This window comes from Amblyomma maculatum, chromosome 6 (genome assembly GCF_055883805.1).
Source record: "Amblyomma maculatum isolate TAMU_Amacu chromosome 6, ASM5588380v1, whole genome shotgun sequence".
In the NCBI taxonomy this organism is placed as follows: domain Eukaryota; kingdom Metazoa; phylum Arthropoda; class Arachnida; order Ixodida; family Ixodidae; genus Amblyomma; species Amblyomma maculatum.
This window is the reverse complement of record NC_139349.1, coordinates 38,523,153-38,584,538: the sequence shown is the minus strand read 5'-3', so window position 1 is coordinate 38,584,538 and position 61,386 is coordinate 38,523,153. Positions and strand designations below refer to the sequence as shown.

At 43.2% G+C, this 61,386-nt stretch overlaps 1 protein-coding gene across 1 annotated transcript; it reads right to left on the bottom strand.

Annotated features, from left to right (window-relative positions):
* Positions 1-18,683: 18,683 nt before the first annotated feature.
* LOC146185572 (uncharacterized) lies at positions 18,684-53,537 on the bottom strand. Its single transcript, XM_084607860.1, has 9 exons — positions 53,435-53,537; positions 51,878-51,916; positions 44,460-44,483; positions 36,524-36,708; positions 35,224-35,433; positions 33,613-33,722; positions 26,037-26,148; positions 20,237-20,539; positions 18,684-19,011 (listed from the first exon to the last, which is right to left on the bottom strand). The coding sequence occupies exons 1-9, from the start codon at positions 53,535-53,537 to the stop codon at positions 18,871-18,873; spliced, it is 1,227 nt and encodes a 408-aa protein (XP_084463986.1). The 3' UTR covers positions 18,684-18,870.
* Between the last annotated feature and the right edge of the window lie 7,849 nt (positions 53,538-61,386).

Below are 61,386 nucleotides of genomic sequence, written 5' to 3'. Positions count from 1 at the left end.
GGGGCTCTGCAGCCTTCCATTGTCAATGTTTGATTAAGACATTTTAGCTCTCTGATAATTGAGGTTGATTCTGAGGATGGCGCGAAAGAGTCTAGGACAAGGAAGGAACATGTAAACAAAAGTTACAGGCACCGTGTTTCCCCCGAATTGACCCCCCTATGAACCAACTAAGTTAAACCAAAGTACTTCATTTGATAACAGCCCAAAAGAACTCACCGCTTGATATGCCTTCTTTAAAATCTAGAGAAGAGAGCATAAAAGTGCTCATGAGACTTCATTAGTGACAATATATATTGATTCTGTGCAGGTTTTATGTTGGTAGCTCTGATAAATAATGACGTGCATTTAGGTTAAAAATTACGGGTCCACGGGAAGGTGCGAAGGCTTGTGAAGGAATATTATGCAAATGCCTTTTACATTGTTAAAATTATTTCTGGCGAAACATTACTCTCTTCGCAGTGCAATCCACGTTGCTGGGCGGGGAGAACTTCTTTTAACGAAGTAATTCAGAGTTAAGCTTAGGGGCCTGTCTTGCACGCCACAAAGGCTGTGAATTAGAATGCAACCCTTTTATAAGAGTGCGCAAAGAAAGAGGTGGCCACCTTTGAGAACACCGCTAGAGATGTTTTTTTTGTGTGTGTTTCTAAACAGTCCATTAATTAGTTTCTTTTATTGAGCCATTTCTATTAGCGATAACTGTAGAAGTGTCTCGAGACTCATGTATAATGGCGGCCTTTTTTTTTTCGACAGCAAGGACCGAAAAAGGGATGAGGTATAATAAGAAGTTGATGGGAATTTAACGATAAGCAGCAATGCGAAGCTATTGTAATGCAATTCTGAAGTCAAAATCACTATCAGACAATTCTACCGTTTAAAGTTTTTTTTCGTTTAGTGTCTTGTTCTCCAGAAGTTCCGGCGTTGGCATCGGCGTTGCGAGCGTGCCTCTGGCAGGTGGTACCTTGCAGGGGACATGGCCGTGCAATCACTGGCTGTCGGTTTGTGCGACGTCCCGAAATCACAAGTCATGGCCGATTTGAAAAACGCGGCTAACTGTGACTTCCCCGTTGAGATGCGAAGATGAGATTGAAATCCAGCACACTACGGCCCTTGAATCCCGTGTTAGCAAGATAACCTAGGCCACGCAGGCCCACTCGTGCGGCTTGTATAGAGAGCTGCTCACATATATATATATATATATATATATATATATATATATATATATATATATATATATATATATATATATATATATTGGCCTCGAGATCGAGCACAGTCACCACCTTGCGGCTCAACGGCTCAGCGCCGAAACCTACACAGTGTGGATGCGATTTCGCGGCGCGTCCCAGCCCTCAGTGATTTACGTGCGCGCATGCGGCGTGTAGAGGAGTGTTTTTGTTTGTTTCGCGGTTCCTGTGCGCTTTTGCTTACCTATATGCCTCTTGCAAAACAAATATGGGCAGTCTATAACCCCACGCTTCATTTTAAAAAAATATACTGTCGAGCATGTCATGCTTGGATAAGGACATCATCCATCGCGGTCTTCGGCGCTTGAGATCCTTTGACATGCAATGTCTCAAACGAAGTGGTACTGTCGTTACCGCTGTGTCAAAGCAAAACAGGTCGTTGCCGTCAATAAAAGTTAATTCAAACGCTCAGAAATCACATATTCCCGTTTCTGTTTGGAATACCGCAGCTACTAAAACATATGCCACCGCAGACTGCTTCAAATAGCAGAACGCAGTTAGAACAGACCACTCATGCCTGCTATGCCGTCTGTATGCACGATAGAGTTGTGTGAGTACTTTGTTTGTTTTTTTTTTCTTTTTTCTTTTTTTTTTAAACCTCTGTCGCAGTGTCTCAATGGTAAGGGCGCTCGATTGCTGATTTCGAGAACGGGGGATTCAATCACATCCGTTTCGAAAGGCGTTCCTCTGCTGTGGAATTTGACTGCACACTAAACAATCCCACGTGGTAAATGTGGTGTTAATAATGAAAAAAAAAAAACGACACCAAAACCAGCCTCTGCAATGATCCGTCATAGCCGATGCCGCTTTCATGCGTTAAACCCGGGCCAATATGCATTTCTTTTCTTTTACTTTGTTGTTGAAGGCTTCTGTGCATCCGTAAAAGTTTTATTGAGCACATTTTGCTGTAGAGAAATGCTCGAATGTTTCGAAAATAGATTTCCTGCTCCTAATTGTTACCCTAAATATTACATAATACACCTATATCAATGTACTTTACTGGCAGCCTATTATAATCATTATAATCCCTTTTCGTCCAAGTGCTGTCTTCCGACAAAACTCGTCATTTCTGACAAGGGGAGTAAAACAGCTTCATGCGGGCTTAAATATCAGTGTTTAGTTCGGGAATAAATACATTTTTATAGTCGCATGATAAGATGACCTCCATTTCTTTCGGAATAGTTTTATATCCGGCATTTGTTTTGGAAGCAACCCTAATATTTTACTTCGCATAAGATTGTCACTGCTAAATAATTAGTGATAAAGAAATTTCAGCCTGTAAAATTGCTTCCCAGAACATGACAGTGCCCATGCGCAGTTTATAATGATGAATTCGCAGCGAGTAATTGGTAGCGTGCACTTTAACGTTACTGAAAATTAATCGCTGATTATTGCAAATTCTGTCAAGTGTGTAAAAGTTCTCTCTTAGGGTGAAATTTATTTGCATTGCAAAACAAAATAATTACACTACTAATTTACCGTTATATATTAACATCACACACATATCAGAAATCCCTTATACTTTCCTCGGTTTCAGGAAATCATTAACAGTTAGTGGCGCATGCATTAATACACTATCACATTCTATGACAGTGGCCGCAAAAAGCATCTCGGCAAATTCAATCCACTAAGCGCTGTACACGTGAACAATCAGCTTTCCTGTGCGGCGAGGTTTCCTGAATAGTGTTGGCGTGATCTCATTTTTGGGGAATACTTGTGCGTGTTTGTCTGGGCCAGAGTTGATGTGCACTCAGTCTAAAGCAACTCGCCATGCAGTGCGCTGCCAATGCTACATTTAACCTGCTTAATTCTCGAGTCAAGTACGATATAGTGAACCAGGCTGCCTCGATTCAATCTAAATTACTGCAGGTCAGAGCACGAACCTTGTATCTGCGTGGGCTTGACACTAAATTCGCCGGTCTCACTCGCAAGAGACACGTGCAAACTCTTTAAAAGTCGATAAGAAAAACAAAGCTGTCGTTAGGCAGGCCCAAGCATTAGGCGCGTGAGCGCGGTACAGCGCAAGAAACGTGCAAAGTAAATCTAGAAGACTGGTGGTTGCGCGCTTTGTTTTCCTAAAATCCGCTCTTCTTCTGCTGCATTGGCGAAATCCTTGTATTTCTTTCTGCAATATTGCAGAAATACTGCAGAAGACACGTTTTCATCACAACAAACCCGCCGCAAACTCGGAAGCAGACCTACGCAGCGTGCGTTTCTGCGAGGGCCGCCGGCTGCCGATCCACACTACCGGAGTGGCGGTGGCGCCACCTCTAGGTCGATCTCACGGCGAATATATATATATATATATATATATATATATATATATATATATATATATATATATATATATATATATATATATATATTTGTGTGTGTGTGTGTGTTCGAACGAATTGCACATAGTCTGTCATCTCACAGCTGCATACGAGTGTGGATATGCGGGTTGAGAGAGGGACAAACTAGAAGGTGATTGATTAATTATTAATCGACTAGCATAGTGCATGTACGCAAAGGAGGGTCTACAACGGAAGCATGCAATACTACATCGTCATATCTATAAATGCTGTGCCTAGATCGCCTTCCCCCCCCCCCCCCCCCCCCCCCCCGCTTCCAAATTTATCCATTATATCCAGTTCAAGCAACTGAAGAAATCCAATTGATCCTGCAAAAGCATTTTTGCAGAAACTTCTGTTTTAAAACAATGAATAGAGTTTAGAATTTGAAGGCTACTACTTGACCGAGCCGTCTCATTTTACAATTTTATGTAGCCCAGTAATAACTGTCAATGTACGAATGTATTTCGCTGCTACGTTTTCACCTCCTATTGTCCGTAACGGTTCCGTCCAGCAAGGGAAAGCAACGTGCAGAAGTGCACTATCTACTATCACGGAGGTTTTCGAAATGCTCGAGTGTTATTGCAGTAAATGGCTTCAAACTAACGGCAGATAAAGGGATACTCCTAGTGAACAATTGATTTTATTTAGTACATCCGATAACGACGTTGCGAAGGCAGAAAATTGTTAGTTTGGGATAGATTCTAGCGCGTACACTGTAACGCAATGGTCGGAATCTCATTGGGCAAGTTGTGCCATCTGGCGCACACACTGCACACTGCATTTTTGTTTGAATTGCGATGATGGTGCCAGATGGTACCACGTGTCCAAAAAAATGGCTATATTCTCCGCTTATGTGCTTAAACCACCATTTTTCTCCTTTTGTATATCCCACTCATCAACTGATACCCGCTAACACCTCTCACAACGGCGTCCTCTTCGGCAGAACCTTTCATGAGTGCTGCTGCCGACCTCCGAGGAATCGTTCGCGTCCGTAAGTGGCAAGGACAAGCTTTCAGGGCAAAATAGGAGCAAGGAAAACAACGCATTCAAAAGGACAAGCGAGAGCTTTGAACCTAAAAGAGCAACGCGAATAATAACGCATTCGGAAGCAACAAGCGAGAGCGTCTACTTCGGATATCGACGGTTAGCGAGAACAAGGACGCCTGCGCAAGGTGCGGCCGAGAGTCTCTGATAGGCAGCTGAGCGAGTGTGCAGACAAGCACTGCGCAGGCACTTGACCCTCTCCTCATAATTTGTGACGTCTTTAACCAACGTCGACGCTAAATATTCACAGTGGTTGCCAATGTTCATGTGCGAACTAATTGGGGTCACAATTCTTAATGACCAACTTTAGGCAATGCAAGATCAGAAGCTGATCTTGCATTGCTTACATTCTTGCACGCTACGTCGATGAAACAAGCACAAATTATGTATGTTACTGAGTTCCCACATGTCGTTATACACTGTCCTGCCCACAACAGCACAGAGCACACGTGCGTCATTAAAACTACGCTTCCTCAAAATTTGTACTTTGTTTGAGGCAACAAAACGTTGGCCAACACGCATGCATTCCAGTAGTAGAATAATTTAAGCATAGCACGGAACAGAGCGGAATTTTTTTTTTTCAGTGTGATAACGAATTTGTACTTTATCTTTTAGTCTTTTTTTTTTTTTGCACAGCTGTGTAGTATCATGCTGTACTGCTGTTAAATATAGCATTTGAGCTGGTCGATCGCCTTATCATCTGTATGCTTTCATTCGTGCATGCCGGTATCTGATATATTTCGGTCACTTATTTGTAGATAGTCTGTTATTCTACTACCAAGTGATATACTAAATCCGAAGCTTTTAGTGAACATTGTATCGCGTTGACTTTCTTTGACTCTAATATTTTGTTTCAACCTTACCCTGTCTATCACAATGCTCCGGCTATTGAGCTTACTGTATATATAGTTAGATAAATGCATATAGACGTTACACAATAATTGAGATTGGTTCAAATAAACGGTACGCGTAGTTCGGTTTGCTTGGCTATGCGCGTTTCGTTCTATACTAAAAATTGCTCTAATGTATGATCCATTCTAATAACGCTTTTAGTCTGAACTACACTTGATCAGCGTCAGCAGACAATTAAACGCATCATATAGTTAGTGCCTCCTTATTCTTGCAAGCTGCGGTGGGTGCGCTGGACTATATGAAATTGAAAAGTAGTTATTGTTCAGCAGAACATTGCCAACATCGATAACATCCTTTGTGACACACCGCGATAGGGATAAGTCTAGCACATAAAAATGAGAAATAAAAACTAACTTCGGAAACCTACTTGATATGAGCAAATAGGCGGAACTTTGTCGAGCGGGTTTAATGCGGACAGTGTTCAATTATATTTGTACCGCTAGCATACCGCACGCACACAGAAGAGAAACAACAACAACAAATATATCATAGCTCTAGGCATCTCAAGGCTTGGCCGGAAGCAGTACAAATACAGGACGCCTACTTACTGGCAACAAGAGCAATGCAGAGCACCCAAATCAAAAGCAGCAGCATTGTAACGAACACCGCCTTGACGAGGACCAGTAAAAATTCTCTGCAAGAGAAGTTGTTCGTATAGCGTTAGAGTCCTGCCCTGTGCAAGAAAGCAATGCAGCACTTAGCGTGGAAACGCCGATTCGGCGCACAGGAGCCCTACTACGCTGCCACTGCATTTACCAGGCACGGAGCATGAAAGTGACTGCACGCCCTCGGAGTCGACATTGCAAGGAAAACTTGACCATATTGGTAACGATAACAGCATACTACGAAGCTCTTTGTTTTGAATAAAACAGAGATGGCATGCAGTAGCCTTAAGAAGGACTGCTTAATGGTCCTTCGAGAAATTCAGAGCGATAAAGGGTAAGAAAATTATAAGTGTAAAGAACGTCTGTTTTTAAAATAATCTTCTCATCGATGTGATTTCTTCATTTGCAAGAAAAGAATGAGCAAATACTTGCTTTTTCTGTTTTTCTGTAATGCAACACTGATTAGCAATATTGCTAAACTTATTTCCCACCGCCGCGAATGCGATTAAGGCGCACCATGTTCAAACAAAGTGCAGTAAATGCCCCGCTAAGGGTATTATTCAACATTTAGGAGATGCAATTTCATATAGTCTTACGCAGGAAAAGGTTTTTGAATAAGACCGCCGATGCGCAACGTGATCCGCATGGTAGGCATCGTTCCTCATTTGTCAACCAGTAATTGTTCGATTGCCTGGGCAAGATCCCTAATGGTAAGCTTATTTTTTCTAGACTTCGCAGGAAGGCGAAGTCGAATCTGTGTTCACGAGAAAATGTTCCGGTCATATATATTGAAATGAACACTGGTGCGGAGAAGGCTTTCCAGGTTGTCAGCGGCGAATCGAGATTATCAACACCACCGTAGACTGCTCGAGTAAAATACTTAGTAGCAGTGCGGAGTGAACTGTTATGCATCCCTTGAAAAATGAAGCGTGTTTTATTCTCGAACGCTATGGTCACAATGAAAAAAACTCATAGATGAAATACAATTCGTAGCTATGCGTGACAGTTATTCTAGTGCGCCGTGGCATGTGCAAATTCGCGGCCAATCTCCGTCTGCTTGTTGCCATTGGCTGCATGAGTTGAATACGTTCGTCTTGGTTGTAAGTTGTAACTAGGTATCCGCTTACTGGGTCTTTCAATTGTATCTTCGGGGCTCGAACTTTCGAAAATAACCGCACAACTCGTTTTAAATATAACATGTTTGTAGTAATCGATATCCTGAAAGCCAAAATTCACCACCAGTGTCTCAGTAAGCTGCTCTTTTCCATGATGTTGGTTACGATTAAATGGGGCAGGAACAATCCCATTATGCATTCAGAAGTGATACTAATTGCCGCTAACTATGTTTTAGTTTAGCCGTATTTAGACATGAGCATCATTCGGCTTCCATTAATAGAGGCCTATATTATTTAAGAAATTAGTTAATACGCATTGAAAACAAATGCTACTTGATAGCAAAGAGGCAAACATTTCTTAAAGGAGGTTTTATTTATAAACACAAAGGACAAGCATACCTTTCCACACTGTATTCGTGTACGTAAAGGCTGAAAAAACAAAAAGAGGTAGTTAGGTCAGTAACACGCGAAGTTACGTAGGAAGTGTATGCATATATCGATAGTGAATGCAAACAGAACGACTATTTGGGATGCCTGAGGCATGTAAAATATTACGATTGATTTATACTTCCAAAAAGGGTATTCAGCAAATCTTCTTGTTGGGAGAGTTGGTAGTTCTTTCAGCTGGGGAACGTTATATAAGTTAATAGTTCCTGCGATGAACAAGCGGATGCGGTACCTGTTTGCACAAAAAAACTGTGCGTCCAAGGCATTCCTTATTATGAATTGCATGCCTATTTTCGTAGTGACGTGCGGAAAAATACGCAAATATCTTCAACGTCAATTTATTCATGGTTTAAAACCTATATGGCTTAACCTATCAAAATGGCTCGTCCTTTTTATGCCTGCGACTGAAATGCTAGCATAAATAGTTTATTCATATGCTGTAGGAAGGTTTCCAAGATTGATTTCAGCACAAAGGTAATCCTAAATAGGTGACATCTGTGCGGATTATGTGCATTTGCTTAGAATCGGTCCAGAATATAGCGAAAAGAGTTCAGGTGTGTATCAGCATGAGTAGATAAAGGCTTTGTTTAGCCTTGCTTTGGAAGTTGGTAACCGGCATAGAGGCGCTTGTCTGGCCCCCAATGCACAGTAACACAATAAATGTAAACACAGTCGGCTAAAAGAATGGGTACTGTCCAAACTCTCATGTTTATAAGGTATTCAAGATGAATTTATAAGCGGATGGGATAGTTCGGTGGTAATCTGTGCAAACATCATTTAAGATAATCGACTCACGTATCCGCTACACATTTTTTCGTCATCATAAACAGTGTGCTCCGTTAGCCCACACTATTTCTCCCAGCGTAACTGTTATCTTAGAGATGTTTTTCACACCTGATCTGCTCCAGGGAACAATCTATACTGATAATCCCTGTAGTGAGCCGTTGAATGAGCATGCCGACAACACGATCGAGCACCACTGCTAAGAGTTTGTAACGTAGAACTGCACAATACAGCTGCTGGGCAATGCAATGTAAATCACACAAATTTGCGTAATGTAAATATGGAGGCCTGTTTCGGGGAAACATGAAATGATGAACATGCGTAGGTTTTATTTACCTTGCGTTGTGCGGGATTCCATCGTTGTGGCTGCGCCAACAGAAACAGAGATATACGTTTAAATTGAAGCAAAGACGCTGTTACAAATTAGCGGACGTTAGCCTTCTTTGGTCTTATTTTTACGTAAGGAATTTTCAGTTCATCTATTCGGTGGTGTCCCGAGTGAGACATGCTGTACAGCAAGATCTACGGCAGTAATAAACGCCCTTGTTATTCTGTAAAATAATCGCCAATTTTCGTCGTCACCTAGTCAATGTCGCCAGCATCGTCGCGCTCACGTTCTTAGAAGCGGCGATATGTTGTCTCTGTGACCAATATGTGCACATGGAATAACAGGACATGGACCCTAAGCGAGAGGTAGGCCTGTGCCACATACTATTAGGGAATCAAAGTCGTGCACCTTAGAGGTCACACGGAACTGACCACTGTCATCGAATTCGCAAGGCATCGACATTCATAAAACATTTAAGGCACCGTCTCGGTTTAATTGATTCGATAGTGGTCACGACAAACAGGAGTCTTGGAAAGCCGAATGATTGTAGCCTTGATTTGCTAGCGGCGTCGCATTTTTTTGAGGAGTGTGTGTGTGTGCGCGTGCGTGTGTGTTGAAAGGCGTTGACAGGAAGTGGTGTGGCAGGTTCAAGATTTCACTCCGCTCTCGCTTACCGTCGAAAATAGGACCTAAGACGTAGGCGATAGAGTCATTCCATTCGAGCTCTGGTATAGGCGAGCGGCCCATAAACAGTTCCAAGTGAAATGATTTGTGTGCTCACTGCGTTCCGAATACGAATGTGTGGGCAGTGGAGGTCCTGCAGGTGGCTTCGCAGTTGGCATGGACGAAGCTGTTGGGAGAGGTTGTGGTCTAGGTGGAAATAATGGGATCACCCGCTCGTCAGCATGCGCTGGCTGCATATTGCGAGATTGCAATGGTGGCTCGGTGAAACAAACAGAGATTGATAGGCCTCTGCGAGTAGATGAACATAATCATGAATAGGCTGCATGGCAGGCAACTGAATCAGCAGCTTGTAGTACGCCACGCTCAGACACAATATGATAGCTACATGTTGCTGACCTCAAGTAGAAAACGGTACACACCTACCTCAGATGATCGGCTACGTAGGAAGCACTTTTGTTCAAAGATCTTCTTCGTCTTTTCTGTGCACACATGGCACGTGCCCATAGTGGGGAATTTGACATGCTTTATTGTGGACACAAGAATTGAATGCATAATCCTGACCCAAGCTGTATAATATGTTTCTTATGAATTAGGAATCACTTTTGGTGACACATTCCTTAGAAAGGATTTTGAAGTTGTAGGAAAGTAAATAAGGATCAAAATAAAATAAAGGAATGGAAATAAAGCTTTGAACTAAATTCAAGACGGTCATATGTGGCTTGTACGCAGGGACCATATCATCGTTTACTCCTTGACTTCATTGCATCAGCCAGCCTTTATTAATTTATTTGACTACGCTCTTCATCCTTCATAGCAATTTTATGCTCTGAGGCAATAAACATAAAAAAAAGAAGCGCTAACAAATAAATCTTCCAGTCGATATAGTATACCTTTGGAGTAACTTACATAACGCTTTTAAGGCATGCCTTTTGACGGTTGCACCAAAGGACAGAAGGATTCGAATTAGGGAAAGGGGGGGGGGGGACGGCATGCTTAAGGAAGGAAGAGGAATTTCCAAATATTTCCCTGCCTTAGGGGCATACCTCCGACAGCAGAGTTTACAATGCTGTGCACTTTCCACGTCGTAGCATGAGAGAGAGAGACAGAGAACTTTTATTCGTCCAACAGAGTAACTATCCCGCTCTTCGGGGGTTAGGCCCGGAAGGTGGGATAGTCGCCTTAGTTGCACGCTGGTAGTTCTTGAACTCCGGCGGCATCTTCGGCCAGTCGAACAATTTCTCTTTAAGCTCTTGGGTCTGAGCTTCGCAGAAGGGTCTCCCAGGCGTCTTTAGTTATATTTTTAGCCCTGCCTAGCATAGCATGACGCCCCGACAATTCGACGTTCAAAGATGTCTGGCAATTATGAACGTGTGGAGGAGGACCTAATTTCCTTCTTTTTGCGCGCTTAAACCGCCACGTGCCCAGCGTGTATAGATTCAGTGTGATTTTTGAAGAAAAACAAATACTGATTCCTTTCGCGAGGGATCACATAAATAATTGGAGAAGCGGCAGCTTATTTCATGACGCATATATTTTAGTACAACGCTTAAACGTTTCGCTTAATTAAGCGAAGGAGAAATATTTCAGAAATAAACACCTCTCTTTGCAAGTGCACTACTTCTTTTAAATGCCTAACTGAGCACTGGTTTGTGTCTGTTGAGTGTCTACTTGATTTCAGGAAAACCCGCCGCGCGGCGCAGTGGTTACAGCGCTCGGTATTTGGAAAGGAATTATGGTGCCCGTACTTACTTTCGGAAATGCGGTTTTGTGCCTAAAATCAGAGGTACAGTCGACATTATAAATAAATCAAAGATCCGTTGCACTATTAGCACTAGGTGCTCACGGCAAAACTACAAATGAGGCGGTACAGGGAGATATGGGCTGGGCATCTTTCGAAGTACGGGAAGCTCAGAGTAAAATATTATATGAGGAACGCCTGAGGAAATTGGACAGTAACAAATGGCCAGCTAAAGTATTTAAATACCTGTACTTAAAAAGCGTTGACTCACAATGGAGGAAAAGAACTAAGAAACTAACTAGTAAGTATGCTAGTAACAAGGACGGAGAAATAAAGAGCATTAAGCAACAGGTGAAAAACACAGAAGGTAAAAATTGGATAAATTCGATGGAAAAGAAACAGAGTGTGGAATTATACTGAAAGTGGAAAATGCAGATCAAGAAGGAAGATTTCATTGATAACTCAAGAGGAAGTGCCCTACTTTTTGAAGCTAGATCAGGGTGCCTTGAAACACGCAGCTACAAAAACAAATTTAACAATGGAGATGACGCATGTGCTGTATGTGGAAACTCCAGTGAAACAGTTGACCATATTATACTCGAATGTAATGGTATCCATCCGGAAGTTGGTGCAGGCACAATCACTGTTCCTGAAGCTCTGGGGTTTAGAGATAACAGTGGCCGGGTGAATAAACCGGCGGTGGAAACTAGCAAAAAACGACTGGAGTATTGGTGGCTTAAAAGCAGAGAAGTGACATAATGTTAGTATTGTAGGAACAAAAATTTAATAAATAGATTGATGGTTTAGTTAACCATTCTAAATCGATAATTAAGATATAGGGAGAAAAATGAGCATGATAGCTACTGCTACCACCCTGTTTCAAAGGGGACGCTCCTATATTCCATCCGTCCATCCATCCATCGGTTTTAAGTTCTCACCCGCCCTGTCCACTTCTTTCTTATGTATCGTATGTCCTTTCCGTGGGTTCCGTTTTAAATTCATGCAACACTAACCAACCTCTCATCGCACACACCAAAGCTTGATTTAATTGCAAAAGCAATACTACTCTAGGTTTCGAGCCTTGAGCGTAGTGCGGCCGGTAGCCACGTCTTACCCACGTGACGCTATGACGTCACACCCTACGTGACACTAGGGTGACAGCTGGTTTATCAACTCCAGCAGTCGGCAGGAGCTGCCAACTTTGGTCTCACGCTTGACATGGGACGGTTATGTCAGAATAAGCCCGCTAGGACACTCGTATTCACGTTACCCCTATAGGCCACTAAGGCCCGTTCATGCGGCTTGGTTAAAGCGAGACTTTGTATGTGGGCTGAGTAAGAAGAAAAAGAGAAGAAGAGCGCTCGGTTACCCGCAGCTAATGCTTTCACTCAATATTTGGTTCCGTAGCGTTGAACCCTTCTATTTTTTAGAATATTTTTACCTAAACCCTAGCTGCCTCTTTGCATTTGAGGCTTATATGTTGTTGTGTATTGAGTGGGGGTTTAAGGAGCTCTGAACCCAGATGTTAGTGCAATTCGCCTTTTGATATTAGACCCATACTTATTGATGAATTGTTTTACTCCACATGTTCTGGTATAATTGCTATGATACATTAATTACATTAATAAGTACACCAAAAATTACATAAATCACGTTTAATTATTAATGTTAGTGCCTTTGTTTTTGTGTAAAAATACCAATTTGCCATGTTTTGTATATTATAACCTTTCGCTAACTTTGCTGTTATTTATGTTGTTGTAGTGATCTATCGAGGGTCCCGGTGCAGTCTTATGACTATGGGACCCTCGTCTGTATATTTATGCATTTTGTAAATATGTTCAATCTAATAAACTTTTACTTTCACTTAAAAAAAAAATGCGGACCTAAAACAGTTTGTCGAAGAATAAGTGTCGCCCAGTCTCAAAAAAGTATTTAATGCATTGCATTCCTTGTGAGCAACCTTTCCGCTCTGTGCTGAATGACGAAATAAATTATTCAGTCTCTCAGTCAAGTTTATTTCAGGCGCCCATAACAGGTTCTTGGGTATTTGACCTGTCATACCTTTACAAAACAATGTGCAAGCATTTTCGGACACACAAAAGTAATGAGGATCAACTTCACAGGATCGGACTGTTGAGACCAGAAAAAAAGAAAACACACTTTTTTAACAAAACCTATATGCATGAAGAGGGATTTAAGAGAATCGAAGCGAGCAGTGTAGCAAAGCCGTTCACTTTACCGGAGCCTAACTCAAGGCGCGAGTAAACAGAAACAAACAAGCAAACGAACGAAACAAACAAACAAGCAAAGAGACAAACAAAATAGCGCTCATGCGCACATGAGAAAGGCAGCCAAACAAGTGCATTTCTGAATTTGTTGAAAAGAACGATAACAAACCTTCAGATATGCATAGGTGGTCATAGTACGCATTATACGAAGATGATAATACGTCACTGGGAATGGGTCGGCTGTGGAAGGTGAAACTTGGGAAAGGGCGATTTGATGGGAAAGTCCTGCAAGCGAATACCAAAACACTGTGGCAGGTCATCACTGGGATTGTCAGCATTTAATGTTAGTAAAAGACACAAGGAGATCTGCCCACTTTCATTAAAATCACAGGGAGGAAAAAATTTCAACAATCTACCCATATTCGAAAAGATATAGACATATACCACTTTAGTAAAGAATGCAGGACTCGAACTGTCTTCAAATGTTCAAGCAGCACCAAGTTTTCGGCAGTGTGTTGAGTAGCTTGCAAGACGTGAAAGCATTGTCGAAAAATAAAATTCACGCAAAAGTCTCCGTGTCGAACGTTTTCAACAAGGTCTTATTTCGTGCCTGGTACGAATATAGATGTTTAGGAGTTTTGCTACTGTATAGCAGTGCGTAGGCCTTCGCTGCATTCAGAATTATATTGTTATATTTAGCACCACACATAGAATTTTGCAAGCATGACTGGAGAGCGTTGGAGCCCTTAAAAATTATCAGAAAACTAAAAGCATTCGTCACTTTGAAAATTTGCGTGCTGCAACTTCTGAGTGCAAACGGAATATAAAGGATGCAAAGGGACGCTATTTTGAAAAACTTGGCAGAGAAATGAAACTGAATGCCAAGGCTTTCTGGAAGTACATGAAAGGATACGGAGCAGATCCAACGGGAATCAGCGAAATAGTTTTTAATAATGAGGCGTTATTAGATGATACTGAAAAGGCTACTTGCTTGAATAACTACTTCCGGTCGGTATACTTACCAAAGCACAGCTGCAGTCCTTTACATCAAATAAGTGCTGTTCAGGCTATGAAACCAGTAGAGCTATCTGTGAATGGAATCAGAGCACTAATAAATAAAATTAGCGATAATAAGGCAAGCGGACCAGATGGCATTTCTCCTCGAATTCTAAAACATTGCGCTGAACCTATTTCTCTATATCTCTATGTAATCTACAACAAGTCGCTATCTTGCGGTGCCCTTCCAGATGATTGGAAAATTGCACACATTGTTCCCATTCATAAGGGGGGGGGGTCAAAAAAAGAAGTCGCCAACTATAGGCCTATCTCACTTACATCTATACCGTGCAAAGTAATAGAACACATTTTATATAAAGAGATAATAACACACTTATCGGCAAACAACTTACTGGCTTCAGAACAACATGGGTTCCGTAAGGGCTTATCTTGCACGACACAACTTATTGAATTTTATCATGACCTTGTATTCAATCTTGACAAGGGTGGCCAAATCGATTGCGTTTTCCTGGATTTTCATAAGGCATTTGATACTGTTTCGCACCCATTGCTTTTAAGAAAACTTGCTGCATTAAATATTAATCCTACAATACTTGCCTGGATCTAAAGTTATTTATCTTCCCGCCGACAGTGCGTGGTATTAAATGGAATGAAATCTAGTTTTGTAGATATAACATCAGGTGTCCCACAGGGCTCAGTTTTAGGACCACTTTTGTTCTTAATATATATAAATGACATTTGTTCCGGAATAAATTCCAATATACGGTTGTTTGCCGATGACTGTGTTTTATATAGACAAATTAGAAATCAAGACGACGTTGTCCAGTTACAAAGTGACTTATCATGTGTTCTTGAATGGTGTTCTAAATGGAAAATGAAGTTAAATACTAAAAAATGTGTTCATGTTACGTTTTCACGTAAAAAACATAAGTTAGCTTCACAGTATAGCATCAGCGGTATTGTAGTGACACAAAAAGTGGCGCATAAATACTTAGGTGTGACACTTACCGCCGACTGTTCATGGAATACACATGTGGATACCGTAGTTGCAAAAGCCGCCAGGACCTTAAACTTTATACAGCGAAATCTGAAACACGTGCCGCCTTGTTTGAAATCAATAGCCTACTTAACCTACGTTCGACCACTGCTCGAATACGCTTGTGCCGTATGGGACCCTTGGCAAATAACACTCAGCAATAAAATTGAAAACATTCAAAATAGAGCAGCAAGGTTTGTCCTGTGTCGGTACTCGAGAACTGATAGCTGCACTGTCATGAAAAATGAATTAGGATGGGAAACCCTCTCCTCTCGAAGAAGGAAATTAAGACTTAAACTGTTGTACCAAATTTACCACAACAAAACAGGCATTCGAAAGGAAATATACTTACATAGGCCACATTATGTTTCTGCTTGCACAGATCATTGTTTTAAAATTTTGGAATACAGTGCCAGAACTAACATGTATGCCAGTTCCTTTTTTGTTCGATCCATCAGTGAATGGAATCGGCTTTCAAGTCATCAAGTGTGCTCCATAAATGAAGATGTGTTTTTTTCCACTCTGTAACCCCCCTGCTGTAGCGCCCTCGGGCTAAGCGGGGTAATCATTGAATAAAGAAAATAAAACATTCCTGTGTCATCATAAAACTTAAAAGTCGAAGTGTTCTGCGAAGAAGTACAAAAATTGTTTATAAAAACGGGAAAAAAAAGATGGGCTTAACCAGACAGCCTTTACGCATACCGCGGATGCTTTGTTCTGGAAGGTTACCTGTCCCGGCAATCATAGGAATAGCTGCGTTCGTGTTGTCGTGTTGTCCTGTTGTCGTCGACATTGTTGATGACAATAGGACAACACGAATGCAGATATGCCCGGGACGACAACATCGACATCGGCATCGTGATGATAATGTCGATGACAACTTAAGAGAAAAGATCGAAGCTGAACAACCAGCAACGGCTTGTTTACTGCGGTTATGACTTTACGCTCCCCCAGTAGGCATCATCTATGAGGCTGATACTTTGGAGTGACCTGACAGTGTGTGCCATGAAACATAGGAGTTTAGGCGCAGTACGGCGACCACAAAACAAGAGTAAAGACTTGTCTCTTTACTCTCTTTAAAAAGACAAGGCAAAAATAGTGATTAGACAGCTCAGGAAGCAAAGCAGTGCTCCAACAGTTGATAAGAATATTTTCCCGGCAAGGCCTAATTAACTCTTTTGAGGAGTCAGCATCTCGCAGAATTTAGTACCGCAAGGCAGGCACCAATTCAGGACAATTTCTTACATACAGTATATATTCGTTTTGAAGACAATTCTTCGACACCATCTTATTCGTATTCTCCCTTTGAGAAGTATAGGAAGCTGTTTGAAAGTTGCTCGAGCCACGATCAGAGGCAATATTTCTAGTTGATAATTAAAATTCCTCCTCGATAATGATGCTGTACAAATTTATGTCCGCAGTAAGAAGCTTCACGTGTCCTGGAGGGGCTCAAATTGGAGGGTTGCTGTAGCTGCTACCGCAAGCCGGGCCGGGTTCGCTACGTGCTTGCCATGGTCATCCAAGTCTGAGCTGTTCAGCACGGTTTCTCTTGGCCGGACATGGAGTGAGGGATCGCACAGCTGGCGTCTGATAAGGAGGGGTATTTGTTACTGTGCGGGCTTAAGTTAGGGCAGAGTGCGAGGCGTATGTTACGCAGCAATGTCAACTGTGTGTTGACCAAGCTACAACTGTGGCTAGGCGACGGCCTGCTCTCGTGTGAGTCGTTTCTGTGGTGGTGGATATATCTGCCTGCCTGGGCTTGCACGCTGTAATGCCACATTTGTCAGAACGACCCCTCCACCCCCCTTTTTTTTTTCTGCTGAACAGCAGTGGAACTCCTTTGACGAATACTATTAGAGACTGGTTCCGGGGGCAAAAAGGGCTCGCTTAGCATGTGTCTCGTTGCAAGCTTGCAGCGCAGCATATGAATTACCTTTTTGCTTCTCGTTGCCATTCCGAACTTGCTATGCTAACCTAAATGCACAGAAATGAACTAGCTTAAAATGCCAGATGGGGGCGTTGCGACACCGCCGTGTTAACTGTACAGAAAACAATGGTGAAACTTTTGTGGCGTCTGCCTGCTTCTTGTAGAATCTAGTCTATTCATACACGTAATAGCTAAAAACATCGTCATTTCTGAGTGTTGGAATACCTTCCCTCACGTACGAAGACCGGTTGTATGCTCTATTCAGTGCCTTGAAGCACGCTAATACCGGTTATCTATTGCTCAAGGTCGTTACGACGTACCAGGAAGAATTGATTATGCGTAAAGCTAAATAAACCCACCAGCTTATGGAACGTTTCGCACTGAACTTTTTTCGGTAGGGTTATCACTTCTATCCGTCCTATGCCAGGATCCAATTTGTTGAAGTGATGAAAGTAACGCTAACATTGATTTCTCTCCTTTTATGCAAACAAATTTAAAATAACGCGTCGCCCATTTTGTTCTAGTGGAACATTCCACACCAGAGAAGTTATTTTTCGATGATTTCAGGCCAATTATATTATAGCTTGAAGATTATGTAAGCGCATTTGGGAAGCGCAACTTCTATAGTGGCTTGAGATTCGATATTAATCTCTTCAGAATGCCTCTGTTCCTTTCTATGCTATTCAAAGCTGGAAAACGCAGAATCCAATCAATCTGTTGCTGTGCGCTTGCTGAGGTAATAGCCTGTGATATCTACTTAATTAGCAATTTATTACCCGCATTTCAAATGTTGAATTATGAGAGGGAAGATGCACCAGCTTCTATTATTTTTTAGCGGCCTTCATACGGCGCTCTCAACTCGAGCCTTTCATCGGTCTTCTAGACTTTATTAAAGCAGGCCACCATGGAGTTACACACAAAGCTCCATCTTCCAAATAAAGAATCATCTTTAAGCACAATTTTCAAGCAAAAATAATATTGAACAAATCCATTGTAAAAGAAATCCGGTTTAGTTTAAGCATTAAATAAGTTCCAAATAGTTCTCAGAACTATTATAATCATCAAATTTATTCGATAAAATGTCCCGGCCAGCTTGATGCTCCAAAGGCGCTTCGCCTTTAAATAAATTATTACATTATGGTACCCATGAAGCTCTGACCACCATTTAAAATAAATTGACGCCACTACAAATGTCTAAGTGGCGTTAAAAGCAGAAAGGTGCGCATTGTATAGCATTTAAATAGGTACCCCATCATGTATTTTCTCTGGGAAAACGTTTGCATTCATCTGCGGGTGATACAAGAACAGGACAAGTCAAAGACGTCCATTCCGACTTTTTCACGATCTAAAACACAAGGCACCCTGAACTTCATTTGCTCGTGTGTTTCGAACGCGATGAGTAGCACTGCAGCGACAGGGGATTTAATCAGGACTGCCCCTGACGCCGCATTTCAGAGATGCCGAATTTAAGCCGCTCGTAAGCGCGGCCCCTGCGGCACGGCCAGTAGGTATCCCGGTGTGCATCGAAGAAGGCCCAGCCATCCGTCAGGTTACTGAATTCCTTTGCCTGCAAACGTAAGAACAGTTGCTTTAAAAGAGGAAGATACCGAGAGACGAGTTAGGACCAAAATTGTGAATACATTAGGATTTTTATAGCATGCAAGTTTGCATACAAAAAAAAAAAATTAAACGACAAGATAACTTGCAACGCTTTGGCTATTAATAAAAGATAATTTTGAAGGAGAGGAACAAAATGAAAAATTATAGTTCAGGATTGCCGCGCATCAGGGCAGTTGAACTTCTTTGAAAAGAGAGAAACCGTACAAAGGAAGGGGTAATAGATCTCTCCTGTATTCAGCAGCCAACAATTATTTTATGACCTCGCCACAGTGGCTCAGTGGTTAGGACTCTACATTGCCGAATCTAAGAACGTACAATCAAATTCCGGCCACTGCGGCCGCTTTTCAATGAGGTCCAAACTGATGTCGCCCGTGTGCGGTGCGATGTCAGTGCACGTTAAAGAACCACAGGTGGTTGAAATTTTGGTAGCCCCTCCAATAAAGCGTATCTCATAGCCAGGGTCGTTTCAGGACTTCAAGTCCCACCAACCAGACCAGTTAGATGTTCTAAGTTGAGCTCTGTTAACAACACAGGTCGTGTATCGCACATGTATAGTAGATCACTCTGAACGCACCGTGAACTCGTAAAACTACGTTACTAAAAAAAAAAAAACATATAATGCCTTAAAAAGTGTGGCGACAGTGTCGCACGTAAGTCTGCAAAACTTGTCTCCTCAGTAGTGTCAAGCATAAGCAATTACTTAAATACTACGGCTTGGCTGGTATTTCTCAGCAGCATTCAAACGGGAGAACACGGCACAGCGCTACTGTGTTTGCAGTTCCGTCTGCAAGAAACAGATGTGAAATAAGGTACAGGGCTGCCTGCATCCATACCAGCAATCTTCAATATAAGCAGAAAACCTTACTGATACATTTGAGCTCAGCTTTATACTTGCATCGCCACCGGTTTCGCATTGCACAAACTGGCGACATTGAGAAAAAACCTCCGACCTTACTCTTCCTTCTGGCGCGAAAACAGTACACTTGGGCAATCGTATGATGCCCAGTGGAGGATTGGCGAATGGAAAGTGTTCGTTTTTGCAACCAGCTACACCGAACAATTTACTGCCAAGAGACACTGTTATTTAGATGCCATTGAAAATGAGCTTACAAATGATCTGGAATATATCTATACAAGCTCTTCGCTGTGTTAGCTAGTTCATAATGACCCACCTTGTCCTTCAGAGATTCTTTGCTCTCGAAGGCGAACATGTATGGTATGCTGGCCTGCTTGAAGGAGATGTACGTGGACATGTCACGTGACACGTAGCTCCTCTCCAGGTTGCCCAGCGTTCTGTGGCATACGGCGTCGATGTCGAGCACATAGGATTGCTCGCACGCCCTCTTGCCGTAGTTTATCGAGGGGCCGTCCTTTGCCCCCGAATAACCCATCACGGCCATGGTTGAAGACAGCAGAACTCGTGGACTTCCAATGGCATGCTCGCGCAGTCGCGTGATGGTGTCCTTGGCTACAGACTGCGCGTTCAAGTGCATTTCTTAAAAGGTGGCAATGAAATACAGTTATCACTTTGGAAAGTCTGTATGCCGTTCAAAGAGGACTGATATAAGAATTATTCAGAACGAAAAATTAACTCTCGCACATATTCAAATTTGGTTATAAAAACATGCACTGAATTGGGACCTTTGGTTTATTATAAAAAAAAAGAAGTATGAGATGTTAGCACAATATTGAACACACAAAGAAAGTTATTTTCCAAGAAAACTGAAGGGGCCGCTGTAGATAATAAACAGGTTAACTGAAAAAATCAGCATCATGATTGATACTTGTTCAAGGCTCTGATCAGAAGATATCCACGCGTGTCTGCTGTGTTCTTTTTTGTGTGCTTTTTAATAGCGTTGTTTATTGCTTCAGGCCATAATGGAATTTGTAAATAAATTAAAGGGGGTATTAAATGAAACAAAAAAAACTTGGCCGTTCTAATAAAGCTCAAAAGAGAGCGATGATAAGGCCCTTGCGTCCATGCAATGTATGAAGTGAGTTGCTCGGCGAAAGACCCACTCTACAATTTTTTTTTTCGGAATATATCTGTATATACCAGGTATTCCCGCTAACACCATAAAACAGTTTGTACGAATATCTACGAAGAAAAAAGAGATCTAAGAAAAAGAAAGATATCTGCAAAAACAAAACCTCAGCTATGGCTTGTGTCAAAGTTATCGAACTAAAAGCGGTTATATATACCTAATTACTTCAGTCACTAATTACCTTAAATAACCCTGTTTAGTGGTTCCTGCCAATGTGTAGTTTAAATCCGCAGAAAAGTCAATACCATACCACCTTTCGAAATAAATTAAGGAAAAGGAAGCAACACTGCCGAGTAAAATGTTTGTGCGAGGCGAGAGTTCGCGTAAAATAGCTTCTCTCCGACCTTAGAAAATATTTGCACAATAGGCTACCATGTGACACTGGCGCAAGTATAGCTTCTGAAGATGCGCAAAAGAGAACAAGATCCGTTTTCCTGTGGTGCATTCTGCCTGATGGGGCTTTCTGCATTTGCCAAGCTATAACAGCTACCTGCTGGTCGGGAGATAGTTTCTTTGATGACCAGTAAATAAATTAACGTAAATGGTAGCGTGCTGTATATATTACACCATGATGCTTCGTTCAGTGAAAACGCATTTGCCACCGACGTAATATAGTGCATATGCTCGAAGGGACATATTTTTTTTTCTCATATTCCACGAGCTTCCCTTGATTGCGGGAAAAGGGACAACTTGGAATGTCAGTTGGTAGGGAAAAGTAAACGAGGTGGTCCCTAAACACGTCAGCAACTTAAGAATGGTGTACCGGGCCATAAAATTAAACTTTTTCGCAATAAACCTCAGTGACTAATTAAGATAAAAATCAAAATACTACAAATAGCTCATGTGAATCGTTTCGCCAGCAGTTTGTGTCACAGTGCTAGAGTCAGATGAATTATTACTGATAACAAGTGAAAAACGTAGCGGCCCTACCCTCCATTTATTACGGACGCCCAATTAAGGCATGCCGAGAAGACAGTGCTTCGGATGTGGCCTCCTCACTGTTCAAGGGTGCGATTTCTCGGTTCGTCACTTTGGTTTTATTAATGTTTTGTGCACTTTCGTGTCGTGTGGTTATCCTAAAACGCACGCAGTTCATTTGGCATCCGAAGCATTCGAAGGCTACGATCAATTCTCTGCGATAAGTTTGAACATTATATAAAGAATGCGCTGGTACACTAACTGGGCCCCTGCGTGGCATTATTCCTTTTGCCAAGCAGACACTTCCAACCGTCTTGTTCGTAGCGCGTGCTTCACAGATACTTTCGGGTAAGATTTCGCTTAATTGTGTTGCAGAAGATGTCCGCGAAACGTGCGTATAGAAAATATGTAGAGGAGGTGTCTGTCCACAACTCTGAAATTCATCCGCTGGAGTTTCGAACTCGGCTTGGAGGACCATGCAAAAGAGCTCCCCTTTCCTCAAATGTACTTCGAAGGAGAGCAAAAGCTAAAGCAAAAAGTGAAGCGCTCGCCATTGGCCGTGGCAGGATGCGGTAGAAAAAAAAGGCTACGCCAAGGAACGTTCTCTCGGCTGGTTCTCTCGGCCTACTCAGCAGTGACTTTCATACAAAAGCTGGCTACTCCGAAAATTACCATACTTCCTCATTCTCTGCTTGTGGGAGGCTACTGCTTCCTTGGATTTTGTTTTTCAGAGTTGGCTGATCATGCAAAGTTTTCTCGTGAAAGCGTCAACTGCAGCGCTCGCAACTGTTTCTTATGAATACTAGAGCGATACCGTGGAGCTGTACCGCGTACCAACACATTGTGCATGTTACATTTTGCTTTGAGACCAGTTTATACGTCCTCCATGAAGCGCCGCTCTTCGCACTTGGTTCTGTGAAAAGGCGGCACAGGTAAGGGTGATGAAACCCTGAAAAAGCTTGCCTCTATAGCGTTTTGTTCGGGCATCAGAATCTGCTTCTCATTTGAAATACGCTAGATTTTCAATATTCATTTTCAACGCCACATCATTTCTTGTCGCATGGGTGGTGTCGCCAGAGTGCGTGGACAGAGACTGTGATGATAGCCTGCCCGGGCGACTGGACACTAAGAAAAAGAAAAAACAGCTTCCGCGACTGGGTTTCAAACCCGCGCCAGAAGGAGCAGACAAGATTTTCTGACTCATGCACGAGTGCACCATACCATCGCCGCACTATCCTTCGTGCATGGTATTTATTGTATAGCGCGTGCGGCGATAGTATGTGTTTTGATACAAAAACACATACAATCGCCGAAGCAGGTCATGTCTCTGAAAACTGCAAAAGTCGGGCTTTGCAGTAAAAATTGTCTTCTTCAAGTTCCACCTGCAACACACTCTCCAGCTGTGCAATGAACGTATACCTTCTTTTAATCTATGTATCTGGTAGAGTGCGGACGAGGTCCGCGATTGTAGTATCGGGCGAATCCGATAGGTTGGGCGAAAGCACGGAAAAATGAAAGTTCCGAGAGCACAGTGGAAACTACGCAGTAGAAATGCGAAAGCCGGAGCGTTCCTGCTGCACACAGTGCAACACGTTCGCTCCCATTATCATTATCAATTATATGCGTGATTGCTATCATTGCTACTGTCATCATTGTCATTATCACTAATTGCAGCGTCATTGTCATCGCTACTATCATCCTCACGGCAGACAAGAATAATTATGATGTGTGTTTCCCTATTCCGGACATGGCGCAGTTGCTTAAAGCATTCGGCTGGGGATCCGAGGCATCGATGCCCGATTGCCGGTGAAGGGAAGATTGTTATTTTTCTGATGACGTCATCAGGATGATTGGCGAGTGACACATCAGCACACAGATCCGATGCACAGGTCCCCATGCCATGATCCGACGCACAGATCTCGCGTACATCTCGGGCACAACTCTCGCGCACGGGATTTCGCCTTAAAGAATGATGACGCGTCTCCACTGAAGGTTCAGCAGTTCTCACAGTTTGTTTTTTATTTTTCAAACCCAAAGTCTAAAGTAAAAAAAAGCCGTTTCTCTATTGGAACGAATTATTTAGGCACGTCGTGCTGCAAGAAACACCCACAGCGGGCGCCACCTACACCAGTGAAGAAGACTATATATCGCGAATCGCCAAGCAGCCATACGCACAGTCGTGCGACCGAAAACCTTGACGCAGTAGCATCGGCACGGAAACTTGATTACCGGTAATCACAACAGGAAAAAAAGTAATAGATTCTCCAAAATGGTATTGTTTGTCAAATTATTGCTTGATAGAATTACTGAAAAACAATATGAAATACAAGCACTCGATAACAATTGGAAGCAATCGCGTACAACTAGTGGAAATTCACGACACACACACACACACACACGCACACGCACACGCACACGCACGCACACGCACACGCACACGCACGCACGCACGCACGCACGCACGCGCACACACACACACACACACACACACACACACACACACACACACACACACACACACACACACACACACACACACACACACACACACACACACACACACACACACACACACTCACTCACAAACACACACATAGCAGAGATGTTCTGTTGATGAGGCAGAGGAGCGGCTAAAAGCCGGAGTGCATGAGTGCATGTGGCGCGCTTTCACTGCCTATGCAAATGTAGGACAGAAACACTGGGTGCACGGGTGCATGAACAGCAGTGCTGGCAATAATGAAGCCGTTAGTTTGCGATAACTTAGATAAGAGTCTTGCTGTGGCTGTCGTAGGCAGAACAGGAAAGGAGGTTTTGATCGAGTGCCTCAGTATAGCTGCACGATGGGCAGTCAGGATTAGGAAATGAGCAGCAAGAGTATACTAGAGCGATTGTGTCCGCGAGCAGCCTATCCACCAACGAAAGAGGGAGTCAGTGTTGCAGTTTATTAATGTTGGAGGGAAAATTCCTGCAAGGGAGGCCTTCTGAAACTGACAACGGTATGCCAGGCGCATGTCTGGGCGTTAATGAAGAACAGGCAGCTGTTTTCTTCGTTACGTGGTTTAATGTTTGAAATATGTGTCCAATATTACATGGATCACCACGCGCTACTTGCCTACAACCGCTAATGATATAGAATTGATTTACTTTTCTAATCTGTTTTGGTATCGGTTCAAACAGCCGATCGCTGGCCGTGACATCGAACGTGAGCTTAAGTTGCGTGAGGGATGAAAAACTGTGATATAATCGCTTTTTAATTTTGATTCAGAAAGCAAGATCCAGCAAGCATAATGAACAGGAATCCAAAAGAGCGTCGATGCAGTGAGTATATCGCAGTCTTTATCGCTCACGCGAAATAGAGTTAACAATGAAGTCATAGCCCTCCCTTAGGTGTTGTAACCAAAAATAGAAGAGATTACAGAAAAAAAAATCTGCTATCAGTCATTTAACTGTCTTAGGAAAAAATTATTTGGTGATCCATGCACAGTAATGAATTAAGCATCGTTAACATAACAAAAAATGCAACGAAAATTTGATGTCTGCGCGCCCTTTCATACGACGCAAAGCACTACGACCGATTTGCTCACAGGCGCTATGCTACTGCGTTAAGTGGAGTGTCAGGGGGAGATTTGTGTGCAGTGTAATGCGCGCTAGAATTTTTTCTATGGAATTTTTTTCTGGTACGCTTAGTATTTGTAAGATAAGCTTCAATTAAGCAGGCAAATATAACAAGCGATTGAAAAAAAAATGATAAAGGCTAATGTATTTTGTCATCAGCGAACTAAGACATTGTATATTTCACATGGTGCCCGCCGTAGCCCTGGAAAGAGCCCGAGAGCTAAAATAAACCCGAAGTGAATTCTCGTTTTATAGAAATTTTCGACACGCTAAAAAAAGAAAGTGGTATTAAGGTATCTGCCTTCGGAATGTAGAATGGTTGCATGCAGTAAACGAGTCTGATTCCATCTTCATCTCTTGTTACAGTGGAGAAAGAGTTCGTTCTTTTACTTACGAAGTTTGGAACCTCGCCGTCTCCGTCTGCTTGGCTGATCAGGTGGGCACGGCAAGGTCCGTTGCTTGCCGTCATTGTTATGTGTGTCTGTATTATGACGACGTCGATGTCCCTAAAGAGCAGAAATAATAAAAATCGCTAAAAAAAGATATTTTCAAACATTCTGATTTTTTTAAACACTAGCCGCTCGTCTATTCTTACTGTGACATCTTTTCATGCCACTGCTCATAAATCCACTGCTAATTCACGAACTAGATGGAGATTATAAACGAGTACATTTTTCATGCCCACTGAGAACAAATGTGTTCCTGTCTACCACTGCATGTTATCTCTGATGAAGTCCTTAACGGGACTGAAATAACTTATCTATTTTAGAGATAGCTCCCTGTCTCGGCAGGCTTCAGCAATTCACTGCCATTTGCTTGCTCTGACACGATGAGTCGAATCTAAATAAGTCGAGGCTTATGCCCAGTTTTCACTGCTGTCTTAAGCAGCCGTGCAAGTGATCAATGCTTAAAAGGCCGATGTCAAAAATTATTCATTTGACACATACTGCTAGCTTCCTTGTGGAAGCTGTTGCAGGTTTCGAGCATAAAATGGAAACAAAAAATGGCAGGAATATTGGCAATCCACACCTGTCTAATCTTTATATATTTCTATATGGCAGTGTGAAACAAGAAATAGAAAAAAAAAGATAGGAATGTGATACAGTACAATCACCCTGAAGATACATGTTTTACAATATTTGTAGAGGTTAGACTACACATATACAGGATACTCAAAGAACAGTTGCGAGCACTGCAGTGAAATTATTTAGTGATTACCAATTAACCACTTCATCGGCTAAATCATTCCATTCGCGGACCGCCAGGGGAAGAAAGAGAACATGAATGTATCGCTGTGTCCTCGATACTCAACCAAATGCTTCGAATGTCGCGTTCTTTCGTTTCTATGTGGTAACAGGGAACTGTATATATTGCGGTCAATTTTAAGGGCTCCAGTTAGAAGAACATAAACGCACTTGATTCGTGCATTTTTTGCTCGAGCACTAAAAATGCTAACCTCCGTATTCACAAACCGGCCTAACCTTTACCTTCCTGCAACTGCAAAGGCAACCTTCATAAAGGTAACGGAAAGGGGATGGTCACGCAAAGGCCAAGCCGTGTTTCAAAGACCCACCTTAGGGCAGCCTTCCGGAAGAGGCGCCTTAGCGCGGTTGTAAGCGATATGGTAGCGAGGCTAAACAAATAATAATGTTTCAATCAGCAGCATATGTTCGCGTAGGTTGTTTTTATCCTAGAAATTGCAGTTAAATACGTACAAGAGCTGCCATGTGCTTCGTGCTGCATTGTGTGAGCGTTCGTATTTTTTTTTTTTGGTGTCTCAAAATGGGAACCAAAAAAAAAAAAAAAGATGCTCATTTACGGAGAATGAGCGTGGCGTTCTAGTAGACCTTGTCAACAGTACTACAAGACAGTGTGCGCGTCGTCTGCTAGCCGGAAAACGTAGTACAAGTGGTGATCGTGGTTATCATTGCGCGAACGCCATCCTGTCTTTTTTAAAGAAGAATTTAAGATAAAGCTCCGCGAGTATCGTTTTTATTTTATTGTCTGCATATTCCCTTGAGAATAAGTCGTCAGGGGCATGCAGACGGCAAACCACGCAGCAAGATCACCAGTACGCAGATGGTACGGCCTCACGGGATCACCTGTCGCAACTTGAAATGACCCTGCACCATAGAAGCACAGGGCGATCAGCAGTCACAGGAGCGGCCGGGCAGGGTTAACCGCGGTTACGCGAAACCATGCTACGGCGGATCAAACCGTGGTTCCGCGGTTATCACAAACCGAGCTTGGCGACCTCGGTTTGCGTCGTTAACTGCGAGGCGTCTGTTGACGGAGGCTACTCGATCGTCGGCGCCCGAGTGCGCAAAGCGTACGAGCGGGTCTGCTTCACAATGTTATTCATTTTCCAACTTCATCACGTTTAAAGATCGATGCATAAAACAGGCGGTGTCTACTCTACCGCCCGACGTCTTCGGTTACGGCCGACAGCACAGCGACTGCGTACTGAAGCCCCGTCCTGCCTGCAGTATCATTTGACCGGCTTGTTGCTGAACGGAACGTCAAAAAATGTGCGGCCTTAGCTCTATCATGAAAGTACACGAGTTTGCAACGCTTTCAGCACGGGATGCAGCGAGCAGGCTGAGCTACGTTACACTTACCGAGAGCGCGGCGCACGACGGCGCCGTGCGTGACCGTCCCTAGTCGTCGCTAGGCCTAAATTGTTTCGCTTCGAAGCCGCGGCGGTCGGCGCTTTGGAACTGATCAACGCTATCGTAAATAGTCTACTTATGAAACCGCCTTATTTTTAACCTGTTCTACAATAGTAAAATAATGATAGGATCATGTCTGGCGACACATTAATCGCAGAGCTAGTAAAAGCAGACCGAATGAACCGCAATGCACCGGCGGCAGCTGGCTTGAGTAGAAATTTGCTTGTATCGCGGCTATCGCTCATACCAGCAATTTGCTGCTGGTCAACGATCCTCACGAGTGCTTCATTCTTGATATTCGGCTCAGTACTCCAGACGCCAACAAATTTATCACGCTTTATTTCGGACATCGGCGCTAGCGATCCGCCGTGTCGTTCGCGCACGGTTTGCAGGAGGGGCTACCACGGCGGTGTTTACGGCGGTCGAGGAGGTGCTGCCATCGTGGGGTGTTTGACAGCGCTGTTGACGCCTCGCCGGACGGCACTCCGATACTCCTGAAACTACGTTATAAATTATGATATTTGTAAATGCAGCTTCGTTCCACCGATCACCGAAGTGGTACCGTGGTATAAAGGAGCTGCTGAAGGTAGGTCAGACGCTACCTTAGCGAACGCTCCCTTTCCGAGCCCGAAAGGTCGGCTAAAGGTGTAGTTTAAAGGGAAGGCTGGTTTCTGAATCGCGATAAGGAGCCGCAAAGGTGAGAACCTAGAAAGGGAAGGTAAAGGTTGGTTCGTGAATACGGGGGTAAGACCAGCCTGTCCAAGAAGTTCGGAGGGAGAGTCAAGTCTGCGATACCTATTGTAGACAAACCTTACGGCCTTGGGTTGGATGTTTTCAAGTTTGGCAATCAAATTCTTTGTCCTTGAGAACCAGCATATTATGTGTTACTCTGTGATTGATAGCGCGAGGAAGGTGCATGTAAGCAGTTTAGTTTCGGATCTGGCGAACTGTAAGGAACGTCTTATCGAGCAAAGAGCAGAAAAAGGTTTTGGACGTCACATATGAAACATGCTTGTCCCATTTAGGTCGCATGGTATGATTTTACCAAAATATTTATATTCAATGACAAAGTTTATTGCTTAGTCAGCAATTTTGTATGGAAATATCAGCGCTTTCTTTTGCCTTGATACAGTCATCACTATTGTTTTTTCTAAACTAAGTGCCACCTGCCATTCTTCGTAACAGTTTAATGTTTTTTTTCAAGCGATTTTTTTACCACGAGTTAATCTTATTGGCTGATATATTGATTGTATGTTACTCAATCGTCCGCAAACATACAAAAAGTAGCTTCAGTCCTGTTATTTATGTCATTTATAAAGATTAGGAAAAGAATCAGTGCTAAGACTGTGCCTTGCGGGACTCCTGAAGTTACTTTCACAAATTCTTATGCGCATCCTTGAAACTGGACAAATTGTTTTCGATCAGAAAGATAGGCTGCTATCCAACCAGTAATTGTTTTAGTTCCGAGAAAATATTCGACTTTGTAGGATAAATTTGGGCAGGACACGCGGCCAAAGGCTTTTAAAAGGTCTAGGAACTGCATATCGGTTTCGCCACGCATGTCAATCGTCGTTGCTAAGTCATGTAAGGTTTCTAGAAGTAATTTAGTTGTTATGGACAAGCCCTCCCTGAGGTCATGTTGATTGTTATTGGGTATATCGTTCTGTTCAATACAAGTTATGAGGTGCTTGAGTAAAACGCGCTCTAGTATCTTGCATAACGTACAAGTTAGAGAAATTGGATTGGTAGTCTGCGCGGTTATTAATGGCTCCAGATTTACGAGTTGGAAACATTTTAGCTGTTTTCCATTTTTCAGGTATGTCGCTAAAAGCTAGAAATTTATTGTAGAGAAGCCGGAGGTATTTAGACATCCATTTGCCATACCTTTTAAGAAAAACGGATTTTGAATATTGTCCGGACCAGGATATTTTTTTGCGTTAATGTTCAGCAGTAAAGACGAAATGCTTTGCCCTGTTAAAGATAGCTCATCTAGCTGTCCAATGGTTCTTTGTTAGTGCGATAAGGAAGAGCTAACGCCATTATCAACGGTAAAAGTAGATTTGAAATAATCGGATAATTTGCTTGCTTTATGAGGTGCTTCTCGTTCAAACAATTTGCTGTTTTTACGCTTGTATGAGTTTATAGCTGGAAAACTTGTTAGGAGCTGAACGTATGACATTCTTCAATGTAATGTTTACATATTTTTACTTAGCGTAACAGTATACTTTAGTGTAATTGATAGTTCACGAATTTCCTCCTGGTAGTGATTGACTGGCCGCTTGTTTTTGGTTTTCCGCAGACGTGATATTCTGAGTTTCATATGTATGCTATCTCGGGATAACGATGGGTTACTTTTCTGAACTCTTTTTAATTTCTTGAATACATAGAGTGACAAGCAATGGTTAATTGTAGGTTTTAGTACGTCCCGCAGGTCGTGCACGGTAACTTAGGCGCCGGCTTAGAGCAGCGAAAATTCAGAGAAATTTTAGGCTAAATGGTCAAGGATAGAGACATCGTCTTCATTTTTCCAATCATATACCAGTTTTCGAGTTTGGTTCGGTTGTCGGTGTGCAGGAAGGTCTATCGAGCACACAGCTTTGTGGTCTGAGATGCCTTAAACAATTTTTCAAGAAATATTTTGGGATAGAATAGTGTCACGAATGTTAGATCGAGGGTGTTGCTGCTTGTTGGTGTAACTGATGTCGGTTCATGTGTAATTTGGTTCAGCCGGAAACTAATCATTCAAGCAGTGCTTCTGGGCTATCCTTACCTGTAGGTCCAGGGTCTAAAGCTTCCCAAGATATGCCAGGAAGATTATAGTCGCCACTTAAGATAGCTTTTTAGATGCTGGTACATGGCGTTGAGAGCATCTACGTCTGCATTAGGTGGTCGGTACATTGTGCAAACAAAGTATTTGGTCTGATTAAACGTTATCTTGCCCCAGATTTCCTCAATACCATCAACATCTGGCAGCGGGGCGCAGAATATATTACTTTTGACTAAAATTGCAACGCCTCCGCGACGTGTAGGTGTGTCTTTACGTATAAATAGGTATCCTGGTGGAAATATATGCTCGCTGGAAATATAGGAATACAGCCGAGTTTCAGTAACATCTGGGCTATGTTAGACAACGAATTCCTCAAAATCAACCACTTTACTGGCATACTGCGGCCATTTATTTTCGCTACGACTAATGCTTTCGTCGTCTTAGGTTGTACCATTCTTTGCTCTGGCTGACGGACGTTTTTGCTAAAGGTACCTTGTCGTTTTTACTTTTATCGCAGACAAAAAATTCATCATTGACCTTGATCTTGTCGCACCCCACTGAAACCTTTTATTTATTGTCTCGATTTCGCTTGCAGCTTTCTCACTACCTTTTTCATATGTTTCTCACTCTCAGAGAGAAATCTTCGCTAACCAATATCGAAAAATTTTAGCTATGGATAGTTGGTCAAAATTTTGGTCTTGTCCATATAATAAAGCAATTTGAAAATTTCTGCTCTAGTTTTATAATCTTGCTTTGCGCGTATACGATGTATTCTTTCTACAACTGCGATGGTCACGCCAAGTTTACCATTTTTCACATCTTCTACCACATTCTTTTCAAGACAATCAATTGTTTCATCTTCCGCCTCTGTTAGGCCATAAATGATTAGGTTCGAACGTCTACTTCGATTCTCAAGGTCGTCTACCTGACGCACGAATTGGCGCAATGTACATACGTTCAAGAGCTGCCACTTTGTCATTGACAGGAGACGTCCATTTATCAAGTTGCGTGAGTGTATCGAGCTTTATACTTAATAGTAGCCAATGACTCACTGACGGTTTTTTTCTAGGCTCCAACTGAAATGACGTCTTGAGGCCAGGGTTTGTGTGTAAGATAGCACATCCTGAATGTCAGGACCTTGATTGCTCTCCACAAAATGTTCTCTTCCCCAGTGACTGCGAGGCTTCGCCCCTCGGAGACAGCAAGCATGTTTTGTTGAGAATAATTAGTAGCGCAGTTAGTTATCGCATGCAACCGATTTTGCTTTTTTTGTCTTCGTTCTTGATGTCCCGTGACTGTTGGGTAGAGTCCTCAACGTGCAGAGGGACCCACAGGTTCCTTTGTTCGAAGGCCGAGAAAGGAGTCCCGCCCTCTCTCCCTCCCGTCCCCTTATCCGCTCTCATCGAAGCACGAACGAGGGGCTAGCAGGCCGGTGCACGTAGGCGTGTCTGTGTGTGTTTGTGTACATATATTCGTCTAAGGTTTTTGTGTGCATTCTTACGCAGCTGCATGGACAGCACGTACACACAGCGACCTGCAGCGCACATGGACTTGGAGAAGAAACTAAATGACTTTTTTGTGTGTGGTTGTATGCTTGTGCGTAGCATGAAGGCGTGATGGAAAAGCGCGTAGTGAATGGCTGACACAATTAGTGCTCTATGCCCACCCTTCCCCCTTCAGTCAGAAAGGCTGACTAATGAATTCCGCCTCCGGTTTGACGTCGACCACGCGGCTCGTCTGGCCAGCGTAGAGAACGAGGAATCTGGTTTTCTGGAGGAGAGCATGAGAGAGCGTTGATATTTGTTTTTGCTGTTTTCCGGCCCGCGCATCGGGGTAGGATTTTGCCGCGACTATTTTCGACACCTGATCAAAGTTTTGATCTTGTTGTTTAAATGTCATTCCCTGGAAAGTTGCCCCTGAAAACTCTTTCACTTGGCTAAAACAGCCTTAAGAATGTTTCGTGCAAGCAGGCCTTGTGATTTGTTTGTCATAGCCTTCAAGAACGCTGAGAGACCGGTGCTGTTTGCGTGCCTTTACGATGCCTTTACGGTTTAAATTAACGAACGCTTAAGCTTCGCCTTGAAAGCAGCCGCGATGACCGCTACAGCGCCTCTTCAATCCGTAATCCGTGAGCTGGTATCGGTATGGCATACTAAGCGCAGCATCATCGTCACTGGCGTTCATGGCTGGCTCTGAGTTGAGGCGCGGTTGCTCCTCGTTCTTTACGCATCCACCGAAGTCATGGTTGTGTTCATCGCATAATGGCGTGATGTGACGTCATTCACATGCTTAATCATGTGCTCCACCGACTTCTACTTTTTCCTCAGCTCCAAGTTTGAAAGATCAAAGGGTTACAGTCATGACCTTATGGTGTGACACGAAGGCGGTCCACAAGGCTACATTGAACAATTTAGATGTGGTATGATTTCTAGCTATGCATGAGCTCTCAGTAAAGGTAAATTTAGTGCAGCGCGAATACCGGCTCTACCCAGCGTAGTGATGCATTTGCTTCAAAACATCATCTCGAAACGTACCGGAGCTGACTCAAGCCGCTCACGAAAGACCGAGCGTCGTGTGTGGTGATGATCCATGCACCAAGGAAAGTGATCGAGCCTGGTCTCTCCTCCAGGGCGGCTTGCAGATACTGCGTAAATGAAATTAGGAAAATTACCGTTGTAGTAGTAAAGCCCGGCGGCATGGCGCTTGACATTCGTTTTAGCTTGCGATGCAATAAACATTGTGGGAATTTGTCCCCAAAACATTATGTACAGGGTTGAATGGCGGAATCAAATTTTAGACAAGCGATTGCAGCCTTTATTCTCCACTTGAATGCCTAACTATAAAAATTTGTAAGTCAGTACAACGAGTGGGCGTGACTTGAAAATGATAAATGCCTAAGTTTATTAGATCGAGGTTTAGTGCATGCCCTGGAAAGTATGCCTGATCTGAGAAGGATGTAGGGCCGACGGCTACCTGGAGGTGTTGCGAATAATACGAGAAAGTAAAGATTGGTTGGTCAATGTAGGTAGTACTAACCAATGGCTGAAACTGACAACCTCCCCAGTCGATAAAACTAAAAAGAACGTGCGCTAGGGTTAAATAAAGAAATACGTAACTGGAAGCTATTTTTGCTCTATGCATATTCAAATTAAACCCTGAATAAAACAACGCACTTGCTAAAGTACATGCCTGCCGTCACGACGATTGCCGCTGTCCACATTGCTCTCCGACAGACCACTGTCCCTTTATATCCTGAATTGGATCTTGGGAACTGAAGCCTCTCTCGCTACATCGACATTCTACATATTATTGCACTTCGCACCCACTCTAGGCTGATCCATTACGCGGTCTGGCAAAATGGACGGACGACTTCCACGCCGCCTCCCCCCCCCCCCCCCCCCCCCTCCATACCGAAATTTTCCTTTCTCCGGCCGTCACACAAAACTTCATGCCGTAATTCTGTGGCACGTGCCCGGCTTGTCAGGTCCCCACCGACATCTCTCACGTCGTGGTATCGTGTCCCGTCACTCCACCCTCTTTCTCATCCCCTCCCCCACCCATACTAGAGATTCCTGGGAGGCCCTGAAAGCCCAACATTCTTTTGCGGCGCGCGACCGGGCAAACGGCCATTTTCAGTGCAGTTCCGGAGAAGGGACTGCCGCTCGGGCATTGAGCAAACAACTGACTTAGTTCACTTCCTGAATAACATCTTTACCGCTACTGTTACTACTACTAGTAGTAATAGGCAAAGATTTCAGCCACACGTTCTTCTTACTAGTGCAGGGAAGCCCTATAGAGTCAGAATTCTTTTCTGTGCGGACAACTTGTTGGAGTCTAATAACACAGAAAGGCGATTTATTAATGCCTTAAGCTGGATTACAAAAGGTATAATATTTTTCTAATCTTACACAGCACAGTTACTCTGCTTAACTAAAGAATATACATCAAGGCATCATTGTAGCTCTATAAAAATCAATTTTATTTTGTCAAAAACTTGTCAAACCTATTCTGCAGGAACATTACCCGTGCGGGCATTAGATGAATGGGTCCGACTGCCGAAAAAGCTTTTCAATGAGCATGCAATAGTTCAGAGATATAACAAATTATTTGACTTATTACAACTCTAGTATCGAAAGAAACAGCACCTCGTAAACATTCAGCAGTAAATGCACGACGGGTAATGAGTCACGGCTGAGACCCATCGCACCCAGTGCAAGCATCTTTTGAGTGACGATCAGCTCCTGCAGTTTGGCGGTGTCCAGAGTCAGAAGTTTCTGCAGCGTCCCCTCGCGCAGAGTGGCGAGATGCGAAGAGAAGCTCACGCCACCTACCGTCTTCTGAGAACTGGCCACCGCCTGCCGCGAGAAAAAGAACGAAGTAATCGAGCGTATGAAGCGCGATAATATGTTTGCCGTGAGTTGTTTACAACCGGATCCTACTGTATTAAGTAGGTGATAGAGAAGATAACTATTCCCTTAGTGAGCCAAGTTTTCCCAGTCACGAAATATGCACTCGATTTTTTCTCTCAAAAATCGCTTCATTCCGCAAGCAGCTAGGAACCACACCGGCTTTTCGGCGCTGCCACGGATGTAATAGCTAATACCTCAGGCAGTCGAAATTTCTGGAGCCCTCCACTATGATGGGCACAGCAGCGGAGGACACGGGGAATTTCCACCGCCTAAGATTCTTTAACGTGCAATGGCATCGCACAATCTACGAGCGATAACGTGTAATTACATCCCCCGTGTAATATACGACGTCAAGTGCATGATAAAGAACCCTGGGTAGGCGAAATCTCCGGAGCCCTCCATCACAAGTGCGACAGCTGGAATGAAAATCTACATCTGCTGATCCCTGAAGGTACAATGTTGACTGCGTCCGATATAAAGAAGTTGGTGTGGTGCTATAGTTAGCGAGTTTGCATGCTTTACGAAGCGTTATACAGTGGTAGACAGCAGACACAAAGTGACACGCCTGTATTAGTGATTTGCCTAGGCCAGGCCTGGTAGGTCAGAGGCGATGTTAAGTGAACGCTTACAGGATATTACTACCTCTGCGCCATAGATTAGCATATCTACATTTTGGTGTACAGTCACTGATTTGATTAGAGCTTTCTTCAGACTGATGACTTTATGTATATTCAGTCGACCTGGAAGAAAAATACACATTCTTTACCGAAAGCTATTTTGAAAATATTCGCCTGTGCTCAGTATTCTCTCAACATTTCGGATCCTTTCTGGCCATGTCAGAACTCTCCCTCTATACCCACATCCCATCAGCCAATAGCAAAAATGAATGAGCACGCTGCTCTGCTTCCGGAAAGGAGAATTACCTAGCGATTGGATGAATATTTTGTGCTTGTGACGTGGATCTCCTCCTTTGGATCCTGCTGCTGTTAGAATTCGTATCGCCCGAGGGATGGCACAAGAAGTGAGCAGATCTAACCTTTTTGAAGACTTCCCAGGCGTGCTTGCCCTGGACTGGTTTCAGATCGCCATGCACCACCGCCAAATCAGAGAATACAGCGTAGTCGCAGATTCCTTCCGTGATGGAATCCTCGATATGCAAAGTCTCGCTCACGGTACAGATAATCGTCTTAGGCTTTGCAGTAACTGTAGTCACCGCGAAAGCTGCAGACAGGCCGAAACCGTGAGAACTGCATGAGGTATGACGCGAAAATTCTCTTTGAACATATCTAGTTCTCTGTACAAATGCATTCGGGTGCAGTCCTGTCATCATGTATAAAATGATAAGGCTGGTTAGAGTTAAAATTTGTTGGAGTCTAGTGTCACAGCATTCAAAATATTTTAGGAAACAGCAGGTGCACAAAATTGACGTGCGTAAATCTGCTTTGGCATTTTCGGTTGGCAATGTTTTAGGCTGCCATTGGTATGCATCACAAAGTGCATGGTGAGCCTTTGAAAGTGGTAAAGGTATTGATTTCATATTCTGCCCATGAAAGTGTAGGGCTGTTTTATCTTCAAGCATTTCGGGTGGTGGGGAAGAGAGCGTCTCCGTACGCTGTTTGTAAATGCTTGTACCATTGTCGATTTATTATTGCAACCCCCCCCCCCCCCCCCTTCCCTCCCACGCCTTATGGCTCAGCGTCTATGCCATTCCAGTACTGATGTCAACGCAGTGGAATGAAACCTAAGCTACAATTATCGCATTATTTAGTTAAGATGAAAAATAAAAAAAAACGCACTTGTGCTACATGATATCATCGTACTTTAAAGATTTCCAGATTCTCAAAGGTATCTTTCATAACCAGTGCGATACTTTAGGACGTCAAAATCGACATACCATACGTCATAATCATCTGCCTGACTATACCCACTGCAGGGCGAAGGCCTCTCCCATATTCTTCCAATTAACCCGGTCCTGTGCTAGCTGCATCCACTTGAACCCTGCGAACTTAACCTCATCCGCCCACCTAACTTTCTGCCGCCCCATGCTACGCTTTCTTTCCGTTGGAATCCAGTTTGTTACCCTAAGCGACCATCGGTTATCCTTTCTTCGCGCTACATGTCCTACTGTCACCCGTTAATAATTAGGGGGTATTATTAACGATGCGCCCTTAATGGTGCGCACACTCCCAGACACCCTTAGAGTGAGTGGGGGTAGCTGTTCCGGTCGCGAAGGAGATGCCCTCGACTTGCGTGGCAAGCTCAGCCGGAATCCAACTACCTAGTAGTGACAGAAGGGGGTGGCCGTTTGGTGCCCAGCTGTCGCCGGTTCAAACCAGAGTAAGAATCGGAGTCAGAAGTAACAAACAAAACACAATTTATACACAGCAAGAGACGATACAAAGGAACACACAAGATCACTTGAAATACAACAGACGAGAGGTTCACAGAACACAGACGCTAAGCATGCAACTACAGAATGATTCAATAACACAGGCTTTACAACAGATCAAACACGAGAGAGTTACATAAACAAACACCAAATTGTTCACCGGGCACTGTTGCAGTCCGACGCCTCAAGAGTCACGATGTGGCCGCCATACGAGACGAGCGCCGCTCCCTTGAAAGTCCGTGGGCTTGCCAGCAGCGGGTGATCCCCGGGAGTCCAGCCGAAGCACAGGCGAACACGTCGCAAAGCACTGACGAACTGACTGACTGACTCATCAAGCGGCGCGGTCTCTTTAAATAGGGCGCGCCGCGTCTGTTTGTTAGCACGCGTCAAAGCTAGCGCGCACACAAACTTAGCTTCGCTGGTTATAGCGCTCTCTCTTCCTCCTGTCGAGCCGCGCGTCGCCATCGGCCAGGTCCCATAGAAGATGCTGGAATTTTCTAGCTGGTTCCAGTCCGATGAACCACCGTCCTCCCCGGGCAATGGGAAAGAGGGTCACGGCAACGCGTACAAAGCTACGCGCTCTCCCGCGCGGGGAAGGGGGCTTTTCTCTCTACGCCTTCCACGCGACGCCGTGCGGGCCTCGCGCCGTACCGGCTTGATGAAAATGGGCGCCGATTTCGTGACACCTACCCATGCCCATTTCTTCTTCTTGATTTCCACTAGAATGTCAGTGACGAGTTATTTCTCTTACCCACTCTGCACGTTTCCTACCTCTTAACGCTATCCCTACCATTTTTCTTTACATATCCCTCTGCGTTGTCCTCAACTTAAGTAGAACCCTCTTTGTTAGCCTCCACGTTTCATCCCCATGAGTAAGTACAGGTAAGATGCCACTGTTGTATATTTTCCTCTTGAGCGATACCGGTAAGCTGCTAGTCATAATTTTGGAGTGCTTAAGAAATGTGCTCCACCCCAATCTTACTGTCCTTGTTATTTTCAATTCATGATCCGGATCGGCGGTTACTACCTGTCCTAAGTAGACATATTCGCCTACTACTTCCAGTGCTTCGCTACCTAACGTAAACCGCTGTTCCTTCCCTAGGCTATTGAACCTTACCTTAGTCGTCTGCATATTGATTTTCAAGCCTACCTTTCTACATTTCCTGTCTAGGTCATCAATCATTCTTTGCAATTCATCCCCTGAGTTACTTAGCAAGGCAATGTCATCAGCAAATCGCCGATTACTGAGGTACTCTTATCCCTAACTGCTCCCATTCCAAGTCCCTGAATACTTCGTTTAAGCAAGCTGTGAATAGTACTGGGGAGATCGTGTCTCCTTGCCTAACACCTTTCTTTATAGGAATTTTGTTACTTTCTTCATGGATAACTATGGTTTCGTAATCAATGAATGCTATGTTTAAGGGCAGGTTATATTACGATCACCTGGTTTATGGTATGGATATGATTGATAGTAGAGTATCCTTTTTGAAAACCTGCTTGATCTTTTGCTTGGTTGTAGTCTAAAGTTGTCCTGATTCTATTAGCGATTACTATGGTAAATACCTCATACGCAACAGACACTAAGCATATTGGTCTGTAATTTTTCAAGTCCTTAGCGTCCCCTTTCTCATGAATTAAGATGCGATACGCACGCTAGCGTAAATTATTATCCATAGCGCATTAGCAATTTCAAGGAGACCCACGTTTTTCCACGTCAAGAACCACGTCTTTCCTAATTCTGTTCGTACCTATCTGTAAAAAAAAAAAAAAAGAAAAAAGTATGTTTTCTGCTCGTCCTACGATCTACCTAGAGTAGTCTTGACAATGGACTAGTTTTCGTGAATGACTGTTTCAAAGCAGAGATTCTGGTTACGTTACAAAAAAAAAAATGAATTGCAAAACGGGCTGGTTACGTTAACCGGCTGAGATATTACTTCTTAGATCCGCGAGTAGGCAACCCGTGAAGGCCATCCTGTTCAGCTGTTTAAAACAACTTATAGGAACTCATGCAGAATTGTAATGATCTCTATTTGTTACTTATTGGTCTGAGTTCGATCATGAATACTAGCTTACCCTCGCCGTGGAAAAGTACGGTGCCGCTTTAGGCGACAAAAACAAACGAAAACATGAAACTGTAAAGAACGAATAAAACTGCAAAAAAAAAAAAGAGAGGAAACGTTGCATTGACGCTGCCAAGCTTTTTTAATCTGCCACCGCATTCATATTTCATTTTTGTTCATGGCGGTTCACTTTCCGTGAATAATACCAAATTCAACAGTGGCCTCAGCGAGTGATACCGCTCGAGAAGTATGATATGTAATGCAACCGAGAGTGATAAATGGTGGTAGTAGAAAATACGCTCTAATAACTCGTCAACTTCGGAAAGGAAGGCAGTGCGCTCGGATAAAGAATATTCGCATGCGAATCACTCACGAGAGAGTAGATTTGGAAGAGCGGAAATCATTTGTTGATACTATATATATTTCAAAAAATGTATGGTCAATACAGGAAATTGTTTTTTTCTCCTCTTCATAAACTTTAGCTTTTTGAGGTCTAGTATCTCATGGTTGCATGGCCTAGCGTTGCCGCCGGTATAATGCGTCCGCTGCTGCTTTGTATCTATTTTTAATGGCCCCAAATATTTACAGACACCTTTTGTCCAGCCAATCCGCACGCATATGCGACAGGTGTCAGCGATACTTTGCTTATATTTGGTATCGTTAGCCTTCTCTTTGTCCGGGTATTGCTATGCCCTTTTCTTTACGTACTTGGTTCAGTAGAGTCGGTGGTTGGCTTCCTTGGTGTCGTCGTGTCTTCCTTCACAGGAGTATGGCCTCTGGTCGAAACTGGCACGCCTCGGTCAGTTATAACATTCACGTTGATTTTGTCGTCATCGTCTGAAAGAAGAATAATGGCATCGCGCAGTTCGTCATCCCTTATCTCTTATATAGCAAGACCTCACAAAACATTTTTTCTTGGCTGCTCGTATTAACTTTTCAAACTAAAATTTAAAACAGCGTCTGGACTTTGAGCCCTGCTGTAAGAGGAGAAATAGCACATAGGTGCCACAGTAAGGTTATCTACGAATAAAACTGTTTCATTAGAACCAAAGAAATGACATGATGAGCTAGATGTCTGCGAAGCATCCTTTTCTCTAGGTGTCACCTTACTATCATTGTGAGACGATGAATGTTATAACTTTAGGTACACCTGACAATAACTTGGTGATTTAAACACAATAAAGGTCATATTAAATCTGCGGTGCCGCGCCTTTAGAAACCTATGCACTCCGCGATGCACTGAGACCACCGAAAACACGATTCGTTCGTAATTTTCGACAAGCATACATAAAACAAATAACATTTTTTCTTAGTTTTGCGGCATGTTTGTCGATGCATGTTCTTCATGAGACAGAAAATGATCCGAATATTATTAAAGAAATATAGGTTGAGCAGTAGGCAATTTCAACCAGGTTGTGTTTTTCATTTTTCGCATCCTCCTCGAAAAGGGCAAATAATATTATTCGACATCAGATTCAAAAAAAAAATAATTTTAGATTGCTATGGGACGTCGTTCGTCGATGTGTGAGTCGCTGAGGAAAAAGACTTTAGAAATTTATAAATTTTCTGCATAACAGGAAGCTTGGGAAAAGAAATCGGGGGTTAGGGTCATTATGATATATCTTAGAAAATATGACGTGACAGATTCAAAGACTCCTGTCTACAGCATCTCTTGCGGATCGCCGTTGATGTACATGCGCTTTGCTATCGGTTTGATCACTACTCTCTGTCTTCATTTGTGTCTCCATTATCTCACACATACATTTTGTCGTAGTCGTAAGCTTCCACATTACGAAAAACACCGCCCTGCAAAAAACACATGATCCCGCTCTAACCAGACCGTATTAATGCTTCATTGGGCCTAGCGGAAGCGTTCCAAGTTCCAAGAGTCTCTGAGGGCTTGATTCTCATCTTATCTTCCCGTTTCAAAGGACGTGCCCGAGTTTTCTGCTACCGCCGCCACGGCCATGTCATGTGGTCGCGTGACGTCACTCGTCGTTGACCTTTTAGTGCTGTAGTTCAAATCAACTGTCCACTATCATCTGGAAGAGGCATGCCTGCGACGTTTATTGCAGTATACAGAAATACTCACATACTTCGATTATTCCGGGGTAGCGGTGAAGCCTCCTTCGAGTAAGTGACCAAAAAAAAAAAAAGAACAAAAAAAAAAGTCTCGCAGGGCCACGAATTTGGAGCCTAGGTTGAAGTAATAAGGCAAGTTTCGTTGGCCATAGTGTTAGAGAAATTTCGACAGCAGGTTTGGATAGAATTTCGATAGCTTGTTTGTTAACGGGCTAAGATGCCTATCTCTCAATATGCGATTCGAATGAGGCCGTCTTCATTGCGTTCATGTTCTCTGAGAGAGATGCACTAAATACCTTACTTATAGGCCACCTTCATATCTATAAAAGCTCTTTAAATACTTAGCTAAAAAATTTAAGGCGCCGCAAAGCAAATCGAAACGAAGAAAAACGTACGCATAAACTGGTCATATAAAATTTGGTATGTACCGTCTTTGCCAAAAGTAACCAGGCTGATCAGAAGGCTGCCGGAGCAAGTGCGCGGCCGTGTGGCGGCGTTGCGCTCGCTGTGGCTTATCGGGGCTCTTCAGCTCCGAGGGTACAACAGCTGACGTAACTTCACACCCTCACTATCGCCCGTTGTATGATAAAAACTCGGCGCGTATGATGTGCGGGCTTCAGTTTCAGGCATGCGAAGCCTGGTTGTGCCCAGCGAGGGCGCTCAGTATGCGACGGGCCTATTCGCTCTTCTCGGCAACTACAGAAAACAGAAAAGCAGGTGATAGTAGATACGGTGAGCTCTGGTTGTTCGCTTTTAAGACGAATATATGCTAGGTTTGCCTGACAGTGTTGCCCTGGAATAAGGGTTCCGCGAGCGAGAAAGTAATCATATGCATTTAATGGCTAAGCGTGAGGAAGGTTTCATTATAGTTCGTTACTTAAACTAAAACTTACCTACAAGCAAATGCAAGAATTTGTTGGAATCAATCATTGCATTTATTTATACACAGCCTCCCCAAGGTGTTAACACAATTTTGCAAGCCCCAAAGAGAGATAAGGTGGCTTGAAAGGGTTCACAAGCTTTCCCATATCTTTGCACCGGAGTCACGGCCCTTAAGCTGGCAGTACGCAAGGCACGTCGGAGAAGGCGTATTGAAATTTCGAGGTGTGTTATCATTCTCTAATGTGCAGGTGCATCAAACACGCCGGAAAGCGCAATTGTGGTGGTACGTTTCAGCAGTGGATTACAGAACACAAGCACGTATAATTATATAGCAAGAAACGCGACTTATAATATCGGCTTCAGGGCAGTTGCCGAGAAGAGCGAATAGCCCCGTCACTATAACAAGCGCCCTCGCTGGGCACAACCAGGCTTCGCACACGTGAAACCGCAGCCCACACCGACGTTGCCCGCACATCATGCGCGCCTAGTTTTTATCATCCAACGGGTGAGAGTGAGGGTGCGAAGTTACGTCAGCTGTTGTACCCTCGGAGCTGACGAGCACCGATAAGCCACAGCGAGCGCAACGCCGCCACACAGCTGCTTGCTTGCTCCGGCCGCCTTCGGAGCAGCCTGGTTACTTTTGGCAAAGACGGTACATCTTCTGGCGCTTAGCTAAGCTTGATTGCCGCTCAAATTTTTCCATCCCAATGCCGGCGCTGGATTTTTGGGCAGAACAGTGCCTTAAGAGCTGTCGACTAAATATTCGTTTACAACAAACCTTTGTGAATTGTTAAGCACAAAATTGCGATTATGCGTTTCTCTCCATACGATAATATAGGAAGTACCGTGAAGCTGATCGACAGAAAGCAGGCTGCCAGAGACTTTTAGAGTAACGTGGGAAGGCAGGTATTTACAATGCTGTCCCAACTCAATTTATTGCAGTGAAAGCAATACGATGCCGCAAATGCAAAAGAAATGGAAAAAGAAAATACAACTGTGCTTTTGCGGACATTTTGTAGAAATCCCCGGCTTGAGTACCCGTCACGAACCCGTCGCGAACGGTATCCATTCTTCTAGGTCCCGACACCACAGTTGCCTGTAAATACCGCACGCGCTCGCCGCCTCCCGCTGTGAACGTGAGGGGATAGCTTTCCCGATGAAGGCGGAGCGCGGAAATTTTCATTTGCCGCCATGCTCGACAAGTGAAATTGTCGCACCCCTAAAGCCCGTAAGACTAAAGCCAATCTTTTGTAACCTTCTTCTCAATGGATTACCTTAATGAAGTGCTGTAGGTAGCCGGCTCTCTCTGTGTATTACGTGCTACTGCAATAATAAGTGTCTGAGTGTATACTTTGTACTCTCGAGCAGGGGCCCATCCGCGGTGCGCGGAGGCAGGCATCTCAACCTTATATATATATATATATATATATATATATATATATATATATATATATATATATATATATATATATATATATATATATATATATATATATATATATATAATCTTCATTGCAAGAAGCTGGTTCCCTTGCAGACAGAAATGGGCACTGACTTACCCCTCGATTCTTCTTGGTTGAAGTCTGATGGGATAAAAGAAGCATACCAATATGCGGTTATCAACTTTTATTGCTTGCGTTGCATATGATGTGGAAGGTTTCGAAGCCAATATAATGGTTCAAAGATCTGAGAGCTCGATGAGATACAATAGAGCTTCTGAAGGAAGCACGTATAACTGTTCAACAATTTCCGTACTCGAATATGGAACCTTTTGCAGCTACAGTTATTTATCAGTTACTTCCATGCTACTCAATACATGCCGTTGACGGTCTTCCTTTCATACTTTCTGGTTGGTCGCGCTCTTTGTATCAAAGCTGCATTGTGGGTTTAGGGAGCTGAATGTTGATTTAAAATGCCGCAATGTATTGCCGTTATGATTGTGATTTTGCATACCATAATTCAGCATTATTTAGTCTAAGATTTGCCACGACGAATTCCATGCCAACATCACAAAGGTGCTTCTGCGCACAGCGAGTTGAAGGTTGTTCAATGCACAGACCAGTAACCAACCTTCTGTGAAACTGAATTCTGGGCGTGTCGGTGGGGGTTAAGCATTTTTCACAGCGCGAAAAACGAAGACGAATCATTCTGCACAGCGCTTGGTTTGTCTGTGTGTGTTTCTTCTCCGGTCTTTGTTCGCTCTGTGCAAAATGCTCAACTTTTCTGAGAGTGTTTTTTTTTTTTTTTTTTCCGTTCGCACTAATGCGGTTTAAACGAACTTTATATGATAGGTAGAAAATAAATAAAAAGCGTTGCGGCTAAATCAAGTGGCTACTTACATATTATGAAGGCGACACAGAGCGCCATAAGGAGCAGCAGCATCACTGTAATGAGCACCGCTCTCAGAAAGTGCATCGCAAATGACCTGCGTGAAAAATAATTTAAGGCACATTTTAATTTTGCCTCCCTAAAGAAAAGCAGTATGCAATAAACTATGTACGAGAAAGTGAAGTGACGAAATGCAGAGGAACTAGACGCCCTGTTTGTATGTACCAGCAAATCGGCACAGAAGGAAATTATCCGAAAACGGATTGCAAACAGCTGATCAGTCAATACATTTGTTATGATGCTGCGTACTATAATTGCACTGTTTTCTAATGCTTCTCGTGACACGCTCTCTGGTCGCATTTGTCAGCAACACTGAGGCTTGCAGATTTGCGGTCAATCAATTTGGGACCTTACGGTCCTGGCCTGAGATGTAAGAAAAATAGGCAGGGGATGGTATTAATTGGCTTTCATGCTCTAAGTTATAGCCAAACTCGACGTACGTGTACGCCTACTCCAAACCTACGTTCTTTTCAGCGCATTCAAGGGCAGAGTTGAAACGAACAAGTGGTGAACTTGAAGAATGACATTCCTACGTCAAGGCGGCGCATGTTTTGATTGATAGAAGTAATGAGAACTCTTTCGTTTCGTTTAAAACTAACTTAACTTTTGTTCAGTGGCAGAGGTTGCATAAGAATAGGTGACATACGGAAATTTTTTTCCACTCAAGTTTTTTTCATGTACCCTGAAAGTTTCGTAGAGCAAAACAAATTAGGGTTTTATAAAAGTATGGTTTTCGCGCGTTTGCTAAACCTGATTTGTATAGCGATATTACGAGTTGCAGAAAATAGGGGGCGCTGTGTTTTGTCCTTGTGAAGAACTACTTGCTTTGACTTCGCGTCCAATAAGAATCATATTCGAGTTGGTTAGTAGAATTTTAGGCGGGTAGGGTCGTCTTATAGACTCCAGTGAGGCGTGCCTCAAATTGGAGCTCTCGACGAAGTACGTGGGCTTGTCTTGCGCGCTTGTATTTCGAACTACAGATGCAGAGTTCGTGGAATGCAAGCAAAGGTTTTCGCGCCAGACGCCGCACGTGCCAGACTGTCGCCTGCGCTGAGAATCTGTTCGAGACGCGCTGATAGATGCAGTGCCTGTCTCACTCATCGCTGTAGATAGACTGGTAGGATGCATTGCGCAGTAGCATGAGGTTCTAATGTCCCAGAAAATACTGCGGCAGCGGCGTGAGGAACAAATCCGCAGGGAAGCAGGAACGAAAATCCTAATTTATCGGGAGAGTCATGATGTCACAGCCACATGACAAAAATACAGGTATCGCCGCCACCGCCAATGCTCGAAAGTACAAGTCACATAACCGACAAGGGATTCGCGAGGTTGCTTTACGTTCATTAGTCACACTTCTGAATAGCAGCTTGGGCATGTTGGTGATGCATCTTGAGGCAGCGCTCGTTGTGTCGTCTTCTAATCTTGTGCTCCCGTCCACGTTCCGCGCTGTTACCTCAAGACACTTCTGAAGTTTAAGTAAGTTTTGTTTGGAAACTGCATTTAGCCCGCAAGAGTCACGGCATAAAAGAAACAGGACCTAAATGTTGGAAGGCTTGGCGCCACTGCAGGCGCCAGTTTTGATGTGTTTCGGTTTCGTTTCTTAACAATCATATAGATATGCGCTCTGCAATGCATGCCCAGTTTGTTTTGCTTTTGAAGTGTCTCGGTATGAAAGCGCGGAACAGCAGGGGAAGCTCATGTTCTCTTCGGATGAGTTCATGCCTCGACAAACGCTCCCGTATTGCAAAATCCAGTATGAAATTTATAAGAATCATCTTCATTGGTTTATTGAGATGCATAAATTTGCACGAGACCTAGTGGAGCTGCCGTAACGGCTGGCTCTGTATTACTTGCCGGCACTGATCGCTTAGAAATGAATTGAAGACTGGCAAAGAGAGATTTAAAACGACATGGGTACCTCGAAAATACGAATAAAAAAGAAAGACTTCTTCGCATCGAGCAGAATTGGAATCCCGGCTCTTCGGTTTTCATACAAAGTACCTTCTTCGTGTGAACTTTTCTTCTTCTTCAGCTTTTTCAGCGATTTATAATAAGCATCGGAGTTTGGCGGTGTATATCAGAATATTTTAATATATGAATGTTCGCAGTTTGTGGCATAAAGAGGGCTTCAGCTGCACATGCGCCCTGCGAAGCAGCAACGCTCATAACTTCCCAGTAAGCCACCCAAGATGTGAACACTCAACGTGCCGCTGATAGAAGGAAACCTCGGTCCGTTCATATTAAATAGCGAAGGAAACGGAAGAAATGGCGCGAAGAAAGGCTCTATGTCGCACTTAGTTTATGTTCGGCCGCAATAAATAGACATTCTTGATATCTTGCTATTCAAGCCGCCTGAGCTTCGAAAAGAGTCGCACGTTCTGCAGAAACTGTGGTCGCTGATGTGGAGGCCAGTGTTCGCCGCGATAGCTTCGTTGTCTACCTCAGAAAAGTGATCTATGGCCGGTGCAAATGCAGCGACAGCTCCGGCTAGCGGTAGCTCTTAGTTTGCCTGCTGCTCTTGAGCACCGCTCGCTGCGCGCCAATTATCGCGGAGTACGTGTTTGTCTAAGGTTTTGAATCATTTTACCCATCTCAGTAGATGGGGGAAGTAGTTTGAATCACAGCAGCAAAGAAAAAAGAGAGCCTCGTCAACTTGAAATCGAAATATGTAATCATTGAGCAAGACTTGCGTTCTTTGCTTCCGGACAAGCCGCAGCTAAGTGACGAAATGCCGAAGAATTGTACTTTGCTAACATAGCAGTTGCGATAGTGTTGTCTTTAGTCTCGTTTTAAAGAATAGTTTAAGTGTCCCCTAATTGTTTGTGAGATGTTTTAACGTGATAGCACTAAAAGCCTCGAGAGGAAAAACGTGCATTGTTCAGAATTCTGTCATTGACCTGAAGGAAGTGACGCGGCTATCTGTACCTTCACAACTTTATTGCTTCCGTGTTTCCAACTCTGGCCGTTTTGGCAAGAGATATCTGGCTGCGTGTAGACAGACATGCGGGGATGCGCTAGCGCAACCATCAAACAATGACATAAAGGTCTAAATAAAATCACCAGCAGTTTCAGTGCTTCTGCATTGTGCACATATGATGTAATTAGGTGTCTCTACCAATTCTTTGCATTCTGCTCGTATCTCCATTTATCATTTTATAAATTATTATGCGTTCCCTATATTCTACGGATTACATATCTGTCTGCGAATGGACTAAGTATTGATGTAGGCCTGTTTTTGATGAGCCAAGAGACATTTCAGATAATACTTGCCTTCTCTTTATGTCTATAATGGAAAAAAGAAAAGAGGTTTATAAGTTATCAAGTTCTGTTCCGTTAAAAAGAGGGCACAATCTTTTATCAGGCGTGATATTAAGCATGCGCTAAAAGTCGACAGGCTCGTAAATAATTTTGTTGAGGCATGTCCACTAGTAAGTATGACTTTGGACATCTATCTCTCTGTCACGGCGAATATTAGGTACACTTCTGACCACCGATAAGAAGCCAACGTTGTGTACAAGAATGTGTCTCAGTTAAACATCGAGTTCACAAAGTCATAATTTTTTGTAACAGCCGTCTAGACTTTATACTCCGTATTCAACATCAATATATGTAATCAAACTTGCATAAAAAAAAAAAAACAGTTGCGAATTTATGACAAATTTTTGCTGCGTTCTACGAAGAACGACCGAAGCCCCAAATTATGTGGGAGGTTCGAAATGTGTGAAGAAGGTAATGTATTTTTAATGAAGGCAAAAAGAAAAGGTAAATCAATTTACAACACTATGTTTATTCCTCGGATTTGTTTCATTTCTCTTCTATTCGCGCATAATCCAAAGAGACTTTTAGAGGGAAATTATTTCGTTAGAACGATTTTATTAAATATAGTAAAATTGAGCACGAAGAAATTCCTAAGTTGACTATTTACACAAATTTTATGGAGAAGAAAAAGGACGAACATACCGCCCAAAAACGTATCCGTGTACGTATACCCTGGAAAAGAAATAGTGTCAGCGCTTCGCGTAAGAATTTGTGTAGTAATGACTGCACATAGCTATAGGTGTAGGCAAAAGAAGAAAAGTTAATTGCGTATGTAAATATAAAAAAAATATGTCCTAAACCCCATCATGGCTCGTTGAAATTCGGTAAGGGAACTAACAAAACTTGATTACTCAACGGAGCAGCAAAGAACAAAATCAGAATTGGTACTTTTCAGGATGACGATTAGCTGTCCGTAATGCATTCCACATTCTTGAAAGCGAAACATAAAATTCGATACTCATTTAGAACATCTACTCCCCTCATGAGATTTTAGTGGAAGTGCCGCTATCTTTAACTTTTAACTTTCCTTCCGACTAGACTGATATCTGCAGAAGTGACCATGTTCCCATTCCTTCGTGTACAGCCGCTTGTCGGCTTAACACGAACAATCAGCAGCGGAGCTTTGGGCTGACGCCACGGAGTGCTGGCAGCCGGGTGCGAGACAATGCTCTCAGTATATTTGCGGTGGTTTAGGAAGTATTTCAACTTGCCTGGTTTTGCATACGTGCGCGAATAATATTTAAGAATGCTTGTAGTGCGACATAGAATGGAAAGGATAGCAAATGAAATGGGCTAGCGGTACTCTTAACTGACTTCGCGCACACCACCGTGAAGGTCGTCAAGGGTGCGTGTGTGCTTGATAAGAAAACAGCAAAGCGTTTTCAGGCGGGATGAGGTCGCAACACCAAGTGAAACGCGGAAAGGCGCACTCTTCCCGATCGCGCTGTCTGCACGCTGCTCAAGCACAGGGCAAAGTTCAGTGAAGTCGAACTGTGCGCCAGCTATCATCAGCCGCCGCAAACACGGTCCACTGTCTCCGAACCGGCGGCTAGAGCTTCATGACGCTGGCGTCAGCAAAAGCCACGCTGTGATAATTCGTGTTAAACGTTAGGACGGCTGCATGCAGTGATATTGTGCAATGGAATCTCAACGTCTTGAAGCTGCTTGTTCATGCAGGCGCAAGGCGTCATTCCTTAAATAACCAGCGCGACCGGCATACTCTAAAGGACCAAGAAAGCAAGAGTCTCCTGAAGATAAAACTAAAGGTAAAGTAAATGTAACAAATATTCTTTTGGCATTGAGTATAGACCATAACACATGTTATTGTGAGAAAGATCAACATAAATCGCCAATGGCAATCGTAAACTGTGCAGAAAGTACATTTGAGATACAGCAAGCACCCTCACTGACATTTTCTGCTCTTTAGCGACACTATGTTCCAAAACTACTCGAATACTCGCTTCCTGAAAATTTTGCGGTTGCGAATGTATCATAATGCATTCACTCGACGTGCGTAACGCTAATGCAAGAAATATTGTTAACACTGGTGCCGAAATAATCGGAATTTCGAACAGAGAATCAAATACTCTCGCTTAGAATCGTTGAGCGAATCAAGTAACGTGCGTTCAAAACAATTCCAAATGAACGGACAGTATATTGAAGCGCTCGAATAGCTTTTGAATCACTGGCATGACGTACTTATCCCGAATGACGTAATTTCACTTCCCTATCTATATTTGATAACGTCGATCTGCTCTAACATTGCAAAACATGATGACGCAATAAGTAAGTGCGGTATGGGGGATTAGGATGGTGGATGGAGCAGCACTCGCAATATTTATACATTGCCTCCAGTATTGAGCACTGTTTCTAGGCTCAGCCAAGTTTATAAAACCTTGTATTGATGCCCCTATCTCGCATCTCATAGCCCAAACATAGCTTTCGCTCCTGTCACCTATAGAGGTGAGGTGCTAGCTGATCCGCAAGCGTCATCAATTAATAGACGACAATTCTCAGGTGAGCACGACATGACGGCCGCATGAAATATGCTCGCTATGTTTTGTACCCATAATGGGAGTCGTATCGTTTCCCCAACAGATATATAGTTGTGGCTCTGAAATCTATAGCGCCATCTCAAGCGCTATGTCTAGCGCTTTGTTTCTTCACATATATATTCTATTTTCACATTTCACAGGCAGCGAATACTTATTAAGGTATTTGATTCGTTTTATATTGTTTTAGCGAGATCCATTTGTATCATATTTAGTTTTTGTTACATTACCCGCACCTGAATGGCAAATCTGCACTATTTGATTTCTGCCCGCTGTGGTGGTGCCGTGGTTAAAGCGCTCGACTACTTTGCCCAAGAATGCGGGATCGAGTCCTGGCCGCTACGGCCGCTTTTCAAAGGAGGCAAGCAGCAAGGTGCCCGTGTACTGTGTGGTGTCAGTGCCCGTTAGTTAAAGAACCCCAGGCGGTCACAATTTCCGGAGTCCTCCACTACGGCGTCTCTCATAGCCTGAGTCCCTTCGATACGTTAAACCCCACAAACCAAACTATTCGTATTCTATTCGGCTTTATTAGCCATTCACTTTTTAGTGAATCTGTATAAAAAGAACAGAAACAAAAATGGATCAGGTTTTGATGAGTGAGCAGGCAAAACACTTTGGGCTCGTCATGAGGCGGACATGAGGAATTGCAGGTAAACTATCAAAATGACGTCTGGAAAATGTCCCGGTTGGTTCCAGAGTGAACGACTGTTTTCATTTACCTTGTGTCCCAAGGCGTTCCATCATGGTGGTTTCGCCACCTGTGACAAGGAAAATAGTTAGCCCAAATGAAGTTGTATAAAAAAAGCATGTCTTTTGTTCGATGTTCTTCCCGAAAACGATTTCTGGATTCTAGAATTAATTATTGGCTTGTATGCGAAGATTTAGTTAGTTGCAGTGCAATGTTAGCTTTTGCAGGAGTTCTGGAGTTGAGTGATATTGGCCGTCATGCCGCCATGTTCTCATCAACACTGGCAGATTTTATTTTTCGGCCGGAACTGGCAGCGCTCGGAGATTGTGATCATTGCAATCTTTAGCAAGAACAGGATCTTTTAATGTAAAGAAACGCAATGACAAGTGTCTACTGTATATTGCAATTAAGCGTTGGCTTCCTACTACGGGGACGTGACACGTCACTGCATTATATTTCAGAGCAACTTAACCGCTCATCACTAGCACAGATAGATAAACTAAATAAAATCTTAAATGCATAGATTGTACCGTTTTAGATACGTCCGTAGCAGTCATGATGTGCAAACGCGATAAGCTCTCCGCTGGGTGCCGTATAGATTGTGCGAGATATATCTTCAGGCTCCCGGCTAATCATTTCTGCCGCCTGTAGGATCATCTAAGGAGTGCAGAGGTGCAGGAACTAAATCTCTCGCCTAGCTGTTCAGGATAACCGGAGTAAATCTTAGCATCAGCTGAGACAGTCAAACTATTTGTTCATTGTTGAAAAAGAATGTATGTAACACAAAACTATCTCATCCACAAACTTTAGCTGCCCTATCTCAATGCACTTAAAAACACACGAACTTTTTGTCCAAGTGTTCTACCTCTGTGGACGGTGCTCATGCCTAAGTTTTCTTAGAGTGAATTGGTGTCGTATACTTCAAGAACGAGACAAGCAGCCTAATACTTCGAATTTCTAGCTATGACACTTGCGAGAATTACTTTACTGGGCGAAATACTAACAGCTTCTTGGTTAATTAGTTCGTGAAACGTTTGGTCCTGTATCCCTGGTCAGACGGCTTCACGTAATTTCTCAATGAAAACATATTTGACTATGTGACATGGCATGAGCCAGGGAGTCAAGATGTGTCGTTTTTAATGCTCCCCTGGGCTTCAAACATAGTCACTGGCTTCGGTCTTAAATAAAGCTCGCAAATAGGGGTAGGCCGAAAATTAAGTAGGTAGATGAGGGTTGAGAAATGGAGACAGCGAGCACAGGACTGGGTTAATTAGGTGAATATGAGAGAGGGCTTGGACTGCAACAGGTATACTCCGCCCGATAATGGTGATGACTCGAACCTCTAGGTTGAATGAAACTGATTAACGCGAGTATCGGATAGTAACCTGAAAGCGAGCGCCAGCTTGCCTTCGTGGTGCATGTAAATAGAGCAGGTGCGCGATAAACTGTTCTGAAACGTCGAAAAGGTCCTTACTTCATTTTGAGATGTCGCTTTAAAGAAAGCTCACTTTCAATGGCTGAGAGCTCAGCCCGCAGGTACAACGATGCACTAGTAATCTTGCGCACTGTTTAGCGCTTGCTTGCTCACTTTTTGATGCGTATTCAAAATCGGGCTTCGCCGTCTTTGGGGGAAGCGGCTGGACCACCGGCACACCGCTGCTTGGGTTGGGGGAGGCAATCTCTGGCTTCATGTCGTGAGGTTGCGATGATGCCTGGGAGGATTTGGCAGGACAGCAGCTTGCTGCAGAGGAAGGTAGAAATAAATTGGAAGAGGCTTAGCAGCAGGTAACAAGGAACAGTTAGTTTTAGAGCACGTGCCTCAAGAAATAAGGAGTAGACACCTTTCTCTCGGATCAGTCAGACACGGTGCGACTGGGTAGCTAACAGAAGACGGCTTTGTCTGTTTCTTCTTCTGCCACACGTCACTTCACGCGCCTAGCAGTAACTGAACACCACACCATTTAATTATAAAGTGAAACTTTACTAGAAGTGAGTTTTGTAGTGAGGACTACATTGGCCACAGTCTCGCCATTTCGGCGTGCCTGTTCGTGCCTCTCCGAAGAGCAAGTGCCTGCCCGAAGAAGAAAAAGAGGAAGAAGAAGAAAGAAAAATAAGAAACAAATGAAGAAGTAGAAGGAAACAAGGAGAAAGAAAAAAGAAGAAGAAGACAGATAACTCGGTAATTGATAGTGCGAGCGCGACAGGATTTGCGTTGCCTCAAACTTGTCAGTACTTACATAACTACATCACACCTACATCACACCTACATCACACACATCATATAGACAGATTCCCTTGCTAATTGTATTACAAATTTACAAGCTTCCAAATTTTTGCTGCGTACTTTTTCTTCCAATCAATTTTGTGATCTTAAATCGTATGTTTCTGTTTAGCTGACAATTACTTTAATGCACTAATTCAGTTTGTGTAGGACATTTGGCAGTCCGCACTGAACCCTGGCCAATCCCCCTTCGTGGATATGTGCCATATATCAAGGCAGAAGAAGAAGAAGATAGAGGTGAACGACAACAGCGAGTCGCGACAACGTTGTGACGGCGGTGGCCCCGGAGTTCGCGTAGAGGCGATGTCATACCGCTAGAAATCTTCTGAACCCGAATAAGAATGGTCAGCGAAGAAAGGCAAGGGGTGCTCATACGTGAATTGAGTCCCCTGTGGTATAAATAAAGCTGAAACCATAGAGTAAACTACTATGTGCAAAAGCCATGTCTTTACTTACAAGCCGAACCTAATCGTAGCCATGCAGGTTTCTCCAGCTTTAACTACAAGCTAAACTACTGCTATTTTTTTTTTCAGGCAACTATAGAGTGCTGTAGGACAATCTTACGAAAATGTTCAAGGGAATTCCCCAATGTTTAGATGAGCAGCAATAGCTTTCTTGCACTGTTTGTCCTTCGCTCGGGCAGAGCAGTTAGCAGTGCCATGGGAAGCCATTGGGCATCGTTTGTGGCGACATCAAAATTATTATTCAAACTAAAACTACGAGCCAGTAGTTGAAAAGTTTGTGCTGGGTTATACTGACCGTGGAAGCGCAGTTTTACGATATGCGAAAACATTCCGTTCATAAAAGGTTTCCGGTTTAAAAATGGACTTGTCCTCAATTACTTGGCATGCTAATTCTCTGGTTCTTTCTCCGCATTTGAACACGCGTCCTTCAAAAAATTTGTATTTATGCCTGGGAAAAAAAAACTTCCCCGTATACCTGATTCTAACTTTTCATGTCTTCGATGAGAAGGACTGGTTATCACAGTTTTCAAGTGAATCGTGTGTGGCAGCGCCTCTTAAAAAGGAGAATAAATACGATGTCGACGTATTAAAAAACTTGGGTTTTTTTCCGGTAATGACTAAACCTTTATTTCCTGGCCTAGACTCTTCTACCTTAAAAAGAACGGTCTCGTCAACAGTGGTTTTGTGTGATCAGAATGCCGTAGCCTATATATCTATACGGGCAAACTTAAATATGTCCTCAGATTTATGAAGATTAGACATATTCCACGAATTGACAGAGGACATATAATTCGGAAAATATTTGCTGAAGAGAAACCGGTAGGGCTAGAACAATGAAAATTGAACATGCATGATCAGGTGTAGGACTTAGAGAGGGCTATGTACGTGCAAGATGAAAAGTAAGGTACGGACTGTAAATCGGAAGCCTTTGGTGTCAGAGGTGGAGTATCCTATCTACTTAACACCAAAACCGAATGATAAATCTGTGAAACTAGAAACCACATTCTTGACTCCTTCACCCCCTCCTCCCTCCCCCCACTGCTTTCTAATATTGCCCCGAAGCCATGGTAATATATTGTTAGATTTTATTATCGCAATCAGAACGCGATGTATGCAAATATAGTCGCAGCTACTTGAAGCTTCATTATAGTCATGTGTATGTCAGTTGTTCAATACGTAAAGATTATATAGGTCACCGCTATGACCAGGTCACTTACCTCCACTGCAAAGAAGAAGCCTGTATCATTAATTTTCAAATTACTCTGCCGTGCTGCATTCACATCGAAGGCGGTGAACAACGCTGCATCTTGCGACAGGTTTACAAGATTAGTAGAAAATAACCCAATGCTTAGCCGCTTGTGCGCAAGTTCAGGCTTTCTACACCGGAACAATGTAACGCTCCAAGTACTAGTGTTCAACAAAGTTTTCGTTGTGATTGGATACAAAATATTTTTCTTACATAGCCGATGATGGACGCTAGGATATGTTTTGAGTTTATGCATGTGGAAAGATGCGGTCATTCTTTATTAGGATTGTTCGCATTTTTATCTTTCGCACAAAAACTAGGGTGGCATCCTTTGCCAATGAAAGGTTAGTGCTGATGCAATATCATGAAACCTTCCGCGCATTCGCCAAGCAAGATGTCAACCGGTAGGCACCTGCGTGAGCCCATACTTAAAGTGGTCTGTAAGTTGTAGAAAAGCTCTGGCCTTATTCTGCCTGGACCCCTCAGCTCACGTTCCTTCATGCATGAGTGTGCGTGCGTTTCATATAACTATTTTTACAAGCTGCGGGCGTAGAGGCCCATGCTAGCCCCCCTGATGAAAGTCTTGCCTAAATGTTGCAAGTGTTACACGAGATTAAGCCAGAACAGGCAGCCATGCTTAAAAAGTTGCAAACCATTTGCGGCACATTTCCTGGCATAATTTAACTTTCTAAGACCCGAAAATGCGTTGACGAAAATTTGAACAGATTGATGGTGCTTCAGTACTGTAAAAACAGGAGTATAAAACATAGAGCCATCAGGAGAAAGTGTAATAATTTCGTATTGATACTTGCCTCTCTTATGATCGACGGGGAAATCACGTGACGTTGCTTCAATTAAACATTTTATGGCTAAAAATAAAAAAACAAGAAATAATGGAAATAATATCAGAAACTAGTACTTTTTAACGACTACTTGAAATGAGTCTGTACCACGTCAAGATATCGAGCGCGCTCATCGGCTAGGTACCCTTCACAGCGGTAAAACTAGATCCATGATGGTTAGGTACGCACATGTCAGGACTAAACTGCGAATAATCTCGGCGAGTGGCAAACAGAAGGAGAGTCGTTTCAGTATTACCAACGATTTATCGCCGTAACAAGCATTGCTCCGAAACTCTTTTTGGAGTAAGGCTCAGAACTAACTACAAACGTTCCCGACCAATCTAACAGGCTTCTCGTAGGAAGTAGAATATCTGTATTTGATCACTCTTCTGCCATTGCCATTAACCACGTTCCTTCTCCCTCCAAAAAAATACAACCAGCTGCACAGTACGCCAACCAACGCAGCGTGGCCGGGTTCTTTTTTGCTTTTGTTAATAAATATACGGAATGTTATTCCTACACGAAATCGTGTACGTAAGCAAATATCATCGTCATCTTCCATAGTTATTCTACACGATTCTGCCTTCACCGAATTCGACAATGTGAGTGAAAATTGTAATCGCCCTTCCCTCAAGATACACGCCAAAATTTCACGTCTGAAACGAAAAAACAAAAACAAAAAACGAAAGCACTCGAATTGAATCTTGCCTCCTAAAAAACCAATGTCCCACTTCCTTTATTCGTTGTTTCAGCAAAGATCCAAAAAAGAGTCAAAAAGAGCAAAAATAAATTACTCTCAAAAATAAGTACGCGCGTGCCATTTGAAAAAATGCGTTTCTATTCTGCATGTAAAAGGTGTCAGTGACACCTTGGTTCGTGTCTTTGGGAAGGAAGGGCTACAATTGTCACAAAAACTGGCTTCTATAGCATCGGATGCTTCTTCGATCCTCTGGCAAAAAAAAATGCCGTCCGAAAGAAAGAACTGTAGGCGTAGTGGACAAGGTTCCCTGCTCGAAATGCTTGACGTCTGAGATTGGTGAAACCAAGATCTTCCTGAAAAAATACAACAGAACAAGGCGAAAGTCATACATAATAACAGCGATCGCAGCGCGATGGACGAACACTGCGAGACATCCGAACACAAAATTCTCTTCGACAAAACCATTGTGCTGTACACAGAGGCGCACTCACGCAGGAGACGGCAGGCTGCTGAAATCGCGTATTAGGCAAACGCGGAGAAAGAACATATACGTACCGTTCCCTAGGATCAACCCCCCCCCCCCCCCCTCCTTTCCTCTGACATCTATACGCTACATTCAGTGACCTGGCGGCTGAACAACCGAGGAGTCAAAACGCAACTGCAACTCCCCTGCAGTCACAGCACTCACACCTAATAAAGAAACCCAATCGGTTACAAATCTTTTTCCTTTCTTTTTTGGTCGGAATTCCTGTCCGTTTTAAACTATATACCTCTGAGGAACTAAAAATAAAAACTAAAATGAGCCGCGATCGAACAGCGCGTAATATTGGTCACTGCTGCCTGAGGTGTACGCTAATCTTTCTTTTAATAAGAAATTGGCTTTATGAAGAGTGTCCAGTTTGTCTGGTTTCTTGTATTCAACTGATATAGGCATCTAGCCGAACTACATTCTTGGGGTTGCACATGAATCTTATGCCTATCGTTCACCCAAGAACGGTTATGCTCTTGACTGCAGAGCCCCCATTTTGTGAATATTATAAGGGGCGAGTATTTATCTTGGTTTTGAGGAAGCACTACAGGCGTGTTAATATTATGTATTCCATAGTGGTCTTCACGCAACTAGCGTGAAGGGCAAGTTTGTAGTCGAAGATGTCATATTTCGGAAAAGTCGATGGTGGTTTTATAAAGGGAAGATTACTTTTGATTCGGTGGTTTCTTATTTCGATGTTTTTCAGTGAAGCCTTGTTTCTTTCGTATTTCATGCACAGCCATTAAAAAGTGAACTGTATTTATACAAAATTGTGTGCGCTTTAACGAGAACAGCACTTTTCTTGCGGGGTGGGCTAAATCGCCGCCTGATTGTATGACTCCTAGCAATTTCTGCTAAACGCAATACAATCAGGCTGCGTGCCAAACGTAATACCGCTCTCTCAGTGGCAGATGATGATGATGATGTGGTGGCCGACTGCTTTTCAACGCATAGACAAAAACGACATGTTAATATTATGTATTCCATGGTGTTTTTCAAGCAACTTGGTTAAGTCACAGGCTTGTAGGACAGGATGTCATGTTTCGGAAAAGTCGACGGTGATATTGTAAAATCAGTGATACTCTTGATTCCATGGCTTCTTATATCGATATTTGTTAGTGAAGGTAGGTTTTTCTATTTATGTGGTCTCTAATACACTGCGATCAAAATGTGAACTGTAATTAATCAAAACTGAACAGCGTCACCTAGCGATAAATAGCAGACATTTTATAAACGCGAATAAGAGCACAAATAAATTTGCGTATTGTCGTCGTTTCTGATGAAGGGAAATTATCGTCTAACTTGCTGAAATTCATGCAGGGAAGAAAACAAAACGTTGTGGGAGCCTGTCGTTGCGAGATCGACATTATGCGCTGAAAAATTGTTCTTGTGACCACGCGCAATTCACAACAGAAGAAGAGGAAGTGTTACTAGTGCGCTTCGGCCTTTTGTTGCAAATACAGCCTCCGGAAAATGGGTAAGAACGACTATTATTGGAGAGTTGAGCTTATACTTGGTTTTGTTTAGACGCTTGCGAATTACACTCTGCCAACTAGAAGACACTTGTCGAAGCCACTTACTTTTTTTGAGCCCCTAGGAGGAGCAGTGTAGTGAATATTAGCGTCCAGGTTTTGCATTGGTTAGTGCTTCTTGTTGCATGGTTCAATACATGAAGTTATGAAATTGTTTTCGATAAATGAGGGGGAGTGAAGAAGCTAAATTTCATTATAAATGAAGAAGATTTGTTTGTATTTGGTAGGGTTTGTCGTCTCAAAGCCACTCAGGCTATGAGAGACGCCGAAGTGGAGGACTCCGGAAATTTCGACCACCTAGGGTTCTTTAACGTGCACTGATATTGCGCAGCACACGGGCGCCGTGCTTCTTGCCTCCAGGGAAAAGCGGCCGCCGAGGTCGGGATTCAATCCTGCATTCTTGGGCGCAGTAATTCATCCCAGTTATAGATCCCGCAGCACAGTAATCGATCCTGCATCCTTGGGCGAAATGCCGTAACCACTGCTCTACCCGGGTCAAATGAAGACGGTATCGTTGAAGAGGTTAAACCGTAATTATAAAATATTCAGCCCATGAATACATTTATGAATCGCCTTATTGCGTGATCTAACGATTTCCTGCAGTGATCGCGATTCTCGAAAACCAAATTAGTCACTGATCGCAACACGAATAATGTGTCATTGTTTCGCAAACTGCAAATACGCATTTAGGTAAAGCAAAGTTTGAAGGCGCAGAATACTATGTTAAATTTTTTAAGAAACTCCTAGAATGAAAGAATAAAACAAAATACGATTGTATACGTTTTTCATTCTTACAGTGAGCGAAAGGTAAGTACTTGGGTAATTCCTGCACTTTAATAGTCGCATTCTGCAAACGTTGCTACATTGCTTTCTCACGAAGCCAACATCAATGAAGATTGCACTGTACAAGGTGTTAACGGGCAGGAACACAGCCGTTCGACTCTGCTTACATGTGCCCAAGCTACCTTTTTTGTAGCGAAAGCAACATTGGCCGCAAAGTCGCATTTTCGCTGTGACTGTGGCCGCGCCATGGCGATGATCGAGGCGTGGTTCGCCCCGCTCCTACATCACATCTGGCGAGCTACATCAGTGGTGCAGTACTATAACTGATGGCTAACTAGTCACTAACCAGTGCTAACTAGTGACTAAACAGTACAAACTAATGATTGACAAGTCGCTAAATTGTACTAATTAGTAATTAGGCATGACTAAATAGTCATGAGTAATGACAATAATGGGCTATGATTTTATCACATGGTGACGTCATCATAACGGCCTATCCGGTCATGTTTAGTAACCAAAAGTGACGTCATAATGACGTTACATTCGGTCATGACGTCACTACTGGTGATGACGTAACCGGACGATTCATGCATATACGAAGTTGATCACGCCGGACGTTCGATCCGTTCGTGTGGCACCATTCATTTTGGGCTTCCCCGAACGCCGCACCACACAGCATATAGAAGCAGACTCATAGAAGCAGACTCAGAGAAGCAGGCATCAGCGGCGTTTCTAACTGATTTACAGTACAGTATTTACAGCAAAGAGAAGGCGCAGTATATGTTACAATTATCTGCGTACACCTTAAGCAAGTCGTAAGGAAAAGGAGAAAGGTGGGAGTGAAAATAGAGAGAAAGCGGTGCCGTAGTGGAGGGCTTCAGACCACCGCGCGACAGACGCTTTCGCCTCGACGTACTTTAGTGGTCCAAAGTGTCCTTCATGACATAAATAAAGCTGTCTCTCATTGATAAACCTGAATGACCCCAACAAGCTCAGCCAGGGAAACGTACATCTTGCTACGTATATCCGGGCAATGGCTGAGCTAATCTACTGCCAATTTTTGCAGGTGACTCGTGCTATATGGCAAAAATGCAAAACGCAGTCTATTGCCACAGCGTACATTCGGAATCAGAAACACTGATCAGAACGCCATTGCGTCTGTG

What these genes read in the sequence shown, in the direction of transcription:
- LOC146185572 (XM_084607860.1), bottom strand. Translation starts at nt 53,537, where the DNA reads ATGAAGCCAGAGATTGCCTCCCCCAACCCAAGCAGCGGTGTGCCGGTG. An exon ending in TTTTGAATACGCATCAAAAA is followed by an intron (nt 51,917 to 53,434) that starts GTGAGCAAGCAA and finishes TCCTTGTCACAG; the next exon opens with GTGGCGAAACCACCATGATG. An exon ending in GGAACGCCTTGGGACACAAG is followed by an intron (nt 44,484 to 51,877) that starts GTAAATGAAAAC and finishes TTATCCCATCAG; the next exon opens with ACTTCAACCAAGAAGAATCG.